Below are 60,948 nucleotides of genomic sequence, written 5' to 3' on the forward strand. Positions count from 1 at the left end.
TTAGCATCCAAAATCTATAAAGAACTCACCAAACTCAACACCCGAAAAACAAATAATCCAGTGAAGAAATGGGAAGAAGACATAAATAGACACTTTTCCAAAGAAGACATCCCGATGGCAAACAGACACATGAAAAAATGCTCAACATCATTCATCATCAGGGAAATACAAATCAAAACCACAATGAGATACCAACTCACACCAGTCAGAGTGACTAAAATTAACAACTCAGGAAACAACAGATGTTGGCAAGAATGTGGAGAAGTTGGTGGGAATGCAAACTTCCACTCTGGAAAACAGTGTGGAGTCTCCTCAAAAAATTGAAAATAGAACTACCCTATGACCCAGCAATAGCAGTACTAGGAATTCATCCAAAGGATAGAGAAGTGCTCATTCGTATGGGCACGTGTACCCCAATGTTTATAGCAGCATTTTCAACAATAGTCAAATTATGAAAAGAACCCAAATATCGATCAACTGATGAATGGATAAAGATGTGGTTTATATATACAATGGAATACTACTTGGCAATGAGAAAGAATGAAATCCTGCCTTTTGCAACAACATGGATGGAATTGGAGGGCATTAGGCTAAGTGAAATAAGTCAGAGAAAGACAGACGTCATATGTTTTCACTCATATGTGGAACTTGAGAAATTTAAGACCATGGGGGAAGGGAAGGGGAAAAATAGTTTCAAACAGAGAGAGAGTCAACCCATAAGAGTCTTAAATACAGAGAACAAACGAGATTGATGGGGGGGCAGGGTAGTGGGAAAATGGTGATGGGCATGGAGGAGGGCACTTGTTGGGATGAGCACTGGGTGTTGTAAATAAGTGATGAATCATGGGAATCTACCCCCAAAATCAAGAGCACATTGTATATATACTGTATGTTAGCTAACAAGACAATATAAATAAATAAATACATAAATACATATATATATATATATATATATATATATATATATCCATAACCTAATCCCTGGAACCAGGCAAAAGAGATCTGCAGATCTGATTAAGTATGTTGAGCTTATTATTCTGGATTATCTAGATGGCCTTATTGTAACAACAAGGGTCCTTCTAAGAGGGATGCAGGAGGAGGGATGCAGGGGTAGAATGAGAGATAGATTTGAAGATTCTGTGCTGTTGGCTTTGATTAAGGAAGAAGGAGCCAGAGGCTAAGGAATGCGGGTGGCCTTTAGAAGCTTGAAAAGAAAAGGAGACAGATTCTCCCTTGAAGCCTCCAGAAGGAATGCAGTCCTGGAAATATCTTGATTTTAGAATTCTGACCTCCAAAACTGCAAGATAACAAATTGTGTTGTTTTGAACTGAAGGGGAGCAGAATATGCCATTTGTCATATGGGTTATTTTGAGCTGAAGGAATCAAGGCTCTGCAGAGTTAGCAAAAGTTTTTATATCTTCCTTAACTGCCTAACATAATTTAGATAGGAGGCCTGTACTAGGAAGAGAGCTTTTACCAGAGATAACTTTTTATATCTGACTTATCTGCATGGGTGGGCAAACATCTGGTTACCAAATATCTGCTCTTCTGATCTTCCTGTAAAGTGCCTTCTTCCTCTTCAAAGCCCTAAGTCTCTATTCCTTTCCTTAACTAAGGATGGTATGAAATGGCTGCCTTTGAGTCCCATATCTTTGTGGAGCTCCCACATGTAAGTAAGAAATTAAATTTGTTTTTCTCCTATTAATTTGTCGCATGTCAATTTGATTCTTAGTCCAGCTAGAAGAATCTTGAAGAGCAGGGGAAATTCTTTCTCCCTGATAGAAGACAATGTCCTGGATGACAGAGAAGGAAAATAACCAAATGAGGGCTTGAGAAAAAAATTAGTTTGGTTCCCTCTTCCTCCATACCTCCTTCATGGTGGGTGCCATGAGCATGCTATGAAGGCACACACACAAATTGTGTCTTTCTACTTTGTCAACTTTATTCAATCATAAAGCAGTTTCAGGATTCCAAACTCAGTGACATTTCATTACATATTTAACTTGACTTCCTACACATCACACAAAGCAAAGCACAATAAAGTCTTTCAGACTGTTCTGAAGAACTCCTTTGAAGCTTGTTAGCTTAAAGGGGATCGTACGCAAAAAGGGAAAGGTGTATATATGCTTGAAAGCAGTTCTCTAAGGTATAATTGCATGTCACAAGGTATAATTTGTTTGGTTGAAAAAATTAAGGTTTACTGAGTTCCACAAGAGACACATGAGAGACACTTAGATCGTCTTAAAACATTATGTTTCTATCATATCTAATTGTTCAAAAATATTTCTTGCATGTCTCTGCTTAACTGGTTTTCCCATTCTTTCTGCTTTTGACATCTCCTTGAGGTCACTTGAAATGATTACAGAAGCCTGACATCAGTCACCAACTCCAGTTCTAATGCACAACTTTGATTATAAAATAGGAAACTCTTTTGTTCACGATAGTTGTGGAGATCAAAAGAAATGTGTGACAAAGTGCTGAAGCAATGTACATGTATGAAAATTATGATTTTCATATAAGCCCATAGGCTTATTGTTATTATACAGAGAGGGCAAGTGGAGCTGCTAAAAGACCTGACTGTGTCAAGCCCAACAGAAGACTTTCTCACAGGGCTGAGAGATCCAGCTAGGGAAGGCTCTCAGGGCCCAGGTGATTCAGGTGGGGAGGAGAGGAAGGAAGCTTTTGTCAAACTGTATTGCTGGTATTGAAGAGATTTGGCCTGGGGACCCTCCACCCTGCAACAGAAGCTAAGCCTCCTTCCCAGGCCCCTGTATGCTGTGGAGCTCCTTAGCCCTGACCCTTCCCCTCCCAGATCCCTAAGGGGGACAGGACTTACTCCTTGGGAGGCCTTTCATCAGGCATTCCCTGGTGTCCTGGACTAAGACACATTCCTAAGAGCTTCTGGGCCTGCCGCTGACCCAGTGCCTTTCTGGGCAACTTTGAATTGCAGAGCACAGGAGTTAAGAGCGTAGGTCTGAAGCCCACTGCCAACATTTTGCTAACTGTGTGATCTTGAGAAAGTGGTCTATCTGCTTTAAGCTTAATTTCTTCTATTTGTAAAAGGGTTATAATTATATTATCTATATCATAGCATTGTTATGAGGAATAAATGGTAGTTTACATGATAATATCTAACTTCTTAAGTGTCAGGCACTGTGCTCAGCACTTTTATTTTTCTCAAGTTACAAATGGGAGAAATTAAGGCACAGAAAAGGTGAGTCACTTGCCCAAAGTCACACAACTAGTCAGTGGCAGAGCTGAATTCCAATCCAGATCATATTGTTCCAGAGCCCAAGCTCTTATTTGCTCTGCTGGTTTGATGAATATCTAGTATTCAATAAATGATAGTTATTATTATCATTCTTAATAACCATAGTAATTTCTGAAGAAACAGAATCCCAGAGGAGCTAAAATTAGGGACTAGAATGGTGATAAAATTTTCATGCTGACAGAGAACTCATGAATTACATAGAGAAGTCCTTGTATTGTACAGAGGAGAAAACTGAGCCCCAGGAAAGGGTAGTGGGTTGCCCAGTGACATGCAGCAACTGGGGACAGAGCTAGGGTCAATTCTTATTCTGCTGACTCAAAAACCCATGACCTTTGTCCCTTCTAGGCCTCTTCCCCCAACCCTCAAGCCCAGAAACCATTGATAGAGTATTGAGTGGGAGTGTTCCAGATGGTGCAACATGCTAGGTCCCCCAACCCCTTCCCAAATGGTTCACTTCCCACTGGCACATTTATTGGTGAGAGGTTTCCAGCAGGCTGCTAATGTGATCCTACACTAGGTGGACATTACCTGACACCCTCAGGACAATCCCATAGTATATACAAAGTATAACTGAAGAAAGACTAGAATTGTAACATTAGCCTGGGTAGGGATGTGGAGGGAAAGGCAGGCTACCAGTTGAAGGAAATGGACCTCAAAAGGCTCTCAAAGACATTCAGGATGAGGCACTCACTCTAAAAACAATTTCCCAGAACAAGAAAGTTGTCAGGCTCAACTGCTTAGCCCATTACTACACACAAAAGCCATGATGTGGGCAGGGAGCTTTCTGGCTCAGAATGCACTGGATGTATAGCCCTAGCCTTAGTCCTCAGAGAAACCCCCAAAAATGTAAGACAGTGCAATCATGGGCCTAAGTTTTAGGGGTTATGGGGAGTGTCATGGGAAACACACTGAACCTAGTTTCAGAAGCCCTGGGTTTGCTTGCCCACCCCTAGCCCCCACACCATAGACACACTGCATGCCCTTGGGAAGGCTATCTACCCTACCTGAACCACAGATACCTTGTCTGTAAGATAGACTGATAATCATCTTCCTCACAGAGCTAGATGGAGGATTAAACCAGGCAATGTCTATAAAAGCCCTTAAAAACAGTAAAGTGATCTATAAATTCAAAGACATAATGCTGGTGAAACATGTCAGTCTCAGGTGAAAATAAAAACAAATTTCAGATTGTGTTTTCTTGAGAAGTAATTTCAACTATGCCTGCAAGTTCCCAAGGGGAAGCAAGGTGGTGATACAAAAGCAGTAAGAGAACTAGGGTTACCTACTGTTCTGGTCTACCCAGGACCAAGTGAGGGTTCCAGGATTCAGGACTTTTGATGGTAACACTGGGAAAATCCCAGGGAAACAAGGATGGGCTGGTCACCCTAAGAAGAACCCTGGCCAGAAAGTCAGGAAGAAGAAATGAGATAAACATTTGAGTTCCTATTCTGGGCTAGGCACCATCTAGGTGTTTTCTTTTGCATTCAAATCCCAGATCTAACTTCAACTTACCTTAGACAAGTCTCTGGGTCTGAGGCGAAATAAGATCTCCAAAGTACATCCACATTTGAACATTCTGGGAATCCTTTCCTTGAAACTCAGATGGCATTTGAGGCCTTGGGAGGTAAAACCCACCCAGCAGTCTAGAGGCAGGTCAATATGTCTGATAGAATTCCCCTGGGAAGCCATCTGGCCTAGGCTCTTGCTTGTTGGGAGATTTTTGATAACTGATTCAATTTCTTCACTATTTATGGGTCTGTTCAAATTTTCTATTTCTTCCTGTTTGTGTTTTGGTAGTGAGTGAGTGTCTATCAAGTTGTCCATTTTTTCCAGATTGTCTAGGTTGTTGGCATATAATTTTTCATAGCATTCCCTAATAATTGTTTGCATTTCTGTGGTGTTGGTTGTGATCTTGCCTCTTTTCATTTGTGATTTTATCTATTTGGGTCTTCTCTCTTCTCTTTTTGGGAAGTCTGGCTAGGGGTTTATCAATTTTGTTTATTATTTCTAAAAACCAGTCTTAGATTCATTGATCTGTTCTACTGTTTTTCGTTTGTTTGTTTGGTTGGTTGGTTTTTTTGGCTTCTATATTGTTTATTTCTGCTCCAATCTTTATTATTTACCTTCTTCTGCTGGCTTTGGGCTTTATTTGCTTCTGTTTTTCTAGCTACTTTCTGTGTAAGGTTAAGTTGTGTATTTGGAACCTTTCTTGCTTCTTGAGATAGGTCTGAATTACAATGTATTTTCCTCTTAGGACTGCCTTTGCTGCATCCCAAAGTGTTTGGACTGTCATGTTTTCATTTTCATTTGCATCCATGTATTTTTTTTTAATATCTTCATGATTTCTTGGTTTACTCATTCATTCTTTAATAGGATGTTCTTTAACCTCCATGTAATTCGGGGCTTTCCAATTTTTTTTCTGCAGTTGATTTCAAGTTTCATAGCATTATGATCTGAATATATGCATGGTATGATATCAGTATTTTTGTACTTGTTGAGGGTTTATTTGTGACCCAGTATGTGATCTATGTTGGAGATTGTTCCATGAGCTCTTGAGAAGAATGCATATTTTGCTGCTTTAGGATGAAAAATTCTGAATATCTTTGTTAAGTCCATATGATCCAATGTGTCATTCAGAGGCATTGTTTCCTTACTGATTTTCTGCCTAGATGATCTGTCCATTTCTATAAGTGAAATATTAAAGTTACTTATAGTTACAGTATTATTATCAATAAGTTTGTTTATGTTTGTGATTGATTTATATATTTTGGTGTTCACATTGGGGGCACAAATATATATAATTGTTAGCTCTTCTTGATAGAGAGACCCCTTAATTATAATATAATGCCCTTCTTAATCTCTTCTTACAATCTTTGTTTTAAAATCTAGTTTGTCTGATATAAGTGTGCCTACTCTGTCTTTCTTTTGATGTCTATTAGCATGATAGATGGTTCTCCATCCCTTCACTTTCAATCTGCAGGTGTCCTCAGGTCTCAAGTGAGTCTCTTGTAGGGAACATATAGATAGATCTTGTTTTTTATCCATTCTGATACCCTATGTATTTTGATTGAGTCATTTAGTCCATTTACATGAGTGATTATTGAAAGATATGAATTTAGTGTCACTGTGTTATCTGTAGATTTCGTGTTTCTGGTGACATCTCTGGTCTTTTGTAGTCTTTGCTGCTTTCCACTCACAGAGCCCCCCTTAGGATCTCCTGCAGGGCTAGTTTAGTTTAGGGCTGTCATGAACTTTTTTAGTTTTTCTTTGTCTAGGAAAGCCTTTGTCTATTCTGAATGACAGCCTTGCTTGATAAAGGATTCTTGGATGCATATTTTTCCTATTCAGCACATTTTATATTTCCTGCCGCTCCCTTCTGGCTTGCCAAGTTTCAGTGGACAGGTCTGCTACTACCCTTATGTATCTACCCTTGTGGGTTATGGTCCATTTTTCCCTAGCTACTTTCAGAATTCTCTATCTATTTTTCCAGTTTCACTATGATATGTCATGGTGTTGACCTGTTTTTGTTGATTTTAAGGGAGTTCTCTGTGCCTCTTGGACTTGGATTCCTGTTTCCTTCCCTAGACTATGGAAGTTCTCAGCTATAATTTGTTCAAATAAACCTCCTGCCCCTTTGTCTCGCTCTTCTTCTTCTAGAATTCCTGTGATACAGATATTGTTCCATTTCATGGAATCACTTAGCTCTCTAATTCTCCCCTCATGGTCCAGTAATTTCCTTTCCCTCTTTTTTCAGCTTCATAATTTTCCACAATTTAATCTTCTATTTCACCTATACTCTCCTCTGCTTCTTTTATTCTTCCTGTCACATTATCTAGTTTATTTTGCATCTCATTTATACCATTTTTTTTAGCTTTTCTTTACATTTTTTTTTCATAGAGAGACAGAGCACAAGTTGGGGAGGAGCAGAGAGAGAATGAAACCCAGAATCTGAAGCAGGCTCCAGGATCCAAGCTGTCAGCACAGAGACTGACATAGGGCTTGAACTCACAAGCTGTGAGATCATGACCTGAGCCAAAGTCAGACACTTAACCAACTGAGTCACCCGGGCGCCATTATACCATTTCTTAATTCATCACGACTAGTTCTTAGGTCTTTGACATCTGCAGCAATAGATTCTCTGCAGTCTTCTATGCTTTTATCAAGCCCATCTATTAGTCTTATGACTAGTATACTAAATTCTTATTCAGATATATTGTTTATATCTGTTGTGAGCAATTATCTGTCTGTGATTTCTTCCTGAATTTTCTTTTGGGGAGAATTCTTCTGTTCCATCACTTTGGCTAAGTTATTGTCTTTTGCATGTTTCAATAGTTTGTTATGTGTCCTGTACCTGTGAATACTACTATATTAAAAAGAGGTCATACACTGTCTAGGGCCTGGCACTTCAGGAAGTGTTTTTGGTGTATGTTGTATGTGCTCTGTTGTGTTTTGGCTGATCTAGCCAATTGGTCAGTCCTCTGCAAAGTTCCTCCTTGCTTGTAGTGGTGCAGTGTTTGGACCTTCAACCAAATGTGCTTTGATTTGTTTGTTAAAGTAACTCTGGAAAAAAAGGAAAAATGGGGTGTGGAGCTTGATTCCATAAAATGGGGAAAGTATAAAGGGAGAAAAGAAGTCCAAACAGAGAATCAAACTATAAGGCTAAATCCAGAGAAAGAACAAGGAAACTAAAGAAGAAGAAGAGATAGAAAAGGTGTAAAAAGAATAGAGTAAAAATGCCTGATCAACTATATATATATATATATATATATATATATATGTGTGTGTGTGTGTGTATATATATGTGTGTGTGCGTGTGTATATAAGAATTGACCAAAAATAAATCAGAAACTATGAGCCTAATTCCAAAAGAAAACAAAAAAGAGGGTAGAAAGAAAAAGAAAAGAAAAGAAAAGAAAAAGACAAACAGATAAACAAAAACAAACAGTTGTCTATTGGTTCCTGGGATTGGTGGCTAGTCTGGAGGATAGGCTGGCTGTGTTGGGTCAGTCAGTCTTGCTCCAGTAAATAAGCAGTTGCCAGGCACAGAGGGGTGGAGTTTGGTGTAAGTGGGTCTCCTCTCCACCAGGGGCTGCTGTGTTACTCTCTGAATTCCCACCGTGTTGGTGTTGGGGAGAAAAATGGCCACACCCGAATCTCTCCTCCCAAGTCAGGTGTCTCAAACCATGCTGTTCAGGCAGGCTTCATAGAATAGCGAGGGCAGTCAGCTTTCCCTGCTCCACAGTTCTCCCACACCTTCTAAGTGCTTGGCTGGGATTCAAAACGCGATGTCTTAAAGGACCCTGCACCCCATGGACCCTGTTCTAGTGTAGTGCCACTCCACCCTCCTGATAAAAGGCCTTTGGCTGGCACCTGCAGGGTCTTTTGTCCTTGAGGAGGCAATAAACACTCTTCCCAAAGTACTCAAGGAAGGGGATGTTCTCTTCCAATGTGCCCCTGAAATCACTACAGCACCCCGGGGTGGGCATTTTCCTCCCAAGGAGTGCAAACACAGATGGCTCCCAGCTTCGCTCCAGAGAAAGGCGCACTTCTGGAACCTCCGAGTTTCAGCTCCTAAGGCTGCAAAATAGAAACTGGCACTCTCCGTCATTCTCATTCCCCAGTCCATGGTCCAGAGAGGTTTTCCTCTTTTGCTAACTAGATACACAATACACTGTACTCTAAGAGTGATTATGTTACATAATAAAGGTGGAAGTTTCTGTGCCATAAACAGAACAGAAAGTAAACTCAAATTTGGATGGGTGTGTGAAAAAACACAAACAAACAAACAAACAAACAAACAAACAAAAACTTCTCAGAACTTGGAACCAAACTTCTTACCAGAAACACCTGGGACTCCATATAGGTGGTGATCTAAGGAAATAGGCAGGCCCTTTTATAATTAGAAGAGCTTGGATGCTTGTCTTTACCATCTGGGTGCTCATTCATTTATTAATTTATTTAAATATTCCCTGAGCACCCACTCTGCTATAGATTTAACGCTGGTCCCTGGGGACCAGAAAGGATTAAGACAGTTTTTGACCACATAAAGTCTAGCTGGACACAGTGATAGAATCAAATAATTATAAAACAACACAAAAAAAGCAGAGATATAGATACATTACTCATGATATTAGGAAAGTACTCAGACTAGCAGAGGGCAAAGGGAACTTTCAATTTCTATGCTTCCCTTTAGGATAGCTACACTCCAAAACTGGTTTTGGAGTACAGAAAAGGACAGGGATAGGCGATCTGGGACAGGGCTTATGGGGATAGTGTACTGTTTCCCAGGTGAGTGGCTACAACATAACTAGACGTCCCAACGCTCTAAGTAGAACAAAACAGAACTTGGTAATGATGTTAATAAGTCCTGTTGGCTAAGCATACATTCAGTGTGTGTGCCAGGCACTAAGCTAAGCACTTTACACATATCAATTCATATAAATATCACAATAACCCGGTGAAGCGGGTACGATCGCCATCATTTTTCAGCTAGAGAAATCAAGTCTCAGAATGATTAAGCAGTTCTCCTAACTTTATGCAATTAGTTCAAACTGGGACTAGAATCCGCATCTGTTACTCTCCAAAATTCCTGCTCTTTATTTCATTCTTCCATGAAAACTATGAAAAAAAAATCTCAAGAGCCAAAATATCATACACATATGTCTAGAATCACAACCCATGGCACACATGTCTACAAAATAAAATACAGAGAAGCTTCTTGGACCCTTTATCTTAACATGCACTTATGGCTTGTAGCAGTAGTTTAAAAGAGATTTATGGAAGTAAAATTTGTCAATAAAGAAAAGTCAATTCTCTAATTTATTTATGCCAGGCTAGGCAAATGAATTACACTGAGGAACACACCTGGAAGTGAGAGCCACTGAGACATTGGTCACTTAACCAATTTCTCTGGTGATCTGGTCTCCTCCCTCCCCAGACCAAAGCTGTCTTGTTAGGGCTGGGCACTTGGGTGAGGACAATGACCTTTCCAAGGGGCAGGGAGTCAATGGACTGCTCTTCAACTCAAGGTATCTTGTAGCCAGACTGCTGGCTAAGACATCCAATCCCGTCAACTGTACCAGGGCTAAGATGGAGTTCAGAAAGTAAGAAGTATTCTGAATGATAACTTATATACCAGCAACTGTGGATTCTAGTTCCAGGCTCAGCCCCCAACTCACTGAGTCATCCTAGGCTAGGCCATTGGCCTTTCTAGTCTTCACTGTGTCCCCTTCTCTAACCTTAGGGAGTTAAATTGGCTGATCTTCTGAAGGTCCTTCCAGCTTCAACAGTCCATGCTTCTGGGAGAATTTTCCTTATAAGTTTTAAGTGTAAGAGTAGATCTGTGTGAGCATGCTTCCTCACCACCCTTTCTGAGATCTCTCTGCGTGGCTGGAGACCAGGAGGTAGAAGTAGGATATGGCATACAACAAAGAACATTATACTCTAGCAGCCTTGGACTTCAGAAAGGAACAGGTAAATCTGTGATGAGAGTGGGTAGTTCCTATTAAGCAAACAACAGCACTAACAAATCCTGGCCTTTGATCAACAGATACTCAGGGAAGGGGTGCCTGGGTAGCTCAGTCAAATGTCTGACACTTGATTTTGGCTCAGATCATGGTCTCACAGTTCATGAGTTCTAGTCCTATGCTGGCTTCATGCTGGCAGTGTGGAGCCTGCTTGGGATTCTCTGTCTCCCTCTCTCTCTCTCTCTCTGCCCCTCCCCCACTCACTCTCTTTCTCAACATAAATTAAATTAAAAAAACTCTTAGAAAAGAGATACTCAGAGAAAAGAAGTGTGTAGTTCACAGATTCCACTGTGGGTACTAGAAGCAAATGCAAGCTTGTTTTTAAATTTCTAAGGCTAGAGTGATAATAGCCATTTAAGACATCAAAATGCAGGCAGGAAGAAGAGAAGAAGAGACAAACAGACAATATACTTTATACCAATTATCAGAGAAAGTTCCAGAATTCCCTAAAGAAAATTCCTTATCCTTGGAAAAACAGCTTTCTTCTAAAAGGCCTACCAAGGGTTTGTGACACCAGACCACTGGGCACAGATTTCCAGGATCAAATACTTTTTTTTTTTTTTATTTTGGTAAGAGATGGCTACAAGATACCTTGAGATGGAGTGTTGACAATTCCTAGGAAATGATGACATACTGAAGAAATGTGAGCTAGAGAATGGAACGAAGGATTTGTTGTCTTTTCTGCCTTGTCATCCCACTGACCTCTCCCACCCTACCTCCTCCAGGGTAATAGCCCAAAAAGGAGACAAACAAACTTTGCAGGTGAATCATTCTGGGGATCCCCCTTTCCCCATGACCCTCTCCTTAAACTTGGAGATAGTTTTGCTGATACAGTGTCTACTCCAGTGAGGCCCACTCAAGCCCACTTTATGGTGAAGATTTGGGGTGTGATATGCTCAGGGTTCTGCATCCACAGTGTTACCAGCAAGTCACAGGTTGTATTCTGATAGGCCTCCTCTGTGTCCTGTGCCAAGGATGGGGAGATCCCAGAGTAGAGTTTAAGGAAGTCTACATCATCACAGTGGATTTTCGGAAGGCCTGAAACAATTACACATCCTTTGAGCAGACTGGCCCAAGTGCCAATGGCTAGACCATTCTAGGGTACTGAGTCTCAGGTGCCTATGCAAGGGAATAGAGATATGATGTTTGTCGCAGGCTTGTTCCCAAGACCGAACAATATATGTAAAGTGCCCAGCACAATGTCTGGCATGTAGTACATACTGGTGGTGCCTTTTTTTTTCAATATATGAAGTTTATTGTCAAATTGGTTTCCATACAACACCCAGTGCTCATCCCAACAGGTGCCCTCCTCAATACCCATCACCAACCCTCCACTCCCTCCCACCACCCATCAACCCTCAGTTTGTTCTCAGTTTTTAACAGTCTCTTATGCTTTGGCTCTCTCCCACTCTAACCTCTTTTTTTTTTCCTTCCACTCCCCCATGGGTTTCTGTTAAGTTTCTCAAGATCCACATAAGAGTGAAACCATATGGTATCTGTCTTTCTCTGTATGGCTTATTTCACTTAGCATAACGCTCTCCAGTTCCATCCATGTTGCTACAAAGGGCCATGTTTCATTCTTTCTCATTGCCACGTAGTACTCCATTGTGTATATAAACCACAATTTCTTTATCCATTCATCACTTGATGGACATTTAGGCTTCTTCCATAATTTGGCTATTGTTGAGAGTGCTGCTATAAACATTGGGGTACAAGTGCCCCTATGCATCAGTACTCCTGTATCCCTTGGGTAAATTCCTAGCAGTGCTATTGCTGGATCATAGGGTAGGTCTATTTTTAATTTTCTGAGGAACCTCCACACTGCTTTCCAGAGCGGCTGCACCAATTTGCATTCCCACCAACAGTGCAAGAGGGTTCCCGTTTCTCCACATCCTCTCCAGCATCTATAGTCTCCTGATTTGTTCATTTTAGCCACGCTGACTGGGGTGAGGTGGTATCTGAGCGTGGTTTTGATTTGTATTTCCCTGATGAGGAGCGACGTTGAGCATCTTTTCATGTGTCTTTTGGCCATGTGGATGTCTTCTTTAGAGAAGTGTCTATTCACTTCTTCTGCCCATGTCTTCACTGGATTATTTGTTTTTCGGGTGTGGAGATCGGTGAGCTCTTTATAGATTTTGGATCCTAGCCCGTTGTCTGATGTGTCATTTGCAAATATCTTTTCCCATTCCGTTGGTTGCCTTTTAGTTTTGTTGGTTGTTTCCTTTGCTGTGCAGAAACTTTTTATCTTCATGATGTCCCAGTAGTTCATTTTTGCTTTGAATTCCCTTGCCTTTGGGATGTGTCAAGTAAGAACTTGCTGCAGCAGAGGTCAGAGAGGTTTTTTCCTGCTTTCTCCTCTAGGGTTTTAATGGTTTCCTGTCTCACATTCAGGTCCTTTATCCATTTTGAATTTATTTTTGTGAATGGTGTGAGAAAGTGGTCTAGTTTCAACCTTCTGCATGTTGCTGTGCAGTTCTCCCAGCACCATTTGTTAAAGAGACTGTCTTTTTTCCATTGGCTATTCTTTCCTGCTTTCTCAAAGATTAGTTGTCCATCCTTTTTTGGGTCTAGTTCTGGGGTTTCTATTCTATTCCATTGGTGTATGTGTCTGTTTTTGTGCCAATACCATGCTGTCTTGATGGTTACAACTCTGGAGTAGAGGCTAAAGTCTGGGATTGTGATGCCTCCTGCTTCGGTCTTCTTCAAAATTACTTTGGCTATTCGGGGTCTCTTGTGATTCCATACAAATTTTAGGATTACTTGTTCTAGCTTTGAGAAGAAAGCTGGTTTCATTTTGATTAGGATTGCACTGAATGTGTAGATAGCTTTGGGTAGTATTGACATTTCAACAATATATAAATATTGTTAAAATAAATATTTTATTAAATATAAATATTCCAATCCATGAACATGGACTGTTTTTCCATTTCTTTGTATCTTCTTCAATTTCCTTCATCAGCTTTCTATAGTTTTCAGCATACAGATCTTTTACATCTTTGGTTAGATTTATTCCTAGATATTTTATGCTTCTTGGTGCAATTGTGAATTGGATCAGTTTCTTTATTTGTCTTTCTGTTGCTTCATTATTAGTGTATAAGAATGCAAATGATTCCGGTACATTAATTATGTATTCTGTGACTTTGCTGAATTCATGTATCAGTTCTAACAGACTTTTGGTGGCGTCTATAGGGTTTTCCGTGTATAATAACAAGTCATGTGCAAAAAGTGACCTTGACTTCCTCTTTGCCAATTTTGATGCTTTTGATTTCCTTTTGCTGTCTGATTGCTGATGCTAGAACTTCCAACACTATGTTAAACAACAGAGGTGAGAGTAGACATCCCTGTCGTGTTCCTGATCTCAGGGAGAAAGCTCTCAGTTTTTCCCCATTGAGGATGATGTTAGCTGTGGGCTTTTCATAAATGGCTTTTATGATGTTTAAGTACGTTCCTTCTCTCTGGACTTTATCGAGGGTTTTTATTAAGAAGGGTGCTGAATTTTGTCAAAGGCATTCTCTGCATTGATTGACAAGATCATATGGTTCTTATCCTTTAGTTTATTAATGTGATGTATCACATTGATTGATTTGCGAATGTTGAACCAGCTCTGCATGGCAGGAATGAAACCCACTTGATCAGGGTGAATAATTCTTTTTATGCGCTGTTGAATTCAATTGGCTAGTATCTTATTGAGAATTTTTGCATCCATATTCATCAGGGATATTGGACTGTAGTTCTCTTTTTTTACTGGGTCTCTGTCTGGTTGAGGAATCAAAGTAATACTGGCTTCATACAATGAGTCTGGAAGTTTTCCTTCCCTTTCTATTTTTTGGAATAGCTTGAGAAGGATAGGTATTATCTCTGCTTTAAATGTCTGGTAGAACTACCCTGGGAAGCCATCTGGTCCTCGACTCTTATTTGTTGGGAGATTTTTGATGACTGATTCAATTTCTTCGCTGGTTATGAGTCTCTTCAAGCTTTCTATTTCCTCTTGATTGAGTTTTGGAAGCATGTGGGTGTTTAGGAATTTGTCCATTTCTTCCAGGTTGTCCAGTTTGTTGGCATATAATTTTTCATAGTATTCCCTGATAATTGCTTGTATCTCTGAGGGATTGGTTCTAATCATTCCATTTTCATTCATGATTTTATCTATTTGGGTCATCTCCCTTTTCTTTTTGAGAAGCCTGGCTAGAGGTTTGTCAATTTTGTTTATTTTTTCAAAACACCAACTCTTGGTTTCGTTGATCTGCTCTACAGTTTTTTTAGATTCTGTATTGTTTATTTCTGCTCTGATCTTTATTATTTCTCTTCTTCTGCTGGGTTTAGGCTGTCTTTGCTGTTCTGCTTCTATTTCCTTTAGGTGTGCTGTTAAATTTTCTATTTTGTTTTTTTAGTTGTTGTTTCCTGAGATAGGCCTGGACTGGAATGTATTTTCCCCTCAGGACTGCCTTCGCTGCATCCCAACGCGTTTGGATTGTTGTCTTTTCATTTTCGTTTGTTTCCATATATTTTTTAATTTCTTCTCTAATTGCCTGGTTGACCCACTCATTCGTTAGTAGGGTGTTCTTTAACCTCCATGCTTTTGGAGGTTTTCCAGACTTTTTCCTGTGGTTGATTTCAAGCTTCATCGCATTGTGGTCTGAAAGTATGCATGGTATGATTTCAATTCTTGTATACTTATGAAGGGCTGTTTTGTGACCCAGTATGTGATCTATCTTGGAGAATGTTCCATGTGCACTCGAGAAGAAAGTATATTCTGTTGCTTTGGGATGCAGAGTTATAAATAGATCTGTCAAGTCCATCTGACCCAATGTATCATTCAGGGCCCTTGTTTCTTCATTGACCGTGTGTCTAGATGATCTATCCATTTCTGTAAGTAGAGTGTTAAAGTCCCCTGCAATTACCACATTCTTATCAATAAGGTTTCTTATGTTTGTAATTGTTTTATATATTTGTGGGCTCCTGTATGTGGCGCATAGACATTTATAATTGTTAGCTCTTCCTGATGGATAGACCCTGTGATTATTATATAATGCTCTTCTTCATCTCTTGTTACAGCCTTTAATTTAAAGTCTAGTTTGTCTGATATAAGTATGGCTACTCCAGCTTTGACTTCCAGTGGCATGATAAATAGTTCTCCATCCCCTCACTCTCAATCTGAAGGTGTCTTCAGGTCTAAAATGAGTCTCTTGTAGACAACAAATAGATGGGTCTTGTTTTTTTTTTTTTTAATCCATTCTGATACCCTATGTCTTTTGGTTGGCGCATTTAGTCCATTTACATTCAGTGTTATTATAGAAAGATATGGGTTTAGAGTCATTGTGATGTCTGTAGGTTTCATGCTTGTAGCGATGTCTCTGGTACTTTGTCTCACAGGATCCCCCTTAGGATCTCTTGTAGGGCTGGTTTAGTGGTGATGAGTTCCTTCAGTTTTTCTTTGTTTGGGAAGACCTTTATCTCTCCTTCTATTCTAAATGACAGACTTGCTGGATAAAGGATTCTCAGCTGCATTTTTTTTTTCTCTTCATCACATTGAAGATCTCCTGCCGTTCCTTTCTGGCCTGCCAAGTTTCAGTAGAGAGATCGGTCACGAATTTTATAGGTCTCCCTTTATATGTTAGAGCACGTTTATCTCTAGATGCTTTCAGAATTTTCTCTTTATCCTTGTATTTTGCCAGTTTGACTATGATATGTCGTGCAGAAGATCGATTCAAGTTATGTCTGAGGGGAGTTCTCTGTTCCTGTTGGATTTCAGTGCCTTTTTCCTTCCCCAGATCAGGGAAGTTCCCAGCTATGATTTCTTCAAGTACACCTTCAGTACCTTTCCCTCTCTCTTCCTCCTCTGGGATACCAATTATGCGTATATTATTTCTCTTTAGTGCATCACTTATTTCTCTAATTTTCCCCTCATACTCCTGGATTTTTTTTTCTTTTTCTCAGCTTCCTCTTTTTTCCATAATTTTATCTTCCAGTTCACCTATTCTCTCCTCTGCCTCTTCAATCCAAGCCGTGGTTGTCTCCATTTTATTTTACAGCTCATTAATGGCATTTTTAAGCTCCTCCTGGTTGTTCCTTAGTCCCTTGATCTCTGTAGCAATAGATTCTCTGCTTTCCTTTATACTGTTTTCAAGCCCAGCGATTAATTTTATGACTATTTTTTTGATCAGTTCGTTAGCTGTTGTTATTTCCTGGACGTTTTTTTGAGGGGAATTCTTCCGTTTCGTCATTTTGGATAGTCCCTGGAGTGGTGAGGACCTGCAGGGCACTTCCCCTGTGTTGTCTTGAATAACTTGCATTGGTGGGCAAGGCTGCAGTCTGACCTGATGTGTGCCCCCAGCCCACCGCTGGGGCTACAGTCAGACTGGTGTGTGCCTTCTCTTCCCCTCTCCTAGGGGTGGGATTCACTGTGGGGTGGGGTGGCCCTTCTTGGCTACTTGCACACTGCCAGGCTTGTGGTGCTGGGGATCTGGCATATTAGCTGGGGTGGATCGGCAAGGTTGCACAAGGGTGGGAGGGGCAGGCTCAGCTTGCTTTTCCTTCGGATATCCGCTTCGGGAGCGGCCCTGTGGCACTGGGAGGGAGTCAGACCCGCTGGAGGGACAGATCCACAGAAGCACAGTATGGGGTGTTTACGTGATGCAAGCAAGTTCCCTGGCAGGAACTGGTTCCCTTTGGGATTTTGGCTGGGGGATGGGCGAGGGAAATGGCGCTAGCGATCGACTTTGTTCCCTGCCAAGCTTAGCTCTGTCATCCGGGGCTCAACAACTGTCCCTCCCGTTGTCCTCCAGCCCTCCCATTCTCCGAGTAGAGCTGTTAGCTTATAACCTACCAGATGTCAAGTCCCGCTTGCTGTCGGAACACACTCCGTCCGGCCCCTCTGCTTTTGCAAGCCAGTCTCGGGTGCTCTGCTTGGCCGGCGGGCCGCCCCTCTGCCCCGGCTCCCTCCCGCCAGTCCATGGAGCACGCACCACCTCTCCGCCCTTCCTACCCTCTTCCGTGGGCCTCTCATCTGCTCTTGGCTCCAGAGACTCCATTCTGCTAGTCTTCTGGCGGTTTTCTGGGTTATTTAGGCAGGTGTAGGTGGAATCTAAGTGATCAGCAGGACGTGCCATGAGCCCAGCGTCCTCCTATGCTGCCATCTTCCCAGGATCTCGGTGGTACCTTTTTTTGACTAGAGTAATATCCTCCTTTGCCCAGGACTTTCTTGATATGCGCACTGAAAATCTCACATCGTGGGACACTCCCTGAGTTCTGGCAGACTGGGATGGTTGGTCATCCTATTTTCAATCCTCTCAACTCTCCAAATGAATACATAATCTAACCATCTAACCTCCTCATCTGTTTGACTCATCGTCTATTTCTGTATTTCTTTAATCCAACTCCTAAAGATTTATTTAAAAAATATATAAGTTCAACAAATTGAAATGTACTTCGGAGGAGCCAAATGTACTTCAGAACAGCATGGAAGTTTTTTGTGTGTCTTGCATCCATGAAATACAGCCAGACCAACACTAAACCATCCTACACACCTAGAAAACTTACTGGAGGATTAACACAACAATCTGCACAACCTGAACTACAGAATTCAGCAGGTATGTGGCGCAGAGAAGTGAACCTGGGGAGCGAGAAGGTGCAGGAAGGGAGGTGCTTTTGTGAGCGGAGAGAGGACAGAGACTGGGGTGGGGGGAGAATATGGGAAAACTGCCCCCATCCCCAAAAGCAGCTCAAGAAAGTGGAAAATTGGAAACAGCCACAGGGACTAAAGTAAAAAGGGAGAAAGGAGAAAGGAGAGGGTTTAAATTCCATTAAGACTGTAAACAAGGGGAGTGCAGTCTGCAACTCTGCAGCTTGATACCTGGTAGTGTTCTGGTGGGAAGGGCGAATCCCCAGGAACAGAGTGGGGTCCGGGAGGTTCTCAGGCCACACGGGGTAAAGCAGTTCCACTGCTGAAAGGACATTTGGTAGAGACTGTTGAAGCCCCCTGGTCCCAGCAGACCGAGAAAACAGCCACATTCGCTGGTGCTGGAACAAGGCCATTAAGGGTGAAGGCTAGTGCCAGATGTGTGTTGTGATTTTCCATAATCCCTGAAACACTGCTGCTACACTAGCTCACAAACTTTTTCTGGGGTGGGCTGGCATCTGGCTATAGTCTTGGGGCACTGGCAGCAGCAGGGTCCAGCAAGCATTCCTGGGTGCAGCTAACATTCAGCCATTGCTCATTTGGCCATTGCTCTGTGAGACCCACCTACTGAGGGGCAGACCGGGTCAAAGCCACAGTCCTTCAGAAGTAAGGGGCCAGGGAAAACAGCCACATGTGAGACAAAACTAGGGATAGAGGTACTGCCTGGGGCCTGGTCACGGAGAGTGAAATAGTGGGGAGTGGACGACAGCTGAAGACAGAGGACGGGTGTGCGACTGCTGATCCGGGAGAACAGACTGGGTAGCTGGGTGACACCATTTTCACCGCTCCCACGCATGCGCATATGCAACTATGAGCACCCCAAAAATCCACCCCAGTAGGCTAGCAGCGCCATCAAGTGGAGAACGGAGCCGTTACACTGAGCCCCACCCAACTGGGCCAACTTCACTCTCAAGAATACAAGTCTCACCGCCAGCTTAGTTTATGGAGTATAAAGTGCTACATAGACTGACTTCTAGGGAAAAATGAAATAATTTCAGTCCTACACCAATCTGTTAGCAGGTCCATCTGTTCAATTTTCTTTTTTTTTCTCTTTTATACTTCTTTTCTTTTCCTTGAATACAGAAAGAGAAAAAAACTCATTTTTATTTTCAATTTTTATTAAAAATAGTTTTATTTAATTTTTTTACTATAATTTTTACATCTGTGTAAATTTTTTCAAATTCTATTTTACTTCCATCATCTTATTTTAGTCTACTTCAGTGTATTCACCTTTTAAAATTTTCAAGCAATTTCCTTTTTTTCTTTTTCTTTTTTTCATTTCTTTTCTATTTCTTGAATGCAGAAAGAGAAAAACTTCATGTTTACTTTCAATTTCTATTTAAAATATTTTTCTTTAATTTTTTACTATGCTTTTTGCTTTAATGTAAAATTTTTCAAGTTCTGTTTACTTCTATCATTTTATTTTAGTCTACTACAGTATTCACTTTTTCAAATTTTCAATTTCCTTTTTTTCTTTTTCTTTTTTCTATTTTTCATTTTTCTTTTTCTTCAACACAGAAAAAGAAAAGATTCATATTTATTTTTAATTTTTATTAATTTTCTTTAATTTTTTTCTACTTTATTCTTTACTTTTGTTTATATTTTTTCAAATTCTCTTTTACTCCCATTATCTCATTTTATTCTCCTTCAGTGTATTCATTTTTCAAATTCTCCAAAGATTTTTTTATTTTTAATTTATTTTTAATTTTTTTCTTCCCCCACAACATTTTTTTCTCTAATCTGTCAAACCACTTTCAACACCCAGATAAAACACACCTAGAATCTAGCATCATTTATTTGATTATTTTGTGTGTGTTTTTAATTTTTTAATTTTTTTAATTTTAATATTTCTACCTCATTAATTCCTTTTCTCCTGCAAAATGACAAAACAAAGGAATTCACCCCAAAAGAAAGAGCATGAAGAAACGACAACCAGGGATTTAACTAACACAGATAAAAGCAAGATGTCTGAATCAGAATTCAGAATTATGATAATAAGAATACTAGCTGGAGTCGAAAATAGATTAGAATCCCTTTCTGCAGAGATAAAAGAAGTAAAAAATAGCCAGAATGAAATTAAATATGCTATAACTGAGCTGCAATCATGGAAGGATGCCATGGCGGCAAGGATGGATGAGGCAGAACAGGGAATCGGTGATATAGAGGACAAATTTACAGAGAATGATGAAACAGAAATAAAAAGATGGAGATTAAGGCAAAAGAGAACAATTTAAGAATTATAGAAATCAATGACTCATTAAAAAGGAAGAACATTGGATTCAGAGGCAGATGGCGGCGTAGGAGAACACTGGGCTTACCGCGTCCTGCTGATCACTTAGATTCCACCCACATCTGCTTAAATAATCCAGAAAACCTCCAGAGGACAAGTAGAATGGACTCTCCAGAGCCAAGCATAGACAAGAGGCCCACAGAAGAGGGTAGTTAGGGCAGAGAAGTGATGTGCTCTACAGGGACTGAAGGAAGGGAGCCGGGGCAGTGGAGGGGCAGCCCACCCGGCAAGGCAGAGCCCCTGAGTCTGCCTTGCAAAAGCAGAGGGGTCGGACTGTGTGAGTTCTGACAGCCAGTGGGACTTAACATCTGCAATGTTATAAGTCAACAGCTCTGCTCGGAGAGCAGGAGGGCTAGAGGACAACGAGAGGGAGAGTTGTTGAGCCCTGGAAGACAAAGCACAGCTTGTCGGTGAACAAAGGTGCTGGGAAGCGCCATCTCCCTCTCCCATCCCCCAGGCAAAATCCCAAAGGGAACCAGTTCCTGTCACAGAACTTGTTTGCACCACGCAAACACCCAATGCTGTGCTTCTGTGTATCCATCCCACAGACGGGTCTGCCTCCCTCCCAGTGCCACAGGGCGCCTCCCACAGAAGACCACCTTAGACAAAGCGAGCTGAGCCTGCCCCTCCTGCCCCTGTGCACCTTGCGGATCCACCCCAGATAATACACCAGAACTCATAGAAGCAGCACCACGAGCCTGGCAGTGTGCAAGTAGCCCAGACAGGGGCCACACCTCTCCAGAGTGAGTCCTGCTCCTGGGAGAGGGGAAGATAAGGTACACATCAGTCTGAGTGTGGCCCCAGTGGTGGGCTGAGGGCAGATATCAGGTCTGACTGCAGCCCCGCCCACCAATGCAAGTTATGCCAGACAGCACAGAGGAAAAGCCCTGCAGTTCTGCACCACTCCAGGGACTATCCAAAATTAAGAAACAGAAGAATTCTCCTCAAAAGAAACTCCAGGAAGTAGCGACAGCTAATGAACTGATCAAAAACGATTTAAGCAATATAACAGAAAATGAATTGAAAATAATAGTCATAAAATTAACCACTGGGCTTGAAACAAGTATAGAGGACAGCAGAGAATCTATTGCTACAGAGATCAAGGGAGTAAGAAACAGTCAGGAGGAGCTAAAAACTGCTATAAATGAACTGCAAAATAAAATGGAGGCGACCACAGCTCAGATTGAAGAGGGAGAGGAGAGAATAGGTGAATTAGAAGATAAAATTATGGAAAAAGAGGAAGCTGAGAAAAAGAGAGATAAAAATATCCAGGAGTAGGAGGGGAGAATTAGAGAACTAAGTTATGCGATGAAACAAAATAATATCCATATAATAGGGATTCTAAAGGAGGAAGAGAGAGAGAAAGGGGCTGAAGGGGTACTTGAACAAATCAGCTGAGAACTTCCTTGATCTGGGAAAGGAAAAAGGCACTGAAATCCAAGAGGCACAGAGAACTCCCTTCAGACATAACTTGAATCGATCTTCTGCACGACATATAGTGAACTGGCAAAATACAAGGGTAAAGGGAAAATTCTGAAAGCAGCCAGGGATAAACAGGCTACAACATATAAAGGGAGACTGATAAGACTAGTGACGGATCTATCTACTGAAACATGGCAGGCCAGAAAGGAATGGCAGGAAATCTTCAATGTGATGAACAGAAAAAAATATGCAGCCGTGAATCCTTTATCCAGCAAGTCTGTCATTTAAGATAGAAGGAGAGATAAAGGTCTTCCCAAACAAAAACTGAGGGATCATCACCACTAAACCAGCCCTACAAGAGATCCTAAGGGGGATCCTGTGAGACAAAGTACCAGAGACATCACTACAAGCATGAAACCCACAGACATCACAATGACTCTAAACCCATATCTTTCTATAAAAACACTGAATGTAAATGGAGTAAATGCTCCAATCAAAAGATATAGGGTATCATAATGGATAAAAAAACAAGACTCATCGATTTGCTGTCTACAAGAGACTCATTTTAGGCCTGAGGACACCTTCAGATTGAAAATGAGGGGATGGAGAACTATCTAGCATGCTACTGGAAGTCAAAAGAAAGCTGGAGTAGCCATACTTATATCAGACAAACTAGACTTTAAATTAAAGGCTGTAACAAGAGATGAAGAAGGGCATTATCTAATAATTACAGGGTCTATCCATCAGGAAGAGCTAACAATTATAAATGTCTATGTGCCAAATACGGGAGCCCACAAATATATAAAACAATTAATCACAAACACAAGAAACCTTATTGATAAGAATGTGGCAATTGCATGGGATTTTAATACTCCACTTACAACAATGGATAGATCAACTAGACACAGGATCAATAAAGAAACAAGGGACCTGATTGATATATTGGATCAGATGGACTTGACAGATAGATTTAGATCTCTGCATCCCAGAGCAACAGAATGTACTTTTTTCTCGAGTGCACATGGAACATTCTCCAAGATAGATCATATACTGGGTCACAAAACAGCCCTTCATAAGTATAAAAGAATTCAGATCATACCATGCACACTGTCAGACCATAATGCTATGAAGCTTGAAATCAACCACAGGAGAAAGCCTGGAAAACCTCCAAAAGCATGGGGGTTAAAGAACAGTCTACTAAAGAATGAATGGGTAAAGCAGGCAGTTAGAGAAGAAATTAAAAAATATATGGAAACAAACGAAAATGAAAAGACAACAATCCAAACGCTTTGGGATGCAGTGAAGGCAGTCCTGAGAGGAAAATACATTGCAATCCAGGCCTATCTCAAGAAACAAGAAAAATCCCAAATACAAAATCTAACAGCACACCTAAAGGAAATAGAAGCAGAACAGCAAAGACATCCCAAACCCAGCAGAAGAAGAGAAATAATAAAGATCAGAGCAGAAAGAAACAACATAGAATCTAAAAATGTGTAGAGCAGATCAATGAAACCAAGAATTGTGTTTTTTTTTTTGAAAAATAAACAAAATTGATAAACCTCTAGCCAGGTTTCTCAAAAAGAAAAGGGAGATGACCCATATAGATAAAATAATTAATGAAAATGGAATTATTACAAGCAATCCCTCAGAAATACAAGCAATTAGGTGCGCCTGGGTGGCTCAGTCGGTTAAGCATCTGACTTCAGCTCAGGTCATGATCTTGCAGTCTGTGGGTTCGGGCCTCACGTTGTCTCTGTGCTGACAGCTCAGAGCCTGCAGCCTGCTTCAGATTCTGTATCTCCCTCTCTCTCTCTGCCCCTACCCTGCTCATGCTCTCTGTCTGTCTCTCTCTTTTTCTCTCTCTCAAAAATAAATAATAAAACATTAAAAAAAAGAAATAAAAGCAATTATAAGGGAATACTCTGAAAAATTATATGCCAACAAACAGGACAACCTGGAAGAAATCGTCAAATTCCTAAGCACCCACACACTTCCAAAACTCAAACAGGAAGAAATAGAAAGCTTGAACAGACCCATAACCAGAAAGGAAATCGAATTAGTAATCAAAAATCTCCCATAAAACAAAAGTCCAGGGCCAGATGACTTTCCAGGGGAATTATACCAAACATTTAAGGAGGAGTTAACACCTATTCTCTTGAAGCTGTTCCAAAAAAATAGAAATGGAATGAAAACTTCCAAACTGTTTCTATGAAGCCAGCATTACTTTGATTCCAAAACCGGACAGAGACTCCACTAAAAAGGAGAACTATAGACCAATTTTCCTGATGAACATGGATGCAAAAATCCTCAACAAGATATTAGCCAACTGGCTCCAACAATACATTAAAAAAAATTATTCACCACGACCAAGTGGGATTTATACCTGGGATGCAGGGCTGATTCAATATCCACAAAACAATTACCGTGATTCATCACATCAATAAAACAAAGGACAAGAACCATATGATCCTCTCAATAGATGCAGAGAAAGCATTTGACAAAATACAGCATCCTTTCTTGATAAAAACCCTGGAGAAAGTAGGGATAGAAGGAGCATACCTTGAGATCATAAAAGCCATATATGAATGACCCAATGCTAATATCATCCTCAATAGGGAAAAACTGAGAGCTTTCCCCCTAAGGTCAGGAACGAGACAAGGATGTCCACCTTCGCTACTGTTATTCAACATAGTATTGGAAGTCTTAGCCTCTGCAATCAGACAACACAAAGAAATAAAAAACATCCCAATCGGCCAGGAGGTCAAACTTTCACTCTTTGCAGATGACATGATACTCTATGTGGAAAACCCAAAATATTCCACCACAAAACTGCTAGAACTAATTCATGAATTCAGCAAAGTTGCAGGATAGAAAATCAACACACAGAAATCTGTTGCATTCGTATATACCCACAATGAAGTCACAGAAAGAGAAATCAAGGAATCGATCCCATTTACAGTCACAGAGAAAAAACATAAAATACCTAGGAATAAATCTAACCAAAGAGGTGAAAATCTATGCACTGAAAACTCTAGAAAGCTTATGAAAGAAATTGAAGAAGACACAAAAAATGGAAAAAGATTCAATGCTCCTGTATAGGAAGAACAAATATTGTTAAAATGTCGATACTACCCAAAGCAATCTACATATTCAATGCAATCCCTATCAAAATAACACCAGCATTCTTCACAGAGCTAGAACAAACAATCCTAAAATTTGTATGGAAACAGAAAAGACCCCGAATATCCAAAACAATCTTGAAAAAGAAAATCAAAGCGGGAAGCATCACAATCCCACACTTCAAGCAATACTACAAAGCTGTAATCATCAAGACAGTATGGTACCGTCACAAGAACAGACACTCAGATCAGTGAAACAGAATAGAGAACCCAGAAATGGACCCACAAACATATGGCCAACTCATCTTTGACAAAGCAGGAAAGAATATCCAATAGAATAAAGACAGTCTCTTCAGCAAGTGTTGCTGGGAAAACTGGACAGCGACATGCAGAAGAATGAAACTGGATCACTTTCTTACACCATACACAAAAATAAAGTAAAAAAGAATGAAAGACCTAAATGTAAGACAGGAAGCCATCAAAATCCTTGAGGAGAAAGCAGGCAAAAACCTCTTTGATCTTGGCCACAGCAACTTCTTACTCAACACGTCTCCGGAGGCAAGGGAAACAAAAGCAAAAATGAACTACTGGGACCTCATCAAAATAAAAAGCTTCTGCACAGCGAAGGAAACAATCAGCAAAACTAAAAGGCAACCGGCAGAATGGGAGAAGATATTTGCAAATGACATATCAGATAAAGGGTTAGTATCCAAAATGTATAAGGAACTTATCAAACTCAACACCCAAAAAACAAATAATCCAGTGAAGAAATGGGCAAAAGACATGAATAGACACTTCTCCAAAGAAGACATCCAGATGGGTAACTGACACATGAAAAAATGCTCAACATCACTCATCATCAGGGAAATAAAAATAAAAACCACCATGAGATACCACCTTACACCTGTCAGAATGGCTAACTTTAACAACTCAGGCAACAACAGATGTTGGCGAGGATGCGGAGAAAGAGGATGTCTTTTGCATTGTTGGTGGGAAGGCAAGCTGGTGCAGCCACTCTGGAAGACAGTATGGAGGTTCCTCAAAAAACTAAAATTAGAACTACCCTACGACCCAGAAATTGCACTACTAGGCATTTATCCACATGATACAGGTATGTTGTTTCAAAGGGACACATGCACCCCCATGTTTATAGCAGCACTATCAACAATAGCCAAAGTATTGAAAGAGCCCAAATGTTCATCGATGGATGAATGGATAAAGAAGATGTGGTGTGTGTGTATGTATATATATATATACATATATACTCACACAATACACACAATGGAGTATTACTCGGCAATCAAAAATAACGAAATCTTGCCATTTCCAACTACATGGATGGAACTGGAGGGTATTATGCTAAGTGAAATTAGAGAAAGACAAGTATCATGACTTCACTCATATGAGGACTCTAAGAGACAAAACAGATGAACATAAGGGAAGGGAAACAAAAATAATATAAAAACAGAGAGGGAGACAAAATAGAAGTGACTCATAAATATGGAGAACAAATTGAGGATTACTGGAGGGGTTGTGGGAGGGGGCATGGGGTAAATGGGTAAAGGGCACTAAGGAATCTACTCCTGAAATCACTGTTGTACTATATGCTAACTAATTTGGATGTAAATTTTTAAAATTAAAAATTAAATTAAAAAAAATAAAAGTTATACCAATTAAAAAAAAATGCAATATGCTTGTATATTCCATTCTCCCCAGCAACTCCATGTTCTAGGAGAGTGCTTCTCAACTGAGGTGGTTTACCCACTGGGGCCATTTGGCAATGAATGGGATGTCAGTTTTATCGTCACAACTTGGGGGGGTGGAGAGTGCTACTGACATCTTGTGGATAGGAATCAGGGATGCTGTTAAACATCCCTCAATGCACAAGACAACTCCAATAAGGAATTATTTACATCAATGTCAATAGTGCTGAGGTTGAGAATCCTGGTCTAGTGGATATTATTAGCCAAAAAAATGTTACAAATGAAAACTCTGAGGCTGAGTGAGATAAATAGCTCAAGGTCAAAGAGCTGAAAAGTGGCCTAGATAGGATTCAAGCCCAGACTGGTTGACTCTGGATCCAGCTCTTTGCTTACAATACTTCAATACTCCTGAGAAATGTTTTGTCAACTCATTTGCATGTATTACAACTCTGGCATGATAAGACATAGCCCATGTTAAAGATGGGGAGGTAAGTGTTCAAATCTTGGGTTGTTAGCTTCTTAATCCATTTTAGCATTATGCCCTATGGGCTATCCCACACCCCTCAAACACACACACACACACACAAAGCACAGGGTATGATGGCAATGAGGGTTTGGTACTTAGCTGGGGCCCCTGAGATGACTGGAAGTGAGTGACTGCTGGGACTAGGGTGGTAGTGGAGAGGGAAGAGTGGAAAGTCCATCCTTGCCAAGATAGTAGTCAGTTATGGGGAGGCAGCAAGCCCATTAGTCCAGTCTCCTGGTACTCAAAAAATGTCTCCAGTCCTTAATTCCAAAACCAGCCCCCAAGAAGAACCACACCTTGCCATGTAGAGCTCATAGAAGTGGCCTGATGATGTTGTTGAGTGATCACTGAATGCATCAATCAGGAAAGAATTCTTGAGATGTTTTATGATACATATTAGTAAGTTTATTTAAGTAGCATGGGGACAGGACCCGTGGGCAGAAAGAGCTTCACTTCTTCTGTATGAAGCTGGTGGTTATATGCTTAGTGCTCAAGGGGAAGGGGACATGCAGGGAGTATCAGATCATGTTTTCTTCGAATTTCTACTCATTAAACTACCTCCACAAGATTTCTCTGGTGCTTATCATTCAGTTAGATATTAACTATAGGTGAGATTTACAGGCAGTCATGAGACCCTTTAAGAATGTAGCAACTAGCTGGGACACCTGGGTGGCTCAGTCGGTTAAACGTCTGACTTCGACTCAGGTCATGATCTCATTGCTTGTGAGTTCCAGCCCCACATCGGGCTCTGTGCTGACAGCTTGGAGCCTGGAGCCTATTTCAGATTCTGTCTCTGTCTCTCTGGCCCTCCTCCGTTCATACACTGTCTTTCTCTCAAATATAAATAAACATTAAAAAAGATTTTTAAAAAAGAATGTAGCAACTAGCATGTATTTGATCCTTATCAAAACTATGCAGGCTATAGGTCAGCCTTCTGGGGTAAAGGTGAACATTTTTCTGCTTCTATCTCTCATCAGTGTAATCTATCCCAAAGCTCTCATTTTACAGATAAGTCAAAATAAAGTCCAGAGAAAGATCTGGCTCACTGTCTTGAGGGAGGAAAAGGAACAGGAACACTAAGGTACCCTGCCATCTAGTGCAGAGCTCATGACACTACATTCTCTGGAATCAGGCTTGCAAGCTAAGCAAGCCCTTTCACACCAGTGCTGAGTGGAAGCCAATACACCTTCTCACACCTCTGTACCTTTAATTCTCACCCAACAGTCTCTATTAATACCCTGGAATTTGAGGATCCTGAAGCAGATATTAAAGTGTGAAAGTAGGGAGTATTAGAAAGAAAGAGGGATAGAGACTGTCCCTCTTCCTCTTTTAATATATCTTTTACACTGTGGTCCTGGGCTGCTCTTTTCGACCCCATCTCCTAGCCTCAGTGCCTAGCTCTTACTCCATCAGTGTCCTTGACTTTGGTCAGTTTGTCCTTTGTAAGGATCCTAAACCTCAAAACCAATAAATTTATCCTAAACATAACATTTTCTACACCCCAACTAGCCACTACACATACTTCTGTTGCCGGCCAAGCCCCAATAGGCATCAGAGTTTGGGACTCCACTCTACCCTGAGCCCTTACTCCCTAAGGCAGGCATTCTAGTTAAGTGGCCCAGCCATGTATTTCCTGCTCACAGAGAAAACATTTAGTTTATTCTATATCAGCAGTCCTTAAAAGGTGGTCCCTAAGTCGACAATGTCACCACCATTTTGGGAACTTAGAAATGCAAAATATCAGGCCCCACTCCAGACCTACAGAGTCAGAGACTCAGTGTAAAGCCCAGTAATTTTAGTTTTAACCAGTATTCCAGGTGATTCTGCTACATGCTGAACTTTAGAACTTCTTCTGCCTTGTACCCTTATGCTAGCCTTAAAAGGAAGCTAATGTTATCATTTTAGGGGTACTAGGAAGTAGGGTCACCAAGAACAGTTATGCTTTGTAAAACTCTGGATACCATCCCTCATGTAGATGTGAATAGTGCCTACAGAGTTTTGCAGTATGGACTTGCCAGTAAGTGTTCCTCTTTCTACCATGAAAAGAAATTAACAAATAAAAAATAGGAATATAATACCATATTTTCTATTAGTCCTCAAAGTGCTGTTCTGGAGCTGGTTCTTATAGGCTGAAGCCAATTGTCTGCATCTCTTCCCAACAGTGTGTTCAATGATTTCACATTGGTAGCTTTACATTGCCTAGAATGAAAGTGTTTAAACCACAGAAATTGGCAAACAGTACAAATAAGAGTTTAAAAAAATTGAAGAGCCTGTTTATCCTTCTTGGCAAGGCCACCAAGTATAACCCTATGAGTTATGTATGGCAACAATACCTCTCCAGCAAATCTGTACAAAAATATTATTTCATCATAGTTCTTAGTGGCAAAAAGTTGGCAACAAAGTGAATGCTCAGCAATAAGGAACAGTTGAAAAAACTACAGTATGCTCCTGAAAAGAAACAATTTCAGCTATATCAGATGACTTGAAGGGGCTTTAATGAGATATTGCTGAATGAAATATGCAGGAAAGTCTTTATGATATGATCTCATTTTGGAAAACAAACAATATGTGCATAAGAATATTTGGTTATGTGCAGGGAAAGATATATAATAGCATCAACGTGAATTATGAGAATAATGGGAAGGAGGATTCCCACAAAAAAAGACTGTTCAAAATATCCCTAATATTTACATGGTTAGATGTATATAGTTCAAAAATATCCCTAATATTTATATGGTCAAATGTATGTAGAATGACAATTTATATATTCTGTAAATGTAAACTTGTTTGGAAGAATATAATTAAAACAACACAAAGTGGGGAGGTGGTAAGGTGATAATAAGGCATGGTAGTAGTATTGAGGATCCATGTGGGGTCACACTTCCCCAAGTGAAGCAGTCTCCCAACCCTGGTCAGTAAGGATCAGGATTTAACAATTCTCAGCTCCTTGATGCCCAATCCCAAGCTCTGGCTTTCCAACCTAATACAAAATCAAATGCTGAGCAACATATGGCACAGCTGGATCACTGGACAAATGAAAAGTGAGAGACAGGTAACCAACCAGCAACCACTGTGTTGTTTCTATTCTAACAGCACCAGCCCAGATTCCCTGTATTTGTGCCCTTCTATTAGTGGGGTTAAGGGGAGGGGCTTTGACACCTTTCACTTGAGTGATAGCTCCCTTATCTTTAGCACTTTTCCTCTAATATCTAGTAAATAATCTTGATTTCTAGTGTCTAATCCTCTTTTCTTATTCCTTCCCCTGTCTCCCTTTCCAATATTTCAATACCAACTCAAGACTTAACCCATCCTTTAGAGGTATTCCCTGGACTCCTTGTCTTAGCCTGTACCTACTTTCTTTTCCATAGCTCTTATCATTATCTGAAATCATATTACACAGTACTTGTTTTCTTATAAGTTGTCATTTTCCTTCCACTAGAATGTAGGCTCCATAAGGGCCAGGACTTTAATTTTGTCCAGTGATGCATCCCCTAGTAGAATGCCTGCTACATATGGGTGCTCAATTAATATTTCTTTGATGAATTACTGAATACATGAATTGCACTTAGTCTCCATATTTCTCCTATGCCCTTAGGATATTAGAATTTTTTTCACAAAGGTAACAGAAGGTCCTAAAGAAATTTGTGTCTGTTGGAGCCTTGAAGCAACTTTCACTCTCCACATTCCTTATAAGAACTGTACAGATATGGTTCAGATCCTTAGCACAGGTTCTTTGTTTTTGAAGTTTTGTTTTGTTTTCATATCTGTGTGGTAAAATGCATTTAAAAATTATGCAGGAGATTTCCAAACACAGGCAAAAGTAGCTTTACCAATTATCAACATATGACCAACCTTGTTGCATATATACCTTCTACTGTTATCTACTCCTTTTATTAGCTTTAATGGGGTATAATTTTCATACAATAAACTGTATTAAAGTATAAAATTTGACAAGTTTGGTATATGTATATACTCATAAAATCATGGCCACAATCAATATAATGAACATATTACTTACCCAAATATTAGAACAGTGCTTTTTAAACTGCAGGTTGCAACCCAGTAGTCATTTGTGGAATCACTTCCAGATAATTGACGTGAGACGAGTCTGGATAGTCCTGGAGCCTCATTTCTTCCCCTTCAGTAGCTCAGTTGAGAGCTGGATGTGCTATACTGAGCTAGCTGGGGAAAAACAAGACCTCTGGCTGCTGTCAGTGTTCTTGGCAGGAAAGGCTCTTCTTCCTAGGGCCCTTAGTATGTAGACCTTGGCCCTGGGCATGCATACTCCTTAGCATTGTTACTGATCTGGGAGATCACTGATACATTTCCTGTTACTTAGAGAAACTAGGTGTCACCTTAGCTCCTTTTCCCAAGGTGGAAGCACAGCTTGTGCTAGCCTGGAATGCTCATAGTTGCACAGATAGCCTACTGTCCAAGCAGGCCCCTCTTTGCTGGCCTTAATGCACACTTCTGTGACTGCCATATGCCAAGGAACAAGGAGAAATCAGGAGACTGTGTGTGCTCATCCACTTCTCAGCCTAGTTGTAAGTTTTCCCCCAATAAACCCCATGTTGTATTTGCATCATGTAGTATGTCAAAAGGTGGCTTCCTAAATATTACCAACACAGACTGTTGATAAGACCACGCTGAGTTTATTCCTTACTAGGGTGAAGAAGAACACCACCTATGCAAAGCTTTGGCAGAGATGTCTCAGAGGGAGGGAAGGCAAAATTAGAACTTGAGAACTGGAAGTTTGGTTTAAGGTAGGTCTTTATTTTAATGTTTATTTATTTTTGAGAGAGAGACAGAGCACGAGTTTGGGGGGTGGGTAGAGAGAGAGGGAGATACAGAATCCAAAGCAAACTCCAGGCTGTGAGCTGTCAGCATAGAGCCTGACGCGGGGCTCAAAATCACGAGCCTTGAGATCATGATCTGAGCTGAAATTGGACACTCAACCAACTGAGCCACCCAGGCGCCCCAAGGTAGGTCTTTTAATGCTAGGACTTGATTAGAATTAGGTAATGAGCATAACATAACAGTCCAGGATTGATGGAAACAGCAAGACAAGGATTTAGAAGTGAGAGATTAAAAGACTCAGGGGATTTTAAACTCCCTGTTGATGCTTTCAACTGAAGAGTTAGTTGTTGAATTTTTTTTTAGGATGCTCCTGTAATAAAACATTTGCCTGAGCAGGGGAGCCCTGGAAAAGTAAAGTCAAGCTAATGAAGACAACAGAATAGCAAAGTCATATTTGTTTAGACAATAAGGTGTAGTTTTAGTTTTCAATGTCCAGGCTAAGTGTGGGAATAGAAGGTTTTGATTCTCAGGTATTGGCAGTATATGTCCATGAACCCCTTACATGATAGTAAATAAACTATAAAATGAAACTGAATAAACTAGAATTGCATGTAGTAAGGTTAAATACTCTTTTGTGGAAACTTTATTTCAGTTATATATATGTATGTGTGAAATGAGTCATGAAGTAAAATGTATTTCTCACAATTGGTCTGAATCCAGAAATGTTTGAAAGAAAGCCTTAGAGAAATGATGATATAGACCCCTAAAGGTGGTAATACCCTCTCTCAGCCAGTGTGCACTGCTCCAATCTAACCTTCTATGCTAATAATAGAGGAATGTCTGGCTTTGTTAGGAAAGAATACATAATCTGAGCATTAAAACAGAGGCCTTCTTCAGGTAGACTAAGGGTTGAGTGGGAGCTTTGAATCCATAATATTGTCTGCCATTTCAGCAGAGAGCTGAAAGAAGGCACATTGCTACTGCAGCACAAACATGCAGGCTAGACATGAATAATAACGTCCTACATGAACATTGTTAGTGTCTAAAATAAATCCTTAAGAAGGCATAGGTTCCCATGTGACTGAGATGCAATCTACTTTGTCAGGGGACTGGATAAGATGACCCCTTGGGCCTCCTCCATTGAGAGGATATTATGATTCTAGAGAGAATCCTACAACAGAAGCAGGCAATTAACCTGAGATGTTTTCTTGCTAACACCTCCCAGCACCAGATCTTGAGGTAGAATACTAAATGTGACACAGTGGACAATGAAGAGCTTCCATTCTCAAGTGGATCATCTACTTCTCTGAGGACATTCTGCCAATTGAGGGCTTTAGAAGGCTGGAGGTTTTGGAAGGGATATTACCCTCCCCCCCTTCACAACCATCCCTCCTCATCAGGCCTGAAATTCCTCAGAGGGCCCCATTCCTTAGGATAAAGCACTATCTTATACACTTAAAATGTAAATTCTCCTTTGGCTCAAAATTTCAGCCTTTCACATTTATTTTTCCTACTTATCAAAAAGAGGCTTAGGTTAAAAAGAAAGTTAGAAACACTTCAACACTATCTCAGTGGGAATTTACATGGTTTATTCAGGAATTCATTTAGCAAACAAGGATTAAGATTAATTGGAGCCCTGGACGTACCTGGTTTTGAAGGTTTCATGGTCTGAAGCAGACCTGTAAACAGGTAAATCACATCCCATGTCTGAGAGCTGTGGAAAGAGCCTAGACTGAAGACACACAGACTTGGGAGGGAATCACATTTTTCCTTCTTACTGGTACCATCTTATGCCATGCAGCTGAACTTTGGTTTTCTCATCTGTAAACTATTAAGAACAAAACCAATTTCACAGAATTCAGGCTATAGCCATAGGGAGACTGCTCAAAGAAAAGAAAGTTTTATAACGGCAAGTGAACAAAGGAATCATCACCAGTCTTATGGGAGTCATGAGGAAGTATGGATAGGGTCTCATCTCAAAATATGCCAGTGCAAAGTGGTCCTTTTACAATTAGCTGGTTTTTGTTTGTTTGTTTGTTTTTGTTTTTGTTTTTAACACAAAAGGGTGAGGGAGTTTCTCAACTGTGGCTCCTTTTTTCGAGCCCAGGGCTCAGACAAAGTTCAATGTTTTCAAGCATTTAGCATATGGCCTGGCCCACGGTAGGCACTCAGCAAGCATTCCTTTCTTTTCCTTCCTCCAGTAGAAGGATGTACAAAGTGGTGTGGGGGTTCAGAGAAGGGTGTGACAGATTTACTCTGCTTCAGAAAACTGGATCTGACAAATGATCCTGAATCTTAAAGGATGAATGGTGGCTTGCCAGAAAGAGGGAAAAAAAGAAGGCTTTCCAGATAGTGCTAACATAATAGAGAAGGGAATAGAGGCTTACAAGAGGTTTGCATATTCAGAGACCAGCTGTAACTTCAATGTTTTACAAAGAATAACTGGACATGAGATAGGTTTGAGCCAAATTGTAAAAACCTTTGAAAAGCCATTTAATGCTTACTATTTCAGGAAAACAATCCAGGAATTCATTACTCTATCAAGATGAGGTTCCATTTTATGAGACTACTGTGTAAGGGATGGAAGCAGGGAGACCAGTTAGGGGGGTAGTACATGATTCAGAGAGGACCAAGGCCTCTTTAAGGCCTTAAGATTTCACAGACAATGCCTTAGATTTGGAGAGAGCTTGTTTAATTAAAGTCCATTGGTACAGCTGGAGGTGTCCTGCAGAACCACATGCCTGGGGATTTTTAGAATTCATGAACATGTGACAAGGATGGATTCCATGGTACGTCTGGTAGGCTGCAAAAAGCACCTACCTTCCCAAACAAAAGACAGCCACATGCTAATCCCTGGAACCTGTGACTGTTACTTTCTATGGTAAAATAAACAAATAAAATGGAACAATGCTACTTTGTATGGTTAAATAAATTTAAATTTTTAATTGCACATATAACTAAATTAAAGATCTTGAAATTGGGATATTATCCTGGATTATCCAGATTGGCCCTGAATGTGATCACATATAGTAGAGGGAGGTAGTAGGAGATCTTACATAAACAAAGAAAAGGTGAAATGAAGATAGAACAGAGAGACATTTGAAGATGCTGGCCTTGAAGACTGGAGTGATATGGCTACAAGCCAAGGAATGCCAATAGACACCAGAAGCTGGAAAATACAAGAAATGGATTCTCCCCTAAAGCAGCCAGAGGGACTATGTCCCTGAAAATACCTCAATTTCAGCCAAATAATATTGATTTTGGACTTCTGACTTCCAGAACTGTGAGGTAATGAATTTCTGTTGTTTTAAGCCACCAAGTTTGTGGAAATGTGTGAAAGCAGCCACAAGAAACTAATATAGTGCCTCCTCAAAGCTATCACTACTTAACACACTTGTTGACCCAGAAATCCCTAATTCTCAACAGGTATCAAGCCTCATTTGTCACATATTAGACATGGTACTCTTGTTATGTACTTTGGTCAAGTTTTCTTGGAACACATGAAATAGGGAGACCATCAACTTCATGGAGAATGAAAGGGGAAGAATAGGCATGTTTATGGAAAAGCCCTATCCAAAACTAGCCTCTAAACCCCCAAAATGTTCACAAATGATTTAGATTTGGCAGCTCCTCTGACTGGATTAGATTTCAAGGAACCATATAATCAATCTCCCTGTCTTTGCCTGTAAGCAGCCAAGATCCTGAACCATGTGAGAATACCACATCTTAGGAGAAAATGGCTGGAGAAAGCACATATGGAGATCGGATTGGATTGTGTTGCTACTCAAAGAGATGCTGTTAAGACTGATATCAGTAGTTCTCCCTCAAGTGTTAGATTGGAAAACAACTTCTGTGAGAAAGATTGGAGCAGAACCCTGAACACATTTTAGCCATCCTGTGAAGTCAGAAGGGCTTCATAAAATCCTCCCCCACACCCCGCAACTCCATTATCCTAAGGAATTATGCAGAAAAACTAAGTATACCCATGCGGATGTTGAAACCAACACAGCAGCGGAATGATGGCAGAGTAAAATCCTACAACTTCCAGCTATGGACGAGAATCTAGAGATCACCCAGCCTAAGCCCTTCACTGCACAGATGAGAAAACCAAGCAGATTTTTCAACCCAACTTTAAATATTTCAATATTTTCTCTGTAGTCTTGCTTCAGTGTCCATAGTGTTTTTCTGGGTCAGGTGCTGATTCATTGTAATGAAAACATACTTACAAACGCATCCCAGTACACAGAATGACCAAGATCTTTCCCCTGCCTGCCAAAGGGCACAAACTAAAATTCCTCCCGAAGTTTAGACGCGTCCTCAGGGTCTGGGACTGAAGCTCATTAGCAACCAGGGAATTAGCGGAACCTTGAGGCTGAACGGTTGCAGCCGGTACGGTTGCTTTGAGAAAAGAACACTTCCGGCTGGCGAGGCTGTGCCCCCAATTTGTGGTTAGGTTGGCCCCAGCCCTCGTGTTACGATTTGCCACGTTAACTCTGGAAGGCGGGCTTGCGTCTGGGTCAAGCTTTTCCATTGGCTGCTGGCAGGGCGGTGGTTTGGAGCGAGGGTAGCGCGTTGAACTGAAAGCCGCTCGGTCCAGTACAAGGCCTGCAGTCCGGTGGGAATCTGGGGGCCTGCAGGCTGGTGTCCGGTGGGAATCCGGGGGCCTGGACAGGTGTGGGTCCTTAGGGGATGGATCGCGTGTGGAGTGCGTGGTGCGGGAAGTGCGTCAAAGAGAAAGGGTCGTCACCACTTTGGGCCCAGCGCATCGTGGTCGCCTGGCTCAGTAGGGCCGAGTGGGATCAGGTGATGGTATATCTGTTCTGTGACGACCATAAATTGCAGCGGTACGCCCTGAACCGCATCACCGTGTGGAGAAGCAGGTAAGGATGCAGGCTCAGCCCTCTTGCAAGCTGGTGGAGCCTCAACTCTTCTTTGTAGGATTCTGATAAAGGCCCTATTCTATAATCTTCTCCTAAATGTCTAACGTCCTTATGAGTGGTTTGGGCGTTGCCCCTTTCCCAAGAGCCTGGGGGAAAGTCAAGCAGCCAAGTTTTGGTACTAATCCCGTTTGCAGAAAGAAAGAAAGAAAGAAAGAAAGAAAGAAAGAAAGAAAGAAAGGGAGTGTGCCTGAGCCACCCTCTTGTTAAATCTAGCTTTAACCCTTACATTCTTCCATCTTGGGGAGGATGCTGTAGGGACCAGCGTTGCCGAGCCAGGGTTTAAGGAGTAGGTTAACAACCTAGGGTGTATTTCTGAGTTGAATTGAGCTGGGGTGGGGGTGCTTACTAACAAAACCACGTTTGAATGGGGCGCCTCAGTCCAGTTGGTAAGATTGGGGAGCAAAGGATAAGGTCTTCTCTAACTGAATGAGTTGAAGTTGTAGAGTGAAAGAAAGAGGAATGTCCACATTTAATTTTTGGTTGATTGCCTAGCAGTTAGGTGTCCTTTGTATACCCTAGCCAGCCTCTCATGCGCTGTATACTATTGGATCCTAGGAACATTAACCTCCCCCTTCCCACTTGATTTGTGTCCTGTCATGCACTCTTGAGCCAGTCCAGTTATATAATTGGAATAACTTACAGCAACCTAGGTTCTGAGGGGGAGGGTGGATCAGGGTAAGGGACCTTTGTGATGGTGCTGGATTGTGGCCCTTTAGGTTAGGCAACGAACTCCCCCTGGCAGTGGCTTCTACTGCTGACCTGGTACGCTGTAAGCTCATGGATGTAACTGGTGGCTTGGGCACTGATGAACTTAGACTGCTCTATGGCATGGCATTGGTCAGGTAAGATCTACAGGGGTAGGAGTGGGGGTGGGTAGAGGAATGGGGGTGGGGGTACACTTGATAAGCAAAGCTTGGCTTTACGTGCTGCCTGAAACAAAAAGCCCCATGTGTCCCTCTGTATGGGTCACGCTGTGGTTGTTTGATTTGACAGCTTTTGGTACACCCTGTCAACACACATTCCTCTCTTTTTTTTTTTTCCTGAGAGCCTTCTATCCTCCATTTTTCTTTCCTTCTTTTTCTGGAATGTGGGGTAGGGGTGGTTTAGACCAAGTGATCTCAGTGAATCTCTTCCAGCTTTGACAATTTAATTTTTTTTCTTACCCTTTACCCAGATGAACTTCTCTGAATGGTTTGATGTCCTTGGCTATGACTTAATGTGGACTTTTCAACCCTTCCCTCATATATACCTAGCACCATCATGTTCCCCTTTTGTCCATGAACACTGAAAGGTTGCTGAGTTGAAGTGGACACATGGGCGGGGAATTCCTGATTTACAAAGTAATTCAGAGTGATTCTAGCTGTTTCATACACATCAGGAAAAAGGCTGCCACTGAATTTTCTCATCTGTTGAAGTCTGTTCATCTCCTGCTGTTTCCTTTGTGTGCATTGAGGTCCTCCCTAATTCTTTTTATCTTATCCATCATTTAGGTGGGCTCCCCATATCATTTGATGTAGGTAGTCTTTTGTTTTAGCATTTATAAAATATTATCTAGCATAGTATGTTATGTCGTGCCATGAATATTTATCCTAGACTGACCTCTTCAAGGCCAGAGCAGTATCTTATTCATCTGTATGGCTTCAGTACAGGGCAGACGTCCTTGTGCTGGCTGATACCAGTCATAAGAACAAGGCAGAACAGTTATTGGAAAGGTTGTAGAAATGCAAGGTGTCAGTAACTCAGCAAGGTGTTTTGAAGCCCTACTGGTTTGAGTAAAACAGTTCTTGGGCTATGCCACTTATTTCTACCCCAACCCCAGGTTTGTGAATCTCATTTCCGAGAGGAAGACAAAGTTTGTCAAGCTCCCTCTCAAGTTCCTGGCTCAGGAGGTGTGTATGACAAAATTGCCTTACTAAATGGGGCATGGGGTGATGTGGGCACGCAGTCAGACTAGCTCATCCCACCACTACCAGCCAAGCCAAGCAAGAACCCCAGAGCCTCAGCCTCCAGCTTGAAAGTAGCAGACTTGCTCCCTTGCTCATGGCTGCTATCTTCAGTGGCTTGGCCTTTCCAGCTTGTTTGGAGTAGGCCAGTGAAGCTAAGGCACTGGAATGCTCCACTGGGTGAGGACAAGAAAGAGGTGGCAGTCACAATGCCTGCCTTCTGGGAGCTGGCAGTCTGAGGCAGGAGATAAACTCAACCAATCAGCATGAAAATGCCTGACATTCCTGTCCTGAGTATGTGAGGTGTGTAGAGGCCCAGAGGGCAGGCAGGTTCTCAGTCATCAAGAGAACTTCCTGAAAAGGGGTATGGGAGAGAGGGAGGAAGGATAAAGGGTACCCAAGGATTCAGACTAATACAGACAAGGCAGAGGAAGGCTGGAGGTGATTGTTAATGCCCATTCATAGGAATCTCTTTAGTGGAAGAGGGTCATTGGTGGTTGGAGGAGGCAGATTATCTTTCCTGATTTTCAAGATCATCTACACAGAGTAAAAAGAATAAGGAGACCTTGTTTATAATCTTGGCTCTGCCACTAAGACTGGAACCTCATCAAGACCTCAATGTCTCTGTCAAATGCAGGGAGGCCAGGCTAATTCATCTCTGTGGTCCCTTCCAACTTTAATATTGTCTGATTTCTGTACTCACACCTCCCTCACAATCAGGTAAACATTCCGGATTGGATTGTTGAACTTCGCCATGAGTTGACTCACAAGAAAATGCCCCATATAAATGACTGCCGCAGAGGTGAGACTTCAGGAAGTATATCTATCATAGTTAAGTCCAGGAGCCTGGACTGGGTGGCACTGTGGGGAGAGGAAGAAGGAGGAGGGTCTTTAACTGGTGTCAGAGCCAGAACTAGGGAGAGGCAAGTGAAGCACTTGTTTTGGGCACAAACTTTAAGTGGGTGTCAAAAGCTCAGTAATTGAATTAAATAACATTTTAATGTGGAAAAACCCACAATGAACAAAATAGCAAAAAATTAAGTAAAGACAGGATTACCATTACTCATTTTTCCTTTTGCTTCAGACTCCACTATGGCTTGGCAGGATGCTATTCTGATCCTGTTTTGATATCTTGGTTACTTTAATTTTTGGCATCCCCTTAAATTTTTTGCCTAAAGGGGAATGGAAGGCAGGTTGAGAGGTGTGAACCATCAAATGTCATGAACCCAGAGGTTCTTTAGACACCCCATCCTAACTGATTCAGCCTAGCCCTGTCATGTTGGGGAAACTGAGATCTAGAAAAGAGAAGAGACTCAGCCAAGGCCATGTAACTAGCTAGTGGGTCTGGGTCCCTATTCTCTCGCTTGCCAGCCCTATGTTATTTTTGGCATCCCATCTCTAATACTGGTATTAGTTTCTTCTAGGAAAGTTGCTGGTGAGCATGAGAAAGCAAAGAACAGGGAGATAACCCAGAGCAAGAATGGCTGCTTCTAGATATTTGAGATGTGTGCCTTCTTAGAGTTAAGCCTCTTCCCTGGGGTCTTCCCATAATGCTTATGAGACTGGGGGCCTGCTAGGAGCTGTTTGCCTGTGGCTAGTCATATGACACTTCCTTTCTTCCTCCCCTTGTTTAGGCTGTTATTTTGTTCTGAATTGGCTCCAGAAGACGTACTGGTGCCGCCAACTGGAGAATAGCCTGAGAGAAACCTGGGAGTTGGAGGAGGATAGGGAAGAGACAGATGAAGAAGACCAAGAGGAAGATAAAAACATTGTTGTTGATGACATCACAGAACAGAGAACAGAGCCTAAGGATAAGGGGAAAGGTGCAGAACTGGATGTCAGGGTTGATGGAAACAGTGAAAGCAACAAAGAGGTTGATTCACATTGGGAAAAGGCTCTGAGACATAAAGAGCTATATGGTAGGTGTCCTTGGGGGGCAGAGGCAGTATAGAGGGGCTCAAGAGTCTGGAAGGCCCAGACTTAGGGTTGACACTGGTTATTTCCCTGGCTCAGCAAATCCTCTGGGGTTGTAGTGAGTTTTAGCTTAAAAAGTTACTGTCACATACCATTTCTCTTGAACCCTGTGAAGTAGGAGAGGCAAGAATTCTAGTTCCAAATTTACAACTCAAGAAATAAGGTGAGAAGGACTCACAGTCCCATGAGGAACAGAGGGCTGGGCTGCCCTATCTTTTCATACTCTGTTTTCAGAAAGAGCCCGAGAACTGCTGGTATTATACGAAGAGGAGCAGTTTAAGGTAAGAAAGCACCCTTGACTTTGTGTATTTTCACTTGCCCCAGCCATTTCTTCCTTCTTGCCAGCTTCCTGAGAGAAATCCTGAGAAGGAATTTGAAAGAAAAGTGGCAGAGCTTGAGGGAACTTCTCAGAAAGAGAAAGGGGGGAACTAGGAAGGAAACAAGAGAAGCAGAATACAGTTTGTTGACCCTTCACACCGATGGAAGAGAGCAGATGATGGAAGTTTGTGGATATCTGCCCCACTGGGTGGTAGGGAACAACTGGGCATAGGTGGTTGCATAGTCCTGCAGTACTGCAGCTGATAAGCATATGGCACCCAGGAACTTTCCTAGATCAGGTGAACTTGAGGGTTGCTATTTTAGCAGGAAGGAAGGTAGCTTAGAAACCATTCAGCTTGACCCTTTTCACAGATGAAGGAATTGAAACCACAGATTAGTGAAGGGACTAGCCCCAGGTCACATATGTAGTTAGCGATAGAACCAGAATTCGAATCTTGGTCATCTGATTCCCTTTCTTCCATAACCCATTGCTTCCCCTAATTCCTGGGCCCAGTTGTCTCTGGCCCAATTCCAACAAAATGCCCCACTGTACATCTCAGTATTGGGGTGTCTGGTGATTGGGAGCCACAGGAAATTCAAGAGAAGGAGGGAGATGGAAGAAGAAAATAAAGTCTGGCATTTGAAGGTCAGGATAATTTTAATTGTGGGGTCAGTAAGGGAGTTGTGGTCCTACCCCTGAAGGGAGGTACTGAGAGGTCCTATGGGAAGGGATCCTTGAAGGGTGGGAGAGGGTTGCCTGGCTGAACCACCTTTCTCATGGTAACCTCTTTGCTGGCAGGTGCTTGAGAAATTTAGGTATTTACCTCAGGCTGTTAAGGCATGGAACAACCTGTCTCCACCTGTAGAATGCATCCTGGCAGAGCTCAAGGGCATTACATGTGAGAACAGGTGTGTAACTAGATAATTAGGGGCTGCCTACTCTAGCCGCCTCACTGAAATAGGTTTCCATATCCCAGCTTGCCAACCTCTGCTATAAGGAAATCTTAGGGATAATCCTGATCCCCTGTGGGGTGACCTGTGTTCTGCATGACCCCCTTCTCTTGGCCCTCCCAGCTACCAGGTAGAGCTTGCCTACTCTGAATCACTAAAATGACCAGAGACAGGAATGTCTGCTGTCATCAGTCCCCTGGCCAGCTTTGTTCCTCTGTGTCAAGTGGCATGTGGAGCTCTGGGCAAGTAGGAAAAGCCTTTCATCTCTTTACCACTTCACTGTCTAGCCTTTGTCCAACTTTGAGGTAAAAGATATGGTGGGCACTGCAGATCTTTTTGAACTGCAATCAGGGAGTATTAATCCCTTGAATAGTTGTGGTTAGGGGAACAAAGGAGAGGCCTTCCCAGGGTCTGGCTCTTTGAAAGAGTAAGTCCTTCCCTGCTCAGTGTGGCCATGCGCCTTCTTTCCCCCCTACCCTCAAAATACTGCTCAGTTCAATCCAGAGCAGACAAACAGTGTCTATCCATTCCTTTCCTACCTAGTTCTTGGCTCTTGCTACCTAAATTCACCTGGAAAGGACTTTGGGGAACCTTCCACTAAGAACCAATGAAAGCATTGCTAGGCCTTCCAAACTAGGAAGAGTTGGAAGAAATATGGGATGGAACAGAGAGTATTAGAAAGGTTGTATATGTGGTAGGGTGGGCCTGGGTGGGAGCCTGCAGTGGAGGTTGGGATTGCCCTGAGAGTCTTCTTCATTCCCAGGATATTACTAGTTCCAAAGATGTTTTATCAGTGTCTGCCCACCCTAGGTTTCTTGGCACCCTTCAGCACAGGCCACCCAGCAGCTGGGACAACTATTCCTGTACCTCTGTATTGTAATGTCTGCCTGGTTATGCTGAGCAGGCAATTGGCTGGCTGCTTTAAGTGCTCTTCCTGGATACTGACCTGAGGAGGTGGGAGATGGATGGAAGGATATCCCTTTCCACCTCAAGCCTGATGGAGGGAGGGATCTGAGCATGACAACATGATCTGACAATGCCTCTGGGCATTGAGTCACCTTGGGAACTCATGTTCCACCTCTAGGCCTGGTCAGCTAGGGGAACCTCTCTTGGAGAAACTGCTCGCTCAGGAGAATACAGCTGGCTGTTGTTGGTTTCACTTTTAGCTACATGAGGTGAAAGCTGTACTTTCAACCTCTATAACTTAGTTCTAGGTTCTTGAGGTCCCTGAGATTAAGGATTATGTTTACTCCAGCAACTGAGTCCCCAAAGTTTCTGTTTCTAGGATCTGAAAGAGGGCAACCATGTAGAAGAGGAAGGATAAGAGACTGGAGGACTGTCAAGAGAAACAAAAAGACTGAGTAGTAGCTAAAGTCTAAAAGCCCTTGACTCTGTGACCTTAGTCATTTAACTCTCTGTGGGCCTGGGACTTTTCTCCATCTGTGTTTTCAGGCTTGTTCAGCTGCTACTGCCCTCATTATGGGCATTAGATCAGCATGTGCTTGGTAAATGTTCAGAACCCACTGATCCCAGTCTCTGACCCATCCTCTGTCCCAGAAGGCTGAGGCATGAGATCCAACTGTCAGTTACCTTTGCTTCCCCCCGTGCTGCTTTGCCCACCTGAGTCAGAGGCATAAGGTGCCTTGGGAGTGGGTGGGGGGTAGAAGAGGGTCTTCTCTCTGCTTAGTTGGCTTAATTGTCATCTTGCTTCAGGGAGGCTGTGTTGGATGCTTTTCTGGATGATGGCTTTCTTATCCCCACATTTGAACAGTTGGCAGCTTTGCAGATAGACTGTGAAGGTATGGTCCTGGGGACTTACTTCAGTCTTAGAGTACTGTGTTTACTGGTGGGTAGGTGGCCCAAGGCTGTTTCCTGCCATTCCATAGCCTCTGGAAGCCTGTCTCAGATAAGCAGGACAAGTAGCCCCACTGATAACTCAGTTTCTGGGCTACTCTTAGGTGGCCTGGAATTGGGTGGGGTGGATGGGATGGGATGGAATAAGATGGGATGGGATGGGATGGGATGGGATGGGATGGGATGGGATGGGATAAGTCTTAATGTTATTATTGTGCTATGTTAATTGTGATTTAGTCGCTTGCTAGTGAGCTAGAACAGCAGAACTGGAAGGGCCTTGTGAGGTCATCTAGTTCAACATCCTCATGTTACAGATGGGCAGACTGAGGTCCAGAGAGGGGAAGGTACTGACCCAAAGTTACACAGTGAGTTATTGACAAAGCTGAAGCTAGAACCAGAGCTTTTTTTAAATACTCTGTTTTGAATCAGTTGGTTGCCAGATACTAACTGGTTTCTCTCCTTGCTGTTCTACTCTTCTCTTTCTGTTCTCTGGTGGCAACTCTGTTGTTGGTGGGCCCCCCTCCTCCCTCTCTCTCTTCCCCTTCCTCTACACCTTCTCTCTCCCTCTCATTTTCTTCTTTCCTCCCTGCCTTTTTCCCTCTCCTCCCTCCCGGTCTCCCATCGGCCCCTGCCTCCCCTTTCCTTATCAACCTATATCCCTCACAAACCAGAAAACATGGACTTGAGTGACATCCTGGTGCCAAAGCCGTTTTCTCAATTCTGGCAGCCCCTGCTCAGGGGTCTGCACTCCCAGACCTTCACGCAGGCCCTGCTAGAGAGGATGTTCTCCGAGCTGCCAACCTTGGGGGACAGTGGGATCCGGCCCACCTACATCCTCAGATGGACCATTGAACTGATTGTGGCTAACACCAAGACTGGTGAGAGAGTCTGGCCCTAGTCCCAGGGCCTAACACAGCCCAGGCAGGAGCATCTGCCATTGTTCTCAGCTCTCAGCTGAATAGCACCAGGCTGACACATTTCTTGTTAAATGTTTAGGCTTGCCCAGGAGGGCACCATAATAGCAGTGGACAAATCTTGTAGCTTTTTTTTCTCAGGGCCAACTAAACTCGGTCTGGGACACAAGGGCCTAAATGCTTGAGCAATTGGGAGGAATAGAGTGGGGAGTCTGGGGGAATAGGGAGAGACAGAGCCAAGCTTTTAAAAGTACAAGGTTGGGTGGGGGGCTTACTTTTTCCTTCTCCTCAAACCCTCTCTTCTCTGTCAGGACGGAATGCTCGCCGATTTTCTGCAAGCCAGTGGGAAGCAAGAAGGAGCTGGAGGCTATTCAACTGCTCTGCTTCCCTTGACTGGCCCCGGGTGGTTGAGTCCTGCTTGGGCTCACCTTGCTGGGCTAGCTCCCAACTCCTTCAGCTGTAAGTGTCTTGAATTCCATCTGGTAAGAGGGTGAGGCCCTGGCCTCAGGGCCACACAGCCCTAGGGTGGCAGAGTTGGACAGGGCTCTTGCAAAAGACTCTGAATCCCATTCCCCTCCTACTAACAGGTGGGAGATCTGAGTCCCAGATAAGGGAGGGGCATGGTATTCTTGCCTAAGGTCACACAGCTTAAGACCTGGCTGAACTGAGTCCAGTATGAGAATGAATGAGATAATCTATGCCCCCTTCCACCCCCAGAGTGCTTAGCACAGTGGCCTGTACAGAGTAAGTGCACAATAAATGGTAGCTGCTGTTTATTACTGAACCCAGTCTTCTGACTCTGAGCCCAGTGCTGTTCTCCTTTGTTATGCCTCTCCTTTGTGTGCCTTTCATAGGTGCTTACTGATTTTCAGTGGCTTCCTATTGCCATCCTCTAGGCTTCTTAGCCTGACATTCAAACATCTTTCAGATTCTGCCCCAACCTATCATGGTAACCATACCTCCTGTATTCCCCTTTACCCAGTCTACCCTGGGTGCTATAGTCAAACTGAATATTGCACTGGTTCCTGTAAATACCTGTGGTTGTCTCCCTTTCCTTTTCTCTGTCATATTCTGACCCTGGGTCACTTCCCTCATACTCATGGAAGCCTTTAGCACACAATTGTCTTCTTGCTTTCTGGAGCAATATCTGTTTCATTTGAGTGTCTCATCTGATACTCTTCAGCTCTTCAACTCTAGTGACCTTCATTTTCCACTACACTCAGCAACCCATTTCCATCATTCAGAGCTCCTCTGCCTCTGAAACCTGACATCCCAACATTCTTCTCAGTGACCATAACCTCTTGACCTTCATTTTCTCATCCTTGCATCCCATGATGTTAGCCCTCTGCCTGCATCCAGACCTCCATTCCTCCATTTCCTCTCTCCCTCAACCTTGCTTCCCCTCCATCCTATCTTTTGTTCATTGCTTCAACCACTCATGATCAGGACCCTCTGCTCTGCCCATCCTTTGGTGTATCTGACTTGCAAACCCCTGAGCTGGGATTGATCTGACTCACTCTGCTTCCCCATTCCTCAGCCTGGGTAGCTGAGCTCTGCTGGAAAAAACCACATATCACTGTGGATTGATGCCATTACAGCAGTATGATTTTTAATCTCAGGCAGGCCTCAGTTCAGCTTGTCTGAACTGTTCTCTTTTACTTGTTCTCTGCCCACTTTCTCTCCCATTTCCCCACTTTTCTAAACCCTTACCACTGACCTCAAGCCCCTCCCCCTCTCCCATTTCACCGTAGCTTCCTCAAGCACAGGAAAACATCCAGAAGGGCCCCCTCAACCTGAGGTCCAGTCCTCGTGAACTAATCTGCGGCTACATTCAACCATCTTGCTAATCTTGGGATGAGGTGGCTTTGTCCCACCTCAAAGCCTGCTCTTCCACTTGTGCCCTGGAGCCACCTCTGCCAGCATCTCTGGGCCCTTACCCCTGCCTCTCCTTTGCTCTACTCACTCTTAATCTTCAACCTATGAACATGCCTCGGGGTTTTTTTTTTTTTTTTCATCTTAAAACAGTAGTAACACAAGCAAAATCTCCTTTGACCCTGCATCCTTGTGTTGGGTTATTACCAGCTTATCACTCCTTCCTTCCCCCATCAAAACATCTCAAAAGAGTAGTCTATACTCAATAGTCTTGATTTCCTACTACCCTCTTATTCCTCAACCTGCTATAATTTGACATTTACTCCCAAAACTGCTTCGACCTCCAAATTACCAAATCCAGTCAACTCTTGTCTGTTGCTGCATTATGGCTATTTACCACTCCCTTCTTAAAATGCCTGTGCTGTTTTCCTAGTTCCTATAAAGTACCAAGGCCCAAATCTCTTTAGTCCTGGCCTTACCCCCAAGATCCACCCTCCTATATTTGACTGTGTGTCAGACATGTCCCCGTGGATAGCCCACAGGCCAAAAGAGAATTGGTTCATTTTATTCCCAACCCAATCCTGAAGTAATCCTCTTCTGCTCCCTATCTTCACTATATATGCTGTCATGCTGACTTCAAAATCTGAGATTTTGTGTTACCATCTCTACTTATCATAGTGTTTCCTTCCCTTTATCAGACTTAAGCTTTTCAAAGGTAAGGGCTCTGTATTAGCCATCTGTGCCCTAACACACCATGTAGATCCAGGTCCTAAATAGGCCTCAGTAAACATTCTTGAACTAAACTATACTCTGCTGTCTCATTGACGGCAGTGCTGTCTTTGGTGGGAGCTAACTCTGTGCCTGGGGACTAATTGAAGTGGGAGTCTGGATGCCAAGACCCTCTTAGTCCCCTGATCCCTCCATTGAGTGAGCAAGTCTTTCTTGAAACCTGATGACATTGGTACAGTGGTAGCTTATAAGAAAAAAAAAATGTGGCTTTATAGAAAATGTCAGCCAGGACAAAACCTCCAGGAGATGGAACTGAACCAAACAGCTAAATTGACAGATGTGTGTGCTCTAAAGAGAAGTGATATGGGTGGGTGGGACACTGGGAGGAGAACCAAAAAAGTTTGGAGGGTTCAGGAAAGCATGACAGTGAGGGCATTTGAGAAATTCCAACAGGAAAAAGAATAAACAAAGTTTCAAAGTCTAGAAAGACCATGGCATGTGAATGTAATGGGGGGAGGGAATGAAAAGACCAGCATGCAGAGGTTTGGATAGGTGGCCTTTAAGGTACTTTCCAATCCTAAGTGCCTGCAGAGTGGAAGCTGCTGGTCTTGGAGAAGTCTGGACCACAGAGATCTTCTCCCAATCCAAGCATACCAGAGGGATGTGACACATACCAGCAGTAACTGCAACTTACTTGGGTACGACTCCTTGTGCACAGATTCTGCATTTCCAAGATAATCAGTGAATCTAGTCCTAATCACCCAATACACAGATTGAGACACAGTATTACCCTAGCTATTATGCTGCAAGTCAGTGGTAAGACTGCAAGTCAGAACTGGGACCAGAATCCAGATATCCTGTCCTTACTCCTGTCTCTTTCTACACTGAATGTTCCATTAGATTGCACAATTGCAAAAAGTATATATTAGTAGGCACATACAGAACTTGGCTTTGTTTTCCTGGGAGGAAAAAAATAAAAGATACCACTGGCAAATAACTGTCAGACATGGTGCTGTGCTTTTTGTAGAAGCAATATCATGTGACACAACAGTCTTCTTATTTGGTAAGAAAGACATTAAGACGCTGAGGAGTGAAGTAACTTATCCAAAAGTCACATAGTTTGTTGATGGTGGGACAGAGTCCAAAATCCACATTCTTTCCACAACCTGACCTATGACCAGGCAAACCTGAGGAGAGAGATGCATTTTAAGATTGATATCACCCCCACACTTCAGTGGTTAGACTAGACAGCTTGAGATAGCATGTGGGTAATGATAAACAGTGGTGATACAGCATCTTGCCAATATCAAGTGCCTGGGAATATTCATTATTAAGCATACTAATGGACCACAGTGAGTTTCTCTCTGGCTTTTCCTCCAAAAATGCTGGAAACTTTTTAAAGTTTTTATTTATTTATTTATTTTTTTTGAGACAGAGCAAGAGCATGAGCACAAGTGGGGGAGGGGCAGAGAGAGAGAGGGGGATAGAGGGTCTGAAGTGGGCTCTGTGTGCAAAGCAGAGAGCCTGATGTGGGGCTCAAACCCATGAACCACGAGATCATGACCTGAGCCAAAAGGAGATACTTAACCCACTGAGCCACCAAGGTGCCCCAAGGCTGGAAACTTTTTAAGAACTTCTCCCAGCCAGCTGATATCAGTTCAGTTTGAGCCAGTGTCCTCTTGGAGTAATGAAATTAGCCATGCAGAAAGGGTGTCCCAGTAGAGTCACTAGTCCCCAGCCCTACCCCCAGTGACCAGAGATCATATGTGGCCAAATAGCCTGCTGAGCATATGACAACCTCCATGAATGACCCACAGTTCACAAACTCAATACCCCTAGAAGGAAACTATTTGTCCACTCCATCCATGCCTTCAGCAGTGACCAGGTGCCTGGTTCTATATGAGGCTGTACAAGGGATGTTGATCCTCTTCCTCCCCAGGAGCTCTCCTTCCTTTTGGCTCTGTGTCTGTTGGTTTTGCTGTTTGCACTGTCCTTTATGTGCACACTATCATCATCTTTAACTCCCCTTTGCCCAACTCCTACCATCCGGCCACCAAACCCTACTCTGTCTGTCTTTCATGGCTTCTCTCCCTCTCATCTCCATAGTCAGTGCCCTAGGTCAACCCTCACTCGCTCCCTGGTCTCCCTGTCCTCAGGCTTCCCCATCTAGTCTATCTTCCACATGGCCATCCTCTACACAGGCACCATGGTGATCTTCAGAGGTGGAGCCATCAGCTGTGCATAGAGTCATCAGGTGACCCCCTGTGCTCAACATGCACATTTAACCTTTGCAGTCTTCTTTTTCTCCCACAGCTCCCCAGCACAGCCCTTCCCCTGGAGCAAAGCTACTCCCACTACATGTACCCAGTACAGTGTGCTCACTTTTGTCTCTGTATAAAGCCCTCCCTTGATCTTTCCTGCCCTCCTTGTGCTCTGCCTCTCTTTAGCTATTGTAGTGCCCAAGGTCTGCAGTGCTCATGTGGCCTCCCCACCCCACATCTTGCTTTGTCTTGTCAACCACTGACTTTTTTTCTTTTCCTCCATTCCAGGTTGGGCTGTAGTTGTTCCTGAAAAGGGATCAAATTTTGTATTCCATGTATAAGTTGCTCAGCACACTTCCAGGCATATCTTTGAAGCTCAGGACAAATTGCTCAGCTAAGCCATTGGAAGAGAGGGATCTGCCATTCCCATGTCCAGCCCTGTAGGTCTACTGCCTAGTTTGTGTATTTACACAGCATTTAGTACAGACTAATAGCTATCATTTATTACATGCCCACTCGCTGTGTGCTAGGCACTATGCCAGGCATTCTATGTGAACTATCTTATTTACTCTTCCCAACAACCCTTTAAGTCAAGTGCCATCCTCATTTTACTGAGGATTGAAGTGAGCTACAGAGATGAATCACAGAGCTTGTTCAGGGTCCCTGGGCCCTTTCTGTTTTTGTATGTTCTTCTGCACTGCCTTTCAGAGGCCGGTCTGGAAACTCAAGAGACCAACTTCAAACCATGTAGTATTGGGGTATAAAGTGACTTGAGATTTTGAATCTTTCTTACCCCACCCCTCCCTTTGCTCAGTGTCTTCAAAGCCATGGGACAGGTCCTGCCAGATGAGGAGCAGGAGAAGCTGCTGCGAATCTGTTCCATTTACACCCAGAGTGGAGAAAACAGCCTAGTACAGGAGGGTTCAGAGGCCTCCCCCATTGGGAAGTCTCCATATACACTGGACAGCCTGTATTGGAGCTTCAAACCAGCTGGTTCCAGCTTTGGATCTGAAGAACCCCAGCAGCAGGAGGAGCAGGGCAGCCTTAATGATCTCCAGAAAAATGAAGAGGAGAAAGAGGTATTGGAAAATCAGGTGGAGGAGGAGGAAGAGGAAAACGATGACCAGAAGTGGGATGAGGAGGAGGATGAAGATGATGATGATGAAGAGGAGGAGGAGGAGGAGGAGAGAATGGAGGTAGAGCCTTTCTCTGCTGAGGAGTCTTCCACTGCTGAGAATTCCAGGCTCCTGGCCCAGAAAACAGGAGCTTTACAGGGCTCTGCATGGCAAATTAGCTCTGGTAAGAAGCCTGGTTCCCACTTTCTCTTACACCAATCTTCCTTCTCTGGCTGGCTCTTGAGGCTTCCCTCCACCCTAGAGGAGATGGAAAGTAGCAGAGGTTAGCCAGTATGAGGCAGGTCTGGGAGGCAGTCTGGTGTGTGGGTGGCACCTGGCTTTCTTCCCCTTTAAGACAGTATGTAAGCTTCCAGGCCCTAAGAGCTATCATGCTACTGGATGCTTCATGCAGAGAACACATTCAGAGGGGATGGTGTAGGTGTGGGCACTGAGCAGCAGAACACAGAGGAGAAAGTGAGAGGTGGGTGGATATATATGATTCTGCATTTGTTTTTTGTATGCAGTGATCCAGGAGCAGGTAGACAAATAATGCTTCCTATTTATATGTGAATGTGTATGGACACATGAGGGCTGGGTGGTGATGAGACAGAATTTTGCTGTGTATATGAGAAGGAAAACAGGTGTTAAGTTAGAGGAAGTGGAAGGGAAAGCAGAAGAGTGAAAATAAGGAGTGTTGTGGCTTTGGGGTGAGCATACAAGTTAATGGAACAAAGCCTAGAGGGGGAAAGAAAGAATTAGGTGATAAGAAAGTGGGGGTGTATGAATCTGTTCCTGCTAATGGATGTGTTTTGAGTGCCTTTGTTTAGGTTAGGGGATAGGAACCTTGAGGCAGGGAGATCCTGAAGGAAAGAACATTTTGGTGTATATGTGTATACCGTGGAGGCAGGGGTAGATGCAGGGCAGTCAGTATGATGGAACCTGAAAGAGGGAAGGAAAACAGCTGGGACTGGGTGTGGCAGAGGGTAGGCATGTTAGGGAACAATAGGGAGAGATGGGGAAGACAGTGAAGGAACTTAGGGGGAAAGGTGGAGCCTTTGCTCTTGTGTGGACATGTGTGGAAGGTCTGGGGCATAAAGGCACTGAGTGTTAGGGGTAGGGGAACATGTTTACGTCTGTTTACCTGCCTGCACATGCTGCATATAGAAAGGCATGGTGGCAGAGAACTCCTTAGTACAAGGAGGGCCGTGTTTGGGATCTTTGTAAATATTGAATGGGAGGGGCATTGACATGGGCAGAATTGTATGAGTATGTGAGAAAGAGAGAGTAGGGACTGTGAAGTCATTGTGAAGTGGATGCTATGAATCTGTGAATAGATGTACACATGGTCATGTATGTTTTTGGAAGAAGAGGCAGGGTCACTGAGACCTAAGGGAGACAGAAGGTATCTCTGTGAGGGAGGGGTATCTCTGCAATGAGAGGTGGGTGTATAAAGGTGTGAGAACAGGCAGTGAGACAGCCATCCAGAGGTAGCCTGTGTGTGTCTGTGTTGTCACTGAGGGACATGTACACGGATGTCAGGCTAGAGAGGCAGGGGCCATGATGTAGACAGGGTTGGGGATGCTGCTGATGGGGAGGGAAGGGAAGATGGTCGGGTCAGTGACAGACATGGGGAAAGTGGTCCCTGTCTGCGAAGGCATCTTTGTATTTATAGGGCAACACAGGGCATTAAGATAGGCACAACTTCCTTCCTGGAAAAGAGTCAGGGTGTGTGGTTCTGTGGATAACATAAAAAGCTAGCCCAGAATGCCAGGGCATTATTACAGAGAACTTTTAGGGTACCAAGGAGATGCAGAAGGCCTGAAATTGGACCTACTTGGAGGAGCTCATGAAGGCTTTGCTTGAAAACACTGGATGCACCAGTGTAAGGGTGGGGATGAGGCTTTACTATAATACTATGTAGAGGGTGTTTAAGTGGTAGGACAGAGGGGGTGGGTTGTGCCTGATATGGTTTGTTCTAAAGTGGAATTTCTTTGGGGTGGTAGGGGAGTGGTTTATGAAAGTGGAAAGGCAGGATATTAAAGTCTTTTATTCTCCCTCTTTCCATTGCTGCTTCTGTGTGGCCATACACATATTTGGGGATATAGAGACATTAAGATTTCTGGCTTGTATTCCTGTGAATGAGAGGTGTAGGGGGCAGAGTGAAACTGGGAGCACTCATTGAATGGAGGGTCAGTCTATATGCCTTAGTGTGTATATTTAGGTGGCAGTGGGGAGTGGGATATGCAATAAGGCACCCCTTTCCTAGGTAAGGGATGTTCTGTGTGTGTATATCTGGGGGCAGTAAGACCTTGCAAAGGGACAGGGGGAGTATAATACCTCTGAGAGAGAGTACACTCTGAGGTGGGGTATGTGTGTGTGTATCTATCTAAATGCAAGGCCACTAAGAAATGTGGCATTCAGACACGTTGGGGGTGGGGATTGTGTGTAGATATGCAGGAAATCTAGGCCTTTCACATACTCTTGAGGTATCTGGGTTTGGGGATGAGGTGTGGGAATTCTGGAGTATCCAGACTCCCCAGAATATATGTGTGTACAGAGCAGGTGAGAAGTTGAGGCAGTGATACAGCCAGGTCTGAAGAAGTTGTTCTTGTCTATGTCTATGTTGGGGACATATCTGGGGAGGTGGGAGAACAAATATGTTTTTAGTTGTGTGCATGGCATGTGTGGACTTGGGAGTAGGTTGTGGTGGCTTGTGTGGGTATGTGTGAACACATAGAGGGGATAAGAGCAATGAAGAGTGAATAGCCGAGTATGGAAGGGGTGGGGAGTGTGAAGGTAGAGAGGAGCTCATGAGAAATGATGCAGACAGGAGTGAGGCTGGACATGCACAGAAATCTCATGCTGAGAGGCTAATTGAAATGGGTGGGTAGACCGTGTAGTTAGGCCTGTACACCACTCTGAGAACTATCTAATCAACCCACTTTTACTTCCTCCCTTGGCTTCACAGAAGATGTACGATGGGATACCTTTCCCTTAGGCCTAATGCCAGGTCAGACTGAGGACCCAGCAGAGCTTATGCTGGAAAATTATGACACCATGTATCTTTTGGACCAGCCTGTGCTAGAGCAGCGGCTGGAACCCCCAACATGCAAGACTGGGTGAGTGCCAATGGCAGCAGGAATTCTTATCCCTTTCTCTGCCTCCTGCAGGAGGGAGGGAGGGAGGGAGGAAGGGAGAGACACAAAGCAAGATGGGTGGGGAAGGTAGCTTCCCCCAGTCAGGGCCTAAGTGAGTGATGGATAAGCTCCAGTCCCTGGCTGGGCATTTTCCAGGATTCCCAGTCCCTAGTTGGTGGTGGGGGGCGAGGTTGGTGGTGGTATTGAGGTAGCCTCACAGAGCTGGCTTGGCACCCCTCTCAGATTGCATCCAGTTTGTGTGTGTGTGTGTGTGTGTGTGTGTGTGTGTGTGTGTGTGTCTGCTGGTAACACAAAGGAGCCCGTCCAGAGGGCTTGTACATTCTGGAATGCGGGGCCATTGTGACTGGGAGAATCCTATGAGCACCAGAGAGAGACCTCTGTGGGTCTTCCCCTGTGCTGCCTGCCCACTCCCTGGGAAATGAGCCCATCTTCCTCTGGACATTCAGGGAGAGGGCTATAGAACCCAGGGGCCGCAGCAACAGGCCAGGGCCAAGACAGTGCTATGGACTCTCTGTCCTAGGCCAGGGGACAGCAGGCCTCTTAGAGAGGAGATGAGGCAGCTGGGAAAACCAGATAGTCTATAGTTGGGAGTGGGGCCCACATGTCTGAGAGACCTCCTCTCCCCTTGAATAAGGCTGAATAATGTGCTTGATGAGCACCACGGTATCAAGTGTGGGTAAGTAGAGCTGTTAATTCCAAAAGGAAGGGGAGTGGGCCCAGCTCCCATACCTCCTGTAGTAGGGGGGCTTCCTCTGCTGGAGCAAGCATGCCACCCCAGCTGCACCCCTGACTTGACTGTGTGGCCTTGAGCAAGTCCCTTTGCATCTCTGGGCTTCAGTCCCCCTATCTGTAAGATGGTAGACGATGGGTGGGGATGGGACTAGATCATCTCTGAGGGTTTCAGCTGCAGTACTGTAACCATGGATCTGCCTGAGGGGAGGATGATGGCTTTGCTCTCAGCTGTCACCCTCATCTACCTGGAAGGACCTTTGATCTGCAGGAAGCAGGGGAAATGAGTGTTCTGAGCAGCACCAGGGAGGGAGAAGGCAGTCCTCTCCCTAGAGTAACCTTGCAATCCTGGGATGGGATCTGGGCCTAGCCCTGTAGCCCAGTCCTGGCCTTGGATGCCTTAACCAGCTGTTGGAGGTGGGATGGATCCAGCTCAGGGTACTCTGGGCCCCCAAGATGTAGGGCCTTAGAAAAAGACCTGTTAAGGTGGCCACTTTCAATATCTTCCTGGGGTGGGGTGGTTACGGGTCCTCCCTCCTACCTCAACTGAAATAGTTCTGCTTTGATCTGGTTTATATACTGGGGCTCTGAATAAAGTTTCATTTGAAAAGTTCTACTCCTTCCCTCCATCTCAATTGAGGGGAAGGCAAAACTATCCCTGGGGCCATCTGAAATAGTTTTTCAGATTTGTTCCATACTCTTCTTTGTAAAACTAGGCAGGAGGGTGGGTCCTTTCCATAGACACACATGCATCAAATACCCTTAGCCCTTCTAGAGCCTAAAGCTGCCTCCTTCCCTGACTGACCCCTCCCCCCTCTCTCCACAGCACCCTTGGCTTGAGCTGTGGCATGGGCAGTGACAACTGCAGCAACAGTAGCAACGGCAGCAGCAACTTGGAGGGCCTTCTCTGGAGCCAGGGCCAGCTGCATGGACTCAAAACTGGCCTACAGCTCTTCTGATACCCATTCTGGTGCAAAGTGTTTATTCAGCCCTGCTGGGGCAACAACCCATTCCCTGCCCCTTTTGTCCCTCACTCCTGCCCTTCTTGTCCCCTTGCTCTTCCCCCAGTGCACTTGACGCTCCATGAAACAACCTGGAAGACAGTCCATATCAGCCGTATCAGCTCAACTTTCCATCAGAGTGGAATTTTGACTGTTTTGGTTTTTTTTTAATTTTGTTCTGAGAAACAATAAAAAATAAACAGTTTTGATGTTTGTTAGATGAGGGGATGTGTGCTGGGGCAAACCAGTGTAGTTCTCCCTTTATTCTAGGGGGCGGCAGAGAATGTGGGATCGTAACAGGACTTTAAGCAGAAGCTTGGTCCTTTTGCCCCTTGGGCCCACTACCCCTAGTCATTTTCACAACTAGGCCCCACTCATACTTTCTTCCTGATTCAAACCATTTTCATTTCTATGACCTGTAGCATGGGGCCAGCTTACTTAGAAGCATTAGGCCCCATAAGCGAGGCATTGGTGTCTATAGAGCCCAGCCAGCATCAGGCGAATCTGCTCAGAACCTCCCTGACAGTGGGAAGATCCAGGCCTTCCTGATGCTACCTAGCAGGCTTCTGGTTCATTTCCTTGCTTACCCTCACTGGGCACTAAACAGCAAATGAAAGCCAAAGAGAATCCTTTGTTATTTTTCCATTCCTTTGGCCAAGAAAGATAGAGTGGACTTTACTATAGTAGGCATTGGAGACAGAGAATATCTTATGGAGTGGCCCAGAGCTCCTTCTCTGTGGTCACCCAATTCCCTCAGACACTCAAGAGTGCCTACACTGTGTCAGCTCTGAGCTGCTAAGAGACTGGGATGAATAAATCATGTTCACATCCCTCAGAGCCCTCTGCCTGTGAGAAAAGACAAAAGTTGCCAATTATAACCTGATGTTCTGCTAAGTGCCCTAAGGGAGCTCTGGTGTACCACAAGTTCTTTGTTTTTTTTTAGGGTGGAGGTTGAGGTAAAGTCTGGCTATGGTATTATCAATTCTGGGGAGAGTGATAGCTGAGCAAGAGAGTGCATCTTTATAGGGCCAAGTTGGGCCCAGACAAGGGGAAGCAAGGGATGCAACATTTCATACAAGAAGCTGGCCCAAGGGGTAGCTTGGAGCCAAGGAATAATGAAAAAAAGGAGAGGGCTTATGCTGTGAAAATTCCGAGGAGGAATTTAGTGGAAATGTTACGCCAGAGCACTGTCAAATGTTAACTCGAGGTAGGATCCCTATGAAGTCCCCAACGTCTCTTAAAGGATATCCAGAATATCTTTGTGGGTATGTGTATATAATCATTTTTCTAGAACTGGCCCACAGATCTAATAAGATTATCAAAGGGTCCATCAGTCCAACAGCCCAACAGGGTTAAGATTTCCTATCTTGTGTAGACCCAAGCATTAGGATTGGGCGGAGCAGTCTCCACTGGTTAACACAAAGTCAGTTTACCTCCAAATCTTCCCACCCCTGCCACAATGGTAAATGCTGTCTTTTGACATTGTGGAATGTCAGAGCTGAAGGATCCCAGAGCATCTAAGCCACATATAGCCAAGAGATTTATGAACATGTACTCTGTGATGTAGCTCAGCACCTGCTCCATGTGAAGATGGGTGTTGCAAACTTGTGGTTCCCCTCTACCACTTCTCTGGAGCTGCCTGGATTTTATATATTATGTATGTATTGGTATTGTATGTAAGATATTTTTTTGCCAAAAATTTGGAAATCATGCTGGTCTAACACCTAATTTTATGCATTGAGACACTGAGGCTGACAAAAAGAAAGGATTTGTCCAAGGGCACAAAACAAGTTAATAGTATATAGATCCAAGTTTCTTGCAACATCAGCATTATCTGGGTAATTGTTAGAAATGCAAATTATTGAACCCCATTACTGACCTGAATCAGAAAGGTTAAGGGTGGGCAGAAATCTGGCTTAATCACCACGTGATTCTGATGCATGCTGAAGTTTGAGATCACTGGAATAGAAAGGAAAAAAAATCTGCCTAAAGACCTGGATTCCAGGGAATTCCACCACTCATGGGAGCAACCTTGGGTAAATTATGCCAGCTTCTTCATCTGTAGGAGGGTAATATTTGCCTCACAGGCTTGTTGTAAGGATCAGAAAAAAGGTAATAGATATGAAGTTGCTCTTTAAAGTGTACCATGCTTTGTATGTGTGAGCCATGTGGGTTCATGCCAGGATTTGTGGACCTCGAACCCAGGACTCAGGTCTGTATAACTTAGGACAAAGTGATTCCCCCTGGCTTTCAAAGACTGACCTAAAGATGAGAAACAGATTATATGAGCTCATTTCTAGTTCAGGTCCAGAGTCAAAGGCCATTATTTGCTGGAGTCCTGAAACCTGGGATTTGTGAAGCCAGGTCTCTGGGAAGGGCTGCTTTAGATGATGGGGTCAGAGGTTGAGTCAGGTGAGGGAAAGGGGTAAGGGAGGACCGGCCAGGAAGCAAGTGCTCTTGGACCTTTTCTTTCTGACTAGAGATCAGAGATGGATTAGAAAAAGGCTTTGGACTGTACACATTTAACTGGGGAACAAGGGAAGGAAATGTAGATTATACTGTTCATTCAACAACAGTAATTGAGAGTCACCCCTTCTGATAATTTATCTGTGAAGAACATAGTTTCTGTTTCTAAAGAACTGCCTTATTTGTAGAGGAGTCTGCATGCCAACATAATTATAAAAATGACAAGTGATAAGATAGAAGGATTGTTCAAGATCCCACTGGATAAGCACTAACAATGCTTGATGGAGGAGGTGGGACAGCTGAATGGAGGAGGTAACATTATCAGTGAGTCTTCAAAGGCAAATCAGAGAAGTAAGGTAAAAATTTGGAAGGGATAAGAAAGAGTATGGCATGTTGGGGCACCAGTGAAGAGTCCAGGATAATTGGAACATGATAGGTCCTGAGGCCAGAGAGGTGAGCTAGAGAAGGAAATGGTCAAATTAGTTATTTCCCACCTATTACTAGGGAGAGACATTGGATACTGAATTGCCACTTCTTGGAATTCTACCACTCCCCAAACACTCAGGCTGCCACTGCTCTCCAAGAAAGTCTTAATTTATTAACATATTCTGTAAGTGTGCCTCATTTCCTCATGTGAGTGCAAGTTCTAGAAGACAGGAACTGTACTCTTCCTCTGTCCTTCCCTAGCCCAGTATAGACCAGGTCACTATTTGGTTCTAAAAACGTAATACATGTATGCCTGAGAAATGTGAAAGGAGGCAGAAAAAAGATAAGGAGAGATGAACACTCTTAGTCCCAAAAAGATGATAAAAGAAATATTCTCAGATTTATGAATAGCCCCTTCGAAAGGCTTAGGCTGGGCTCTCCTGCAGCAACTGTGGTCATCTCTGCCTTTAGAATGGGACTGGCCTGGATTGTGCATGGGGTAGGGAGGTTGGGGTGAGGGTAGGAAACTCCTAAAAAGCCTGAGGGAAGAGCAGACACCACTGTAATAAAGGGCTCATTGGCCTGGGAGCAATGAAGCCTGTGGTTCCAGTAGTGGCTTTGCGATTAACTCCCTGTTCAGTCTTAGTCAAATCTCTTCAGTTCTTGTAGCCTCAGTTCCCACACCTATAACGTGATGGAGTTGATGCAGCTGAGCATTCCACCTGTGACTTCTCTGTAACGTATAGGGTGCCAAGCTGCTTCTAGCTCTGATATTTTAGCTAATGTCCAACAGAGTATTTCTGTGGCCCTGAGAATATTCAGAGGAGAAACTAAGCCTGGGCCCTGAGGCCTCCACTTAGTTCTGACCCATGAGTGGAGGCCTGGCCCCAGTCCAGCCCTGTGGGAAACACAAGATGATTAACACTTGGAGCTGTGTTAGTATACAAAGATAGAAGAAGGCATATGCTTATTGTGATAAAATTCAGATGAACTCATTCAGAGAGATCCCTCTCCTTACAGCTTATCTCAAGATGCAAGTCCCAAGGACAGAATTTTTTTTGTAGTTTCAAGTTTTTATTTAAATTCAAGGATAGAAATTTAAGTTTAGAAGTTAACTAGAGTGTGTATAGATAGGTAGGTGTAATATGGCTTTTGTTGTTGATGTTCTTAAAGAAACACAGGCATTAGTAGTTAGTAGACAAATAGTTTATGCAGAAAATAAGTGTGGTAACAGTTCATTGTTGTCAATGATACAGCATTTTCAATCATGATTATAAGTGAAACAAATTAAAACCTCGTTAAGGAGTATAGCACATTCATGCTAGTGAGAACATTGCAAAGCATTGCACCTGCATTATAGGGGTAGACAAAACTGGGGACAGGATATATTTCCACTCAACTCTGGTTGGCTTTGTGTATTTTGTCATTGAGACTTACATTATGTTTGGGTCAAACAAAAAACCCAAAGAGGTTTTATAAAAGTTTACAACCATTAAACAGTATTGTTTAATCCCACAAATGGATAAAGCAAAGTACTATAGTTCAGTGATATACAAACCAGGACTAGAAATAGTCAATCTGCCTATGTATATAGCTAGCTACAATATGATAGACATTGAATATGCTAAGTCTTTTCAAAGGCAAGCTGTTTCCCAAAATGAACTGGTTTGGTTTCCATTGAGAACTAACTGTAGTGCCACTTCAGTTTAAGACTATGCCCTCCTCAGTGTTAGACCTGAGGAGAAGAAAATTAGGGGAAGGCAGAGAAGGGTTAGGAGGAAACCTGAGCAGGGCTCTTTGGATAGCTTAACATTATTTTCCCTGTGCAGTGTCAGACCTGGGTCACAGAGTAAAAGTGTATTGAAATTGTTGGCCCTCAAAAAGGGCATTTATACAAAGTCCCACACTTACAGCATAGATAGAACAGTAACTAAGTGCCTCTAAAAATGAACTCTTCTGTGTTAG

The 60,948-nt window shown here is 43.1% G+C and overlaps 1 protein-coding gene across 3 annotated transcripts; it reads left to right on the top strand.

Moving 5' to 3' along the window:
• The first annotated feature begins 36,891 nt into the window (after nucleotides 1-36,891).
• LAS1L (LAS1 like ribosome biogenesis factor) lies at nucleotides 36,892-56,309 on the top strand. Of its 3 annotated transcripts, XM_047092542.1 has the most exons (14): nucleotides 36,892-37,212; nucleotides 37,989-38,114; nucleotides 39,092-39,161; nucleotides 39,936-40,017; nucleotides 40,850-41,134; nucleotides 41,424-41,470; nucleotides 42,307-42,416; nucleotides 44,172-44,257; nucleotides 44,627-44,677; nucleotides 44,984-45,190; nucleotides 45,538-45,685; nucleotides 50,903-51,387; nucleotides 54,172-54,322; nucleotides 55,917-56,309. In XM_047092542.1, exons 1-14 carry the CDS (start codon nucleotides 37,022-37,024, stop codon nucleotides 56,047-56,049), a joined length of 2,172 nt encoding a protein of 723 aa, XP_046948498.1. In that variant the 5' UTR covers nucleotides 36,892-37,021; the 3' UTR covers nucleotides 56,050-56,309. The 3 variants fall into 3 exon arrangements, with proteins under 3 accessions (XP_046948498.1, XP_046948499.1, XP_046948500.1); XM_047092543.1 differs by lacking the exon at nucleotides 44,627-44,677; XM_047092544.1 differs by lacking the exon at nucleotides 54,172-54,322 and having other exon boundaries at nucleotides 55,917-56,019.
• The last annotated feature ends 4,639 nt before the right edge of the window (nucleotides 56,310-60,948 follow it).

The sequence above is a fragment of the Lynx rufus genome, unplaced genomic scaffold (assembly GCF_022079265.1).
Source record: "Lynx rufus isolate CCGP_SWC_20201006 ecotype Redwood Valley unplaced genomic scaffold, mLynRuf1.p SCAF_30, whole genome shotgun sequence".
Taxonomy (NCBI): domain Eukaryota; kingdom Metazoa; phylum Chordata; class Mammalia; order Carnivora; family Felidae; genus Lynx; species Lynx rufus.

Excerpts from the sequence above, each read along its gene's own strand:
- LAS1L (XM_047092542.1), top strand. The coding sequence starts at position 37,022 with ATGGATCGCGTGTGGAGTGCGTGGTGCGGGAAGTGCGTCAAAGAGAAA. Across the intron at positions 39,162-39,935 it reads TCAAGTTCCTGGCTCAGGAG|GTAAACATTCCGGATTGGAT; the intron begins GTGTGTATGACA and ends CCTCACAATCAG. Across the intron at positions 45,191-45,537 it reads TGTGGCTAACACCAAGACTG|GACGGAATGCTCGCCGATTT; the intron begins GTGAGAGAGTCT and ends CTTCTCTGTCAG.